This window comes from Solanum stenotomum, chromosome 5 (assembly GCF_019186545.1).
Source record: "Solanum stenotomum isolate F172 chromosome 5, ASM1918654v1, whole genome shotgun sequence".
Classification (NCBI taxonomy): Eukaryota; Viridiplantae; Streptophyta; class Magnoliopsida; order Solanales; family Solanaceae; genus Solanum; species Solanum stenotomum.
In genome coordinates this window covers 24272554-24344642 of record NC_064286.1, presented here as the reverse complement: position 1 = coordinate 24344642, position 72089 = coordinate 24272554, and the positions used below count along the sequence as shown (strand labels likewise).

The 72089-nt window shown below is 34.7% G+C and overlaps 1 protein-coding gene across 1 annotated transcript; it reads left to right on the top strand.

The window, feature by feature from the left end:
• Positions 1 to 23476: 23476 nt before the first annotated feature.
• Positions 23477 to 56040, top strand: LOC125863805 (uncharacterized). Its single transcript, XM_049543800.1, has 4 exons — positions 23477 to 23546; positions 54294 to 54805; positions 55339 to 55565; positions 55838 to 56040. The coding sequence occupies exons 1-4, from the start codon at positions 23477 to 23479 to the stop codon at positions 55887 to 55889; spliced, it is 861 nt and encodes a 286-aa protein (XP_049399757.1). The 3' UTR covers positions 55890 to 56040.
• Positions 56041 to 72089: the final 16049 nt, after the last annotated feature.

Below are 72089 nucleotides of genomic sequence, written 5' to 3'. Positions count from 1 at the left end.
CAGTTCCAAATACGAGAATAAGAAGAACGGAAGTACAAGAGGACAAGAAGGAGAAGAGGCGAGTACAGTTTCATACCAATAAAATTATTCCCTTATATATATGAGGAGATAAACAAAGAATGATTTTTTTTTCTTAATTTGGTAGAAGTGAAGATGATAATATTGAAGACACCATTTAAATATATTTATTGCTAATAAAATTTACAAAAGAATTCCAAACAACCCAACCAATCTCCGTAACACTTTTTTGAGAAAAATTACAAAGCTTTAGTCATGACATTAACATTATTATAAGTAATTAAAGAGGATGGGTAATTTATTGCTATGATGTCTAACCAATGCGACAAATATTGAAGAATCTAGTAAAAAAGTTGTGAAATCATCAAGTAAATTTGGATGATCATTGCGACATATAGCAACCTAGACATAAAACAAAAAGATATTCACAAATTATAACATGAAGATCATCTAATAATATTTGTGTATCCAAATTTAAAATTATTTATCACCTCATTGTAGACTTCATCAATGATCTTGTTGTGCTTCTTGTTGTACATCTTCAGAATTTCTAAGAAGGATATGTACACATGATTGTCGTTTTGAAAACATTCCTGCACGAAGTTATACCATCAATATTTAATTGTGAACTCATATTTTACTACTTATATGTATATCTATATTTGTATGCTTATAAAAGCATGAGACTCTAATAGATATGTTGATCGAATTTTTTTTTTCCGTATGTGCATTTCATATTAGTTAAAATTGTGATAGTAATTAAGTAACTCTTAGAAACATCATTATTTACTTTTGTTCATTGTTTAACCCTTTAATTAATTAGTGATCCTCATATTTTTCTCGTACGGGGATGTTAAGAATGCAATATTTTTTTGTATTAATCATAAGCTCATTATTTCATTGTTATAAAACAACGAATTACTTACCAAGTTTTCAAAATTTTTATTCCAAAACTCCAAATTCACATTAGAAACTAAAATTATTTCAAAATAAACACTATTTCTTGTTCTTTTAGGCCTCATTTGTTTTCATTAAAATTAAGACGTCTGAATCTGAATATTAAGATATTTTCTCTAGATCTGAACACTAGATGATTAAGATTGTTGTTTTTCAACATATGAATGTGTATAATTTATTTATTTGTAAAAATAATAAATATATATATTTATCAGGTAAAAAGTTATTAAATATTAGAAAATTTGAATTTAATAAAATTAGATTATTGTTTGATAAAGTATAAAACATTTATGTTCGCTAGTGATGATAAAGATAATTTATAAATGTGGTGATGATAATAGTTGGTGTTAGATGCTAGTAATAGCAATCCATCCACCGTTTTATAACTTCTAATTCACGTGGTTGACGTTCTCCTTATCCCAGTCGGATACAATATGAAAGGAACATGTCGACGCAACTTGCTCCTTTCATTTGTTCCCTTGTTTGTCAAGCATCAAAACCTTTCTCGATCTAACAGACACTCAATAGGTGACGGTTTGGTAACTTCAAATGAGACATTGACATGCTTTGCAGGACATGGTTTGTTCAATCTTATATTTGACACAAACCCAATGTCAAGCTGAAAGTTTTCAAGTGACTCGGAAATGGGTCCAACTCGGTTGTAGCAGATAAGTATCAGCTCTATTAGCACATATTGTATCACATGAAAATATCATTAAAGAGTCGTATCAGCTGATTGTTTTTGAAAGAGTTCTATCAACGTTGATAGCTATATTATTGTAAACTCTTAAACTCCACACCATTATCTCAAGAACTCATCAAACCCATCCTAATTCAAGAACGAACACAATATTTCAAGAACACTAATCAAGAACCCAATTCCTTCAATTTTGAGAACGAAAATGCTTAAAAAATATGATTGGCGTGTGGGTGAATGAACCCAACACTATGAGTTGGCAAAATCAACAACAAAACTCAAGAATCTTGACAAACGCCTTGAACTTTTCTATTTTTATCCTCTTCTCGAACTCCTCTCAAAACCCTAAGCGTATTTTGATTTATGAAAAGCGACCCAAATCAGATTTGACCCAAAAATATTACTAAAAATCGAATTAATCTGATTGGGTAAGGAAAAGACAAAAATACCCCTCAAATTTTTGGGTAACTTTCCTTAACTGGACAGCCCGACTTCAAACGGACATATCTCAAAAATTAGCAAACTCGGTGGTGTTGGAAAGAGAATTCCAATACCTTTCATTTGATATCTTATGGACCACCTAACTCATCCTGTACTAAAAGTTATGGTCGTTCGAAGTAGACCCAAAACTTATAACTCGAGCATAACTTGTAAAATTCCAGATTTTTGCTATTTCCAATTCAACATTTTCTAAATTTAGCTCTATCTAAGGCGGGATGTTACATTACATATACTATTTCAAATTAGTTGGATTTTGTCAACTACCTCAAGTTGTAACATGTTTGACATAGTCAATTTCTACGACGGAACGGGGTTAGACAAGTTGACTAAACAATATGCAGATGTTGTTTTCAGGTTCAATTTATTTTCTACTTGCCTGAAAGTAGAAAGGATTTTCCTCACATACATAATTTATGGGGAACTTGAGTTTAAAAGATCGTGCTAGGGTTGCGATGGCACCAAAAACATGTTGGTTCCATCACAAAGTTTTACAATCCCAACATGATTTTTCAAACTTAGGCTCCTTAGAAACTATGCATATGAGGCAAAATCGTTTTCACAAACAAGCAAGAAGAAAACATGAACCCTATTGCAACATTTGCATAGTGTTAAGTTAACTTATTTAACCCTATTCCGACATAATTAACTATGGGCTACGTCAGGATTGTAGAAAGAAACATGTCATCACTTAAGTTTAACCGATACAATCTATATAAAAATAATAAAATGTGTTGTTTCCATGAAAAAATAGTTAACTTATTTATTTATATAGTTGAGGTAGTATTTTTAAGCATACTATACCTATTAAAAGTAATAAGACACAAGAAACTAATTGAAGAAAAAATAATAAGAATTATCTATACTAGTTTCAATTAGTTGAATAATGACTCATAATTAATAGTTAATAAGAAAGCTAATTACTAGTTGCCACACCTCTTCTTTCATCATCGAAGATGAATAAGAAATGGGTTTTCAATTTAAGTGATGATATTGAATAGAGATATTTGATTTATATAGTTGTCACTTGGAATTGAATTATAATAGTTCAAGTCACTTTTTTTAATCTCTAATAAAAAGGAATGATTCCTTTTATCGGTCTGCAAAAACAAAAAACCGAGTAAAGAATTTTATTGACCTAGGAAAGGTATAAGGCATCCCTGAATCATGTGGTGCTAAAACAATTGTTTTTCAAATTATTTCAAGATAGATCATTTGCCTATGTTTCACTTAAATTGTTAAATTTTATTAGTCTTGACTCTTGACTAAGAAACAAAGTTGCGACCTCAACTTCGACATACACTTATAAAGATGAGTAAATTTGATCTCGCTTTGTATATCACACCTAAATATAGAGTTTACATGTTCGTTGAATGAAAAAATCATATTTTGAAGAGGCTTTGGGTCAAGACATATTAATACGACCATCCCATTTTATTGATTGTTTTTATATAAGCACCAAGTTGCGACTTTTGTTAAGACAATATATTATGAATGATCTCCTTAGTTCTTATCATTAGGATAGATTATTTTAATAAACTGAGACAGTTGATTTTATCGCTCTTTCTTTCTTTATTCTCATTAGTGATTAATTAAAGTTGAGGCCTAGAAAATTTCTAACTTAACAAACTAATGTCTCAAATTTACTGTTATTTCAAGTTTACCAACAACAAATTGGAAAGAAATAACCAATTTAATTGGAAGATGATTCAATATTAATCAATACGAGAAACTAAACACATAACAGAGACATTAATTAATTAAAGAGAATTCAAATTCTTGAATTATTTGGCAAGCAAAACAAAACAAAGCTGACACATAGAAGTTAATTATGATTAGCTACTGCAGGCATTTGATTAAAAATGAAAATAAAGTCTTTCTTAAACAAACAACAAAAAGAAGTATGTAATAAAATTAACTCATTCAAATAGAAAAAAAAATACATAATTCGAATATATTACGAGAGGGAGATTTAAAGATTAGTCCTTCAAATGTCGAGGAAGACGGGGATACAAATAAATGGTGAGCATTTAAGTTTTGAGAAAGGATCTACATGTTACTGCAATTCCTCCTGCCATTGTTTATTGAGAGTCCCCTCAAAGTAGGTCGTTTTATTTCCTTTTATAGACTAGGTTTAGGGTATAGACAGTTAGGGCTGTCAAAATGGACTTGGCCCATAAGGTCGATCCAATCCAATTTGTTATTAGGGTAGGGTTAGGATAAAACTCTTAAAGCCCATTTAAATTCAGGGCTTATAATCCTGACCCAAGTAAATCCTTGACCCTTGAGGCTTGATAAAACATATACTAGATTACTAGTACTAGTACATGGAAGACTTAAAGGCTTAAGGCCTTAAAAGGCTAAATCCATTACCCTTGAAAAGTTAACTCCCAAATATCTAATTTACCGTTTTTATATTCTAGAACTACAACTTTTCGTTCTCCTTACTCTTGCAGTCCTAATAGGAATTCTTTTCTTACACAATGTCTGGAAGAAGAAAAAAAGTTTGAAAGAATCTCATTTGATCCATATATGCTTATAATACTTTTGAACCTCCTCTATGCCTCAACATCCAACAAATATCGCCACAGAGAATTTACTTGAATTGTTATCCATCCACCAAGGTTTGTCCCAACAATTTTGATAAAAAAAAACATCAACTTTTTCTTGAATGTGTTGATAGACTTTTTATAGGAACATTTGCAGTAAATTTTTTAATATTTCACTCCCTATTCTGTCTAAGTTGTTAGATATCCTCTATTTTCAATTGAAAGAGATTTGAAATAGGAAGATAATAATACAATGATCCCAATTGTGTTCAATTATTAAATCAGACATTAGCCTGACCACTCTTAATTTCCCGGTCGATGTTCCCTCTAAGCTCAAACACAAGCTTCCAAGTTTGTGACCCGCTGCACCATTCAAATGCTTGAGGTCTATGCCTGTGGCAGTATTTATTCCACATAAAATTGGAACTCACAGTTGTTTTATTCTAAAGTTTCACTCAAGCTTAACAAATAATATTTTGAAAACATCAAAGAGAGATCTCAAACCTAATCCCTCTTCATCTTTAGCCAAACAAAAATCAGACCATGAAACACAATGTTTACTCCTCTCATCTTCTTTAAAGTTCCAAAGAAAGCTTGCAAATGATCTACGCAAATCATAAATTTCACACTTAGGAGGTGTGATGAAAGAAAGAAAATAAATAGGTAAAATTTACAGAACATTGTTAATGAGCGCATATTTATCATTTAAGAAGAATAATTTCTCTTTCCAAATATGCAACTTACTCTATACCTTTTGTATAAGTTGAAAAAAATGTCTTTCTTTTCCTAGCATGTATAATGGGACAACCAAAATAAATTAAAGATGGAAAATATCTTTATTACAACATGTATAATCTTCTATATATATCTTGAATGATATTCCTAACAATGAAAAACATAAAATGAGCTTTTTTCTTTATTTACCTTGTACAGATGTCTCTCATAATCACTAGTGATTTTCATGATCAATTGAACACTAGTTTTGTCAGCAAAGGCAAAAATAATAGTATCATATTAATGTTCTCACTCCATTTAGGTAACACAGAGCTCTTAAACGGTTTGTTTAAAAAAACATTTAAATCCGTTAAAAAATTTCTCAGCAGATAAAATGAATAAGATTGGAGATAAGGAATCTTCTTGTTTTACCCCTCTATTATAGTGAAAAAAAAATCATAAGCATGACTATTAATCAATACATAATACCAATTAATAATGTAACACCCCATATGCTAGAACTACCATAATGTAGATTTCAAGAAGTGCACGTGCCACTGACGAAGACCACCTATGGACCGTAGGTTGGACCACGGTCTATGGAACGTGGTCTGTAGAAAGAAAAACTCTGACCCACGGCCAGGACCTATGGATCGTAGGTTAAACCACGGTTCATAGAACATGGTCCGCAAAACCTATCCTTTGAAGCCGAACGACGGCTGACCAGGACGGACCGTAGGGTGGACCACGGTCCGTGGACCAGGTCTATCGGTTGGTCCCGACACCTTTTAAGTCAAGGTCGTTTTGGTCTTTTCCCTATGCGTTGGACCCCTAAACTACATCGTTTAACCCCTAAATTACGTAGTTTTGGTCAGTTTTAGCCTAGTAAACAAACTAGAACATACCTAAGTCAGATCTTTCACCAAAACTTAGAAAATTAGAATGTAGAGAAGAGAAAGAAGTCAAGAACCCTAGTTCAAGAATGCAACAAGGTTCCATCAGTTCCAGCCCCGAAATTGAAAGATTTCTCCGTGGAATTCGTCACCAGGTATGTGGGATTTTACTAGTGGGTTCCTTTCACCCATTAGGTCCATATAATTCCGTCAAATTCTTGATTCCCTCCATATTATCTAGGCTTAGGTTTTCTAGAATTTCAGCAGATTATTATGAATTAGTTATTTTAATGTTCTTAATCAAATTATCATGTTGTAGTATCGTTTTTGCCCAAATTGATGCATAAATTCATAAACCTAGCTATGTAGTTCTTTTAGTTCATGAATTACACATGCTATGTCAATTATTTCAGATATATACATACATTCCTTAGTTTTCGAATGTTTCATTATCAGTATATTAATGTTGCATTCTCATTTGCATGCTAGTATTTTGAGTTATCCAATATTACAGAATTCAGTCATAAATTGTTAATTACATATTCAAATGGGAGTAGCTTAATACCTAGTGGACTAGGGTTAGTCACCCTCAAGTCCCAGAACTAAGTGCCCCGTAGGTTAAGTCCCCTCTGTTGGGCATTACATTTTAGTGACTATGCTAGTCATGCCTTTATACCTATGGCAGGGTATATTGGGTCCTCTCGATGGGGAGTATACATCGGACTCCACATTTAGTTCATGTGGTTTTATGTCTGTTATTAGTAGCTCCCTTACAATAAGATTTTATTGCATTGACCATGTTATCAGTTTTAGTTCAGATTTGAGTTTCAGGATGTTATAAACTTGGTCATTGCATTCAGTTTAGTCATGTACAATATTTTCAGTATCCTTATCATGTATAGATTATATCCTTTCTATTTATACTTTGGTTCAGTTATGTTATTGTTTAGCTTTATTCTATCATGCATGCTCAATACCTTTCAAGTACTGACACATACTCTGCGCTACATCTTCTCGTGATGTAGGTTCAGGTCCTCAGCAGTCAGATCACGCATAGATCGGTTCCCGACCTTCAGTTCAGCAACATCAGTGGTGAGTCCTCACTATTCGAGGACAGTTGACGTGTTATCTTTCCTTTTTAGTTTTAGTTTCAGCATTTCATAGATTTAGCTGGGGCATCTCCCAGCACTTCTAGTCAGGCTTATTTCATACATAGTTAGATTCAACTATAGTGTTAGAGTTTGACTTTTATTTTGTATTCAAACTCTGAGTTTTCTTATATTCAGATTTAGTATATGGGTATTCCCTATCATTTAAGATTATCTTATGATTTAGCTTCCACACAATATTTCTTTACTTCAGTTTATTTAGTATGCTTATGATATGGCATCAAAGTTAGCTTGGGGTCATCTGTGATCCTAGGTCCCGTGTCCATGTCCAGGGGGTAGCCTCGGGGCATGACAGACTTGGTATTAGAGCACTATGTTTAAGTTTCCTAGGATGTCTGAAAGACGTACTAAGTAGAGTCCTTTTCATGGGTGTGAAGTGCACTACATCTAATTAGAGGGAGGCTACACAGTATTTTAAGAAAACTTCACTCTCTTTGTTACTCTTATTGTACGTGAGGTATGATCCAATTTCCTAGTTCTAATCAATCGTTATGCACTTAAGATCATGTCTCCTCATTGAGCTTACACATGGACTACTAATGCACGCAATTCTAACGCAGTTTCTCTAGTCCCAGACCATGAGGTTTCGAACGCAGAGTTTCAGAATACGATTCAGGTTTTGGCTCAGAATATGACCAACCAGAACAATCAACATGTTCTAGTTCCTACTAATAGAAATGGTGGATCAGTGGCAGCTAGGGTTTGAGATTTCGTAAGGATGATTCCTCTTGAGTTTTTAGGGTCCCAAGCTGGTGAGGACCCACATAACTTCATTGATAAGGTTAAGAAAATCAATGGAGTGATGCAAATGGTTGGTAATGGTAGGGTTGAGTTTGCATCCTACCAGCTTAAGGATGTTGCTCACATATGGTTCACTCAGTGAAAAGACAACAGGGGCTACTTTGTCTTTTGTAACTCCCTATATAGCAGTAAGCTTCAGTGTTAGTCCATAAATTCTCTCAGAACCCTTATCAGTCTCTACTCCAGTCGGTGACCAGTCATAGCTACACGGGTATACAAAAATTACCATGTCACAGTCTCCCAGAAAGTCACCTCAGCAGATCATATAGAACTAGAAATGGTAGACTTCGATATCATTCTAGGCATGGATTGGTTACATTCCTGCTATGCCTCAGTCGATTGTAGAACTAGGGTCATTCATTTTCAGTTTCCAGACGAACCAATCTTAGAATGGAAGGGTAGTAGTGTAGCGCCTATGGGTCGATTCATTTCTTACCTTAAGTCCAGAATAATGATTTCTAGGGGGTATATCTATCATCTAGTTCGGTTTAAGGATTCAAGCTCTGAAACCCCAACTCTTAAGTCAGTTCTAGTGGTCAATGAGTTCCCAGAAGTGTTCCTAGAAGATCTTCCTTGAGTTCCTCCCGAAAGGGAAATCGACTTTAGAATTGATCTCCTTCCAGATACCCAGCCTATTTCTATTCCTCCTTACCGAATGGCTCCAACCAAGCTTAAGGAATTGAAAGAGCAGTTGAAGGACCTTCTAGATAAGGGCTTTATCAGACCTAGTATTTCCCCATGGGGTGCACCAGTGTTGCTCGTGAAGAAGAAAAATGGTTCTCTCAAAATGTGCATCGATTATAGGAAGTTGAAAAAAGTCACAATCAAGAATAAGTACCCATCCCTAGGATTGATAACTTGTTTGACCAACTTCAGGGTGCTAGTCATTTCTCAAAGATAGACCTCAATCCGGTTATCATCAGCTCAGAGTCAGAGATAGTGACATTCCGAAGACAGCCTTCGGAACTCGGTATGGTCATTATGAATTTATAGTTATGTCATTTGGACTAGCCAATGCTCCTATAGCTTTTATGGATTTGATGAATAGAGTGTTCAAGCTGTATTTGACTTATTCGTTATCGTCTTTATTAATGATATCCTCATTTACTTTAGGAATGAGGAAGGACATGCAAATCATTTGAGGGTTGTCCTACAAACTCTCAAAGATTGCCATTTATTCGCTAAGTTTAGCAAATGTGAGTTTTGGTTGTAGTCAGTTGCTTTCCTTAGGCATACAGTGTCTAGCGAAGGGATTCAAGTGGATTCTCAGAAAATAGAAGCAGTGAAACAATGGCCCAGACCTACCTCTCCTACAGATATTAGAAGTTTCTTGGGTTTGGCTGGCTATTACAGGAGGTTCGTGGAAGGAATTTCCTCCATAGCCTCTCCATTCACTAAGTTGACGCAAAAGAAGGTTAAGTTCCAGTGGTCAGATGATTGTGAGAAGATCTTTGCAGAACTAAAAACTAGGTTGACTACAACTCATGTTTTGACTCTACCAGAGGGTTCAGATGGTTATTATATATATTGTGATGCATCTAGAGTCGGCTTAGGTTGTGTGTTGATGCAGCGAGGTAAGGTTATAGCCTACGCCTCTAGACAACTTAAGGTATATGAGAAGGACTATCTGACTCATGACCTCGAGCTAGCAGCAGTGGTGTTTGCACTTAAGATTTGGAGACATTACTTGTATGGTGTTCATGTAGATGTATTCAAAGACCATAAGGGCCTTTAGTATGTGTTTACTCAGAAAGAGTTGAATCTTAGCCTGAGGAGAGGGCTTGAGTTCCTCAAGGATTATGATATGAGTGTGAATTACCATCCTGGTAAGGCCAATGTAGTAGTAAATGCTCTTAGTAGAATATCTATGGGCAGTGTAGCTCATGTTGAGGAAGAAAGAAAGGAACTAAAAAAGGATGTTCATAGACTTGGTCGCCTAGGAGTTCGTCTTAGGAGCATATCAGATGGTGGAGTAACAGTTCAAAATGGGGCAGAATCTTCATTTGTAGTGGAGGTTAAAGAAAAACCAAACAGTGATCCTATATTGTTTCAACTAAAGGGTGCAGTCCATCAGCAAAGTGTTGAGGTTTTCTCCCAAGGGGAAGATGGTGTGCTTCGCTATCAGGGTCAATTATGTGTTCCTAAGGTGGGTGAGTTAAGACAACAAATTCTTGCAGAAGCTCGTAACTCCAGGTATTCTATTCATCCAAGTGCCACTAAGATGTACCATGATCTGCGGGAAGTCTTTTGGTGGAATGGTATGAAAAGGGATATAATGGATTTTGTGGCCAAGTGCCCCAACTGTCAGCAACTGAAGGTAGAACATCAGAAACAAGGAGGTATGACTCAAGAGATCAACATTCCTACTTGGAAGTTAGAAGTGATCAACATGGACTTCATTACAGGTTTGCCTCGTACTCGTAGATATCATGACTCCATTTGGGTGATAGTTGACAGAGTTACTAAGTCCGTGCGCTTTTTGGCTGTTAAGACTACCGATTCAGCGGAGGACTACACCAAGCTTTATATTAATGAGATAGTCAGGTTGCATGGGGTTCCTTTGTCTATCATTTCAGATAGAGGTCCTCAGTTGACCCCTTATTTCTGGAAGTCATTTCAGAAATGTCTCGGTACTCAGGTTAATCTTAGGACAACATTTCATCCACAAACGAATAGTCAGGCAGATCCAACCATTCAGACCTTAGAAGACATGTTGAGAACTTGTGTGATCAATTTCAAGGGTAGTTGGGATGATCATCCTCCTCTTATAGAGTTCTCCAACAATAATAGTTACCATTCCAGCATTCATATGGCCTTTATGAGGCATTGTAAGGACGTAGATGTAGATCTCCAGTTGGTTGGTTTGAAGTAGGTGAAGCAGCCTTGATAGGGCCAGATTCGGTTCATGATTCCATAATAAAAGTTTAGCTCATCATGGATAGACTTACGATAGCCCAGAGTCATTACAAATCCTATGCAGATGTAAGGAGAAGGGACTTGGAGTTCCAAATTGATGATTGAGTTTTCTTGAAAGTATCACCTATGAAGGGGTAATAAGATTTGGCAAGAAAGGGAAGCTTAGTCCTAGATATTTAGGCCCTTACAAGATCTTGAAAAGAGTTGGTAAAGTGGCTTACGAGTTAGAGTTGCCAGTAGAACTAGCAGCAGTCCATCCAGTCTTTCATATTTCCTTGTTGAAGAAGTGTGTGGGTGATCCGACATCTATTGTACCTTTAGAAAGCGTGGCTATGAAGGATAGTCTCACTTATGAAAAGGTAGCAGTTGAAATCCTTGATCGTCAGGTTTGAAGGTTGAGAAACAAAGAAGTTGCTTTAATCAAGGTTTTGTGGAGGAGTCAGTCCGTAGAGAGAGCTACTTGGGAAGCAGAAGCAGCCATAAAGGCCAAGTATCTTCACCTTTTTCCTTCCAATTCCACTCCCGCTTGAGGTAATAGTTCCTCTTAAGTTTTTCAGTCATTCATGTGCAGATTCAGTCTTTGTATCATGTTCCTTTAGTGTGTACTTGCCTCTTCAACGTATTTACATGTTCTTGAAACTTAGTTCAGTCAGAAATCAATTTCCAGTACGTACTTGTAGGGTTTGCAGCTCTGTCCCTCCATTTCAACTAGTTTAGTCTTCATTCGAGGACAAATATTCCCAAGGGGGAGATAATGTAACACCCCATATGCTAGAACTACCATAATGAAAATTTCCAGAAGTACAGGTGCCACCAACGGACCGTAGGTTGGACCACGGTCCGTGGAATGTGGTCCAAAGAAAAAAAAATTGAGAAGGTGGGATCACTGTCCGTGGACCAGGTCCGTAGAACGTGGTCCGCAGAAGAAAAAAATCCCGACCCATGGCCATGACCTGCGGACTGTAGGCTAAACCATGGTATGTGGAACGTGGTCTGCAGAACCCATCCTCTGAAGCCAAACAACGGCTGACCAGGACAGACCATAGGGTGGACCAGGTCCGTCGGTTAGTCCCGGCAACTTTTAAGTCAGGGTCATATTGGTGTTTTCCCTAGATGTTGGACCCCTAATCTAGTCATTTAACCCCTAAATTACGTAATTTTGGTCAGTTTTAGCCTAGTAAACATACTAGAACATACCTAAGTCAGATCTTTCACCACAAATTAGAAAATTAGAATGTAGAGAGGAGAAAGAAGTCAAGAAACCTAGCTCAAGAATGCAACAAGGTTCCATCAGTTCTAGCCCCGAAATCAAAAGATTTCTCCGTGGAATTCGTCACCAGGTATGTGGGTTTTCACTAGTGGGTTCGTTTCACCCATTAGGTCCATAGAATTCCGTCAGATTCTTGATTCCCTCCATATTATCTAGACATAGGGTTTTTAGAATTTCAGCAGATTATTATGAATTAGTTATTTTAATGTTCCTAATCAAATTATCATGTTGTAGTATTGTTTTTGCCCAGATTCATCCATAAATTCAGAACCCTAGATATGTAGTTCTTTTAGTTCATGAATTACACATGCTAGGTCAGTTATTTCAGATATATACATACATGCCTCAGTTTTGGAATGTTTCATTATCAGTATAGTAATGCTTCATTCTCATTTGTATGCCAATATTTTGGGCTATCCAGTATTACATAAATTCAGTCATAAATTGTTAAATACATATTCAAATGGGAGCAGCTTAATACCGAGTGGATGACGGTCTATCACCCTCAAGTCTCGAAATTACGTGCCGCGTAGGTTAAGTCCGCTCTGTTGGGCATTACATTTTACTGATCACTCCAATCATGCCTATATACTTCTGGCAGGGTATAGTAGGTCCTCTCGATAGGGCGTATACATCGGACTCCACATTTAGCTCATGTTGTTTTATGTCGGTTATTAGTAGCTCCCTGACAATCAGATTCTATTGCATTGACCATGTTATCAGTTTTAGTTTAGATTTCAGTTTCAGCATGATATACACTTGGCCATTGCATTTAGTTTAGTCATGTACAATATTTTCAGTATCCTTATCATGTTCAGATTATATCCTTGCTATTTATGCTTTGGTTCAGTTATGTTATTGTTCAACTTTATTCTATCATGCATGCTCAGTACCTTTCAAGTACTGACGCACACTCTTCGCAACATATTCTCGTGATGTAGGTTCAAGTCCTCAGCAGTCAGATACGCATAGATCAGTTCCCAATCTCAGTTCAGCAGGATTAGTGGTGAGTCCTCATTCTTCGAGGACAGTGGACATGCTATCTTTCCATTTTAGTTTTTGTTTTAGTTTTTCCAAGATTTAGTTGGGGCATATCCCAACACTTCTAGTCTGTTTAGAGGCTTATTTCAAACATAGTTAGATTCAGTTATAGTGTTAGAGTTTGAGTTTACATTTGTATTCAAACTCCAAGTTTTCTTATATTCAGATTTACTATATGGGCATTCCCCATCATTTCAGATTATCTTATGATTTAGCTTCCGCAAGTATTTCTTTACTTCAGTTTATTCAGTATGCTTATGATATGCTTGCAGGGTTAGCTTGGAGTCATTCGTTATCCTAGGTCCCGTGTCTGCGTCCAAGGGGTAGCCTCGGGGCGTGACCACTCACTAATAATTTCCACAACTTATTTATTTTCATAGAATTGAAGCCCATTTTTCTCGCACCTTTATGAAAATTCTCCACTACTCGGTCATAAGTTTTTGTCATATTCAACTTGAAAACAATATTAAATTGCTTACCTCTATTTTATATCTGAAATGATTTTCTAGGCTGATGAAATATTTTATGACACATATCTCCTTCTTACAAATCCTGACTAATTCTGATGGATTAGTTTGGATAGTAAAGCTCATAGTCTATCATATATCAATATATATTAAAAAAAATCTTAGACTGATAGGCCTTATAAAAGGTTTGAATTAGCTTTTTTTTTTAGTATAACTATCAATTCTGTGTGAGTAATGGACTTAGGAAGGATATATCCATTAAAGAACTCAATCACCACTATACCGAAATTGTCACCAATAATCTCCCAACGTAATTGATAAAATGGTCATTTAAACCATTTGGTACATTGAAACTATTTTTATTGAGCTTAAAAACCACCATTTTGACTTCATCAGCAGAACATGAAAGATATTTTTCACCACCCGAGCTTACACCCTGGACGTGGCTGGCACTCGAGAACCATTGTTGGTCCCTAAGCGAACCCTCATTCTGGCTGCTACAAGTCAAAGACTAACTCAAGCATACAAAATCTTAAAACTGAATAAATTAATTGAAACTCAAATAATTAACTCAGAACATATTTGTATATTTAACTAGCCAAAACTAGGAAACTCAAGTCTTTAAAACATTTAACAAGATAAATGACACAAACTCTACTATCTATCTATGAAGCCTCTAAATGACAATGATAGAAGTCGAGACAAGACCCACAACATCCTGACGAAATTAAAAAGTAAATGAAATCCTCCGAAAGCAAGGAGTCTCACCATAGCTAACTCGAACTCCATGTGGTATCCACAAAACTCCTATTGATGACCCTGAATAATTGTATATGCATCATGAAACGATGCAGGACAAATGGCTCAGTACATGGAATGTACGAGCATGTAAGGGAAATTATACAGCATAAACATAAGCTTGAACTGGTGGGAAAGAAACATACTTACCTCTTCTCAACTCACTCAACTTAACTAAACTCAAAGAGATATAGTTCAACTCAATGATTAGGTATTCAACTAAGTGAAATAAGGTTCAATCAATGATAAGATATTCAACTATGGGTACTCAAGTCTCGATACTCCATTTTGGATACTCAACTCAATATAAAGCAACAATACATATGCAATATATGGAAAACTTTTAAAATAGTAGAAAGCAACTCAGTTTTAATGTAAGGATACCAAATAAACTCTGCTTGTATATGAAAATACAACTTAAACTATGTGTATATAAGTATCACGACCCAGACCATCGTGATTGGCACCCACACTAACACTCCGGTCGGAGAACCACTACTACAACCCAAACCTAGCAACTAATCTAAAACTAAGACATTTAAGTATATGAAGCAAGTCAAATACTAAGGAAATAAATAGGGAGTTCCCATAAAATCCAACAAAAGTCTAACAAAAACTAAACAATCCGGAAGAAATAACCTAGAACCTAAAAGTCAATGTACCCAAACATCTAACAATGAACTAAGTCTAAAAAAGAAGGGATGCAACCCCAATATAAAGAACTAATCAACTAACTAGAACATAGTCTAAGTCAGGAAATGATGGACATGGATAAAAGAGAACCCATGGTAGCCCGAAAGAATTGGCTCACCCTTGAATTTGAACGATCATTGATCTATTAAGCGAGGTCTATCAATAGCCGCTTGAAGATGCCCAATACTAAACAAAGAAAGAGCAAGTGCAGTATCAGTACACAACCACAATGTACTGGTAGGATCATGCGACTATCCCACTAGTGCAACATATATAAGTCATCACAATAATGTAATCACATGCATATATCTAACATATACAATATTATCAACATTTATGAACAACGATCAGCATTTCTTAAGATACATAATTATATCACATTATTGGTCCTCTCATGGAACCCAAACCCAAACAGTTAGCATATCGAAACATGGTACCCGATCCAATGTTATGCCGGAACATGGCAACCGATCTCATAATTATGCTAGAACGTGGCAACCGATCCAAGTTACTTATCCGGGAACGTGGCAACCGATCCATTCAATACACCACAATCACAATCACAAGTATATCCTCAAGATCATACATTTCAGTCATGATTTCATGGAAAGGATAATTCATCTATCTCATTTACAACAAGTGTGATCAATAATGCAACATTCATATACATGCATGTATCATAATGAAGCAAGAATAAACATACATTACACAATCATAGAACCACAACCATCACCTACTTCGAAACAAGCTTGAAACCCTAAGAAATTTGATCCTTCCCTTTCTGGATTTGTTCCGCTTGTTTTTGGTCTACAAACAATCAATACAATACGAGAATCAATAAGGAATCACTAATTACCGAAATTACTAACAATTCTATGAACTCTAAATCAATCTCATGATCCCAATTATCCAAATTAAGGTTGTTTCTACCATAGAATCTATATCAAAACCCTCCCCCATCGATATTTACCCATTCTATTACGTTCTACGGATCAAAAAATAGATTCGCGGAGTGAAAAACTTACCTTTAGCATCAAGAATGGTGGAAAATGGGTAGGAGTCGCCTGGGGTTCGTTCTTTAGCTCTAAAATTCATAAAGTGCCAAATAAGGTCGTTTAGGGGTTTATTTGCGTCTTTAAGTCGCGTTTGGCCCACTACAGCGACCCTCATCCCACTTCAGGGCCGCGCCAGAGCGGCAAAACCTAGCGCCAAAGCGGCTAGCAAGAACCAATGAGCTATTTTAATAATTCCAAAATCCCCATTTCTCAACACACCTCTAACCCACGACCCTGAGTAAATACCTTTTACGCTAAGATCAATTTCGAGAGTTTTACTTGCCTAAATTCAATTTCGTAAAGTCGTACGAGTTTTTTAATGAGTTATCTAACTACTCATGTAATCAAAATCATAAATGATTCACCTGATTGTTACTAGATTTCCCTACACCTTTATGACTCTAATTTCGTCCAAATATGGACTATGTTGGGAAAAATCTAAATACTATGAAAAAGTTTTTTGGCCCTAAATTTTTCCCATTGGCATTTCTATAACGACAAGAGCAGGTCGTTCCAATAGATACCAATTTACCCATCACTCATCCCTGAGTGACAAAACTTAACAAAAGTAGGCTAAGGAAAGAATCGAGTAGTACCTGAGTCGATGAACAATTGGGGATACTTGTCTCGCATGTCCCTCTTGGTTTCCTAAGTAGCTTCCTCAACTGGAAAATGCTTCCATTGAACCTTCACGGACTTAATTTCCTTGGTCATCAACTTACACACATCATGATCAAGAATTGCAATTGGTTCCTCCTCATATTGGAGGTACTTGTCTAACATAATTGAGTCTCACTTAATGATATAATCCCTATCACCATGATACCTTTTTAACATGGACACATAAAATACTGGATGAACTCCCGACAAATTATGAGGTAAAGCCAATCTATACGCTACCAGTAACACACATTCAAGAATCTCAAATGGATCAATGTATTTAGGACTTTGCTTGTCTTTCTTACCAAATCTCATCACTCCTTTCATGGGTGATACCTTAAAGAAGATCGATTTCACCGATTTGGAACGCCATTTCTCTTACCTTATGATCCGCATACTTCTTTTGTCTACTCTGCTGCTAGAAGCTTAGCTTGAATACTCCTCACCTTATCATGAGCATCTTTCACAAATCAACCCCCAAAGGTTTCACATCTCCAGCCTCAAACCATCCTGTGGGTGATCTACATCCCCTCCCATATAATGCCTCAAATGGTGCCATATCAATGCTAGAGTGGTAACTATTGTTATAAGAGAATTCACACAAATGTAAGAACTTGTCCCAATGTCCTCCAAAATCAATCACACATGTCCTCTAACACTTTAGTAGTCCTCTCCGATTGCCCATCTGTTTGTGGATGAAAATATGTACTAAAAGTGAGTTATTTGCCCAATTCATCATGTAATTTCCTCCAAAACTTGGATGTGAATTGGGTACCATGAATTGAGATTATAGAAAAGGGCACCCCGTGCAACCTCATTTTCTCTTTCACATATACTTTAGCCAATTGTTCAGCATTATAATCTATTTTTACCAGAATAAAATGGGCTAACTTGGTCAATCTGTCAACCATTACCCAAATAGAATCAAACTTTCTCAAAGTCTTGGGAAGACCAACCACAAAATCCATGGCTATTCTTTCCCAATTCCATTTCGGAGTTGGCATTCTTTGAAGCAACTTGCAGGCCTTTGATGTTCATACTTCACTTGTTGACAATTTTGACACTTCGCCACATACTCTGTTATATCCTTCTTCATGCCCTGCCACCAATAAATTTGCTTCAACTCTCGGTACATCTTGGTCACACTCGGATGAATAGAATATCGCGAACCATGAGACGGTGCCAACAATTTCTCAATAAAGTCATCTACTCTAGGAACACATATTCTCCCTTTAAAATTGAGCACACCATCCACATTAACATTGGTCTCTTATGCCTTACCAATTGTAGTCTTCTTTCTAAGTTCGTCGAATTTCTTATCCTCAAATTGTTTGTCCTTGATCTCCTCAATGGAAGTGGCCCTTACTTCAATACTAGCTAATACCCAACCTCTTTCTGAGATGCCAAACTGCATGAACTTAGACTGTAAGATCTGAATGTCTTTATCCAAAGGTCATTTGGTTATACTTAAACAAGCTAAACTACCCATACTCATTGCTTTTCGACTCAAAGCGTCTGCCACCACATTAGCCTTGCCCGGATGGTATTGAATGGTCACATCATAGTCTTTAAGTAACTCCATCCACCTTTGTTGTCTCAAATTCAGATCCTTTTGAGTGAACACGTGTTGCAAACTACGATGATCGGTAAAAACTTCACACTTAACACCATAGAGGTAATGCCGCCATATCTTAAGAGCAAACACTACTGCTGCCAACTCTAAATCATGCGTTGGATAATTCCTCTTATGCACCTTTAATTGACGCGAGGCATAAGCTATGACATTTTTATCCTACATCAACACATCACCCAAACCAGAATGTGAAGCATCACAATAAACAATAAAATCTTTACCTTCCACCGGTAATGCTAGGAAAGGTGCGGTGGTAAAAAGAGTCTTGAGCTTTTGAAAACTATCCTCATATTTTTCAGTCCATTCAAATGGTATCTCCTTTTTGGTCAAATTAGTCAAGTGAGTGTTAACAGAAGCAAAGTTCTTCACAAATCGACGATAGTAGCTAGCAAGCCCTACAAAACTCCTAACTTCCATCACAGAGATAGGCATAACCCAACTGTTAACCGCCTCAATCTTTTGAGGATCTACCATTACCCCTTTTTTTGAAACTACATGCCCCAAAAATTCAACCAATTTCAACAAAAACTAGCACTTAGAAAATTTAGCATACAACCTTTGTTTCCCAGGAACACCCAAAACAACATGAAGATAGTCGGCATGCTCTTCCTCACTTTTTGAATAAACCAAGATATTATCAGTAAAAACTATAACAAACAAATCAAGGAATGGTTTGAACACCCCATTCATCAAACTCATAAAAGCTGCAGGTGCATTGGTCAAACCAAAAGACATAACCAAAAACTCATAGTGCCCATAGCGAGTTCTAAACGTCATCTTAGGCACATCTTCGGGCCTAATTTTCAATTGATGGTAGCCAGACCTTAGATCAATCTTAGAGAAACTGATGCACCCTGCAATTGGTCAAAAAAATCATTTATTCGAGGCAAAGGGTACTTGTTTCGAATAGTGACCCTATTTAATTGTCGGTAATCTATACACATTCTTATACTACCATCCTTTTTCTTAACGAATAAAACTGCAGCACCCAATAGGGAAGCACTAGGACAAATAAATCCCTTATCAAGAGATTCTTGGATTTGAGCCTTAAGCTCTCTCAATTCTGCTGGAGCCATGCTATATTGAGGAATAGAATGGGACGAGACAGGGTTCTAAATCAATGCAAAAGTCTATAGTTCTATCCGGAGGCATACCAGGCAAATAATTAGGAAACACTTCTATAAATTCCGACACCACATGAATAGACTCAATAGATGGAGTCTCAACCTCAACATCCCTAACATGAGCCAAATAAGCCAAACAACCCTGCCCTGCCAGTTTACTAGCCTGAATGAAGGATATAATCTTAGCTTGCTTAGGCATGTACACCCCTTCCCACTCTAATTTTTCCGTTCCTAGATTTTCTAGAGTAACAGACTTAGTATTACAATTAAGCACAACATAATAGGGGGACAACTAAGTCATGCCTAATATTATGTCAAAGCCAATCATATCCAAAATCACCAAATCAGCCCAAGTCTTAAATCCTATAAACAAAATAAGGCAAGCATGATAGACATGAGTAACTATGACTGACTCTCCAATCGGGGTAGAAACACAAATAGGGGCATCAAGAATATCACAAATCATATCAAAGTCTAAGGCAAATCTCACGGATACATATGAATAAGTAGAAACTGGATCAAATAACACATTAGCTATTCGCTCACAGACAAAAATAGTACATGTGATCACCGCATCAGATTCCTCTGCCTCATTCTTGCCTGGTTGGGCGTTACCCCTACCTCTGTTACCATTTCCTCTACCTCAACGACCTCATTGATTACCTTCTCGCCGACCTTGTGGATACCCTCGACCATTATTACCATTCCCTGCAGGTACAACTGCCCTAGATGGCTACTGCGTGGAATTAAACACACGCGGATGGGGACAATCTCTCCTCATATGCCCAGGTTCTCCACAATTGTAGCAAGTACGATCAAAAGATGGACTGCTTCCCGTCGAAGGTGCGACTCCCTAGCTATCCTGAAAATTATAAGATCGGGTTCCTGAGTAGTTACCTATAGAGGCGGGCATAGAGGACTGAATTGGCTTGGCTGCAAGTGTAGGCCTCCCTGAACCTCTAGAGTAAGAACCTTGAAAGTTTCCTGAATTCTTGGCCCTTTTTGCTATTGCCTTAGCCTGACCGTCTCGCCTTACCCCCTCCACTTTCTTAACATAATCTGTAACCTCATTAAAGCTCCTCCCTGTAGAAGTCATATGAACATATAATACTTGCAACTCAGAATTTAATCCCCTAGTAAATAACCGGATCCTCTCCTCCTCAGTAGTCACCAATTGAGTAGCATATCTTGACAAAGCATGGAACTTGACCTCATAAGCAGCCACAGACATACCACTTTGTTCCAAAGCCATAAATTCATCTTTCTTACGATCTCTCAAAGTTCTAGACACATACTTTTCTAGAAACAAAGCATGAAATTGGGTCCAAGTAAGTGGAGGTAAAACTGAAGACTTGCACTCTATATAAGCTCTCCGCCACTACTTGGCCTCACCTTGAAGTTGAAAGGACACATAATCATCCCTATGCTGATGGACAATACCCAATTTATGAATCTTCTCATAGCAATCTAGAATGAACTGATACAAATCCCCACTCTCAGAACCATGAAATACCGGAGGCTTAAGCTTCAAAAACTTAGTCAACATTTCATGCTCATTTCCGGTTATAACAAAATCCAACAAAAGACGGAAGAAAGCATCAGTACCTACGTTTCCACCCACGTTGGGAGTAGTGATAGAAATATGGGGATTAGCAGGAGCTTGAGTTGCTTGAAAAGATGGAAGCATTCCAGGACCAGCCAATCCTTTCAAAAATGACATGATCTGTTCAACTAACACCAGATCGATGGGAGGAATACCTGTAGTCTCAGCCTGCACCTCTTTCTCTTGTCCAACCTCCTCAACATTCTTAACATTCTCAACATCAAATTTCTCTTTTATCTCTTCATGTTGTACGGGAGGGGCCTCCTTTCGAGGAGCAATCCCAACCGGTACCTCATCTCTAGCAGGCGCTACTCTTCCACGACATCTACCCCTAGCTCTTCCTCTAACCCTACCTTGACTACGGCCTCTCGCTATAGATTCCTTAGTTGGAGCATTGACGGAAGCTACAGGCTTGACGCCGTTATACCTAGTGTTAACCATCCACGGACAGAAGAGTGAAGGAAGTTAGATACCAATTTGAATCGACATATACCAATTGGAATCAAGTTATAACATAAAAGGAAACAAGAGAAAATAGAGAGATTTTCTTAAGTCCTATAGCCTCTCAAAGAAAAGTAAAGGCATCCCCGTACCATTCCACGAGACTCTACTAGACTCGTTTTGGTACATTGAGATCAACAAACCAAGGCTCTGATACCAACTTTGTCACGACCCAAACCATCGTGATTGGCACCCACACTAACACTCCGGTGGGAGAACCACTACTACAACCCAAACCAAGCAACTAATCTAAAACTAAGGCATTTAAGTCTACGAAGCAAGTCAAATACTAAGGAAATAAATAAGGAGTTCCCATAAACTCCAAAAAAAGTCTATCAAGAACTAAACAATGCGGAAGAAATAACCTAGAACCTAAAATTCAATGTACCAAAACATCTAACAATGAACCAAGTCTAAATAAGAAGGGTTGAAACCCAAATCTAATGAACTAATCAACTAACTATAACATAGTCTAAGTCCGAAAATGGTGGACATAGACGAAAGAGAACCCATGGCAGCCCAAAAGAATTGGCTCACCCCTGAATTCAAACGATCATTGATTTCCTAAGTGAGGTCTGTCAATAGCCTCTTGAAGATGCCCTGTACTCAACAAAGAAAGAGCAAGTGCAATATCAGTACACAACAACAGTATACTAATAGGATCACACGGCTATCCCACTAGTGCAACATATATAAATCATCACAATAATATAATCACATGCATATATCGAACATATACAAAATTATCAACATTTACAAACAACGATCAGTTTCATATTTCTCAAGATACACAATTATATCACATCATTGGTCCTCTCATGGAACCCAAACCCAAACACTTAGCATACTAGAACGAAGTACCCAATCCAATGTTATGCTAGAACGTGGCAACCGATGCCATAATTATGTCGAAACATGGCAACCGATCCAAGTTAGTTATGCCAAAATGTGGCAACTGATCCATTCAACACACCACAATCACAATCACAAGTATATCCTCAAGATCATACATTTAATTCATGATTTCCTGGCAATGATAATTCATCTATCTCATTTACAACAAGTGTGATCAATAATCTAACATTCATATACATACATGTATCATAAAGAAGCAAGAACAAACATATATCACACAATCATAGAATCACAACCATCACCTACCTCGAAACAAGCTTGAAACCCTAATAAACTTGATCCTTCCCTTTCCGGATTCGTTTCGCTTACTCTTGGTCTACAAACAATCAATACAATACGGGAATCAATAAACAATTACTAAATACCCGAATTACTAATAATTCTATGAATCCTAGATCAAACCCATGATCCCAATTATCCAAATTAGGGTTTTTTCCACCATAGAATCTATATGAATCCCCCCATCGATATTTACCCATTTTTTTACGTTCTACGAATTGAAAAATGGATTCAGGGAGTGAAATGCTTACCTTTAGCCTCAATAATGGTGGAAAACGAGCAGGAGTCGCATGGGGTTTGTTCCTTTGCTTAAAATTTGAAAAGTGCCAAGTATGGTCATTTAGGGGTTTGTTTACGACTTTAAGTCGCGTATGGCCCGCCACAACGGCCCTCATCCCGCTTCAGCTCCCCGCCAAAGTGGCAAAATCAAACCCCAAAGCGGCTTGCACGAACCAGTGAGCTATTTTAATAATTCCAAAATCCCCATTTCTTAACACACCTCTAAACCACGATCCTCAGTAAAAACCTTTTAAGCTACGATCGATTCCGGGAGTTATACTCGCCCGAATTTAATTCTGTAAAGTCGCACATGTTCTTTAATGAGTTATCTAACTACATATGTAATCAAAATCATAAATAATTCACCCGATTGTTACCAAATTTCCCTACACCTTTATGACTTTGATTTATCTAAATTTGGACTAGGTTGGGAAAAATTCAAATACTATGAAAAAGTTTTTTGGCCCCAAATTTCACCCCATTGGCATTTTTATAACGACGGGAGCTGGTCATTACAATAAGAATACAAAATATCTCCGTGGGAGTTTCTCTAAATAATAACAGTAACTATGAGCTATGTGATGATACAACGTCTCGTACACACTGCCAAAACTATCCTATTGTCACTCCCCGAGCCTACATCCTTGGCGGGACTGGCACTCGAGAACCATTGCTGGCCCCAAGCGAATCCTTGGCCTAGCTTACTACTCAACAGAAGATTTAAACAAAAGAAAATAGTCTCAAATGATGAACTCATGAAATAAACTTAAAATGTCTTAAAAGAAACATTCAACTAGCCAAGATGACACTCAAGTCTCAAAACATAAGCCAATAGCAAAGTAGTGACAAATGAACTAACTAACTCTCTGTCTATGAAACCACTAAAATTAGGAGGGATGTCGGGACAAGACCCGCGATCATTCTAACAACTGAAAACTACTAAAGAAATGTAAATAGGGATCCTCCTCAAAGCAAGGAGGCTCACCACAAGACTGAATGCTCAACTGGATCAATGAAGCGATGGATGTTGATCTTGGTTACCTGTATTTGAATCATAACAATGATGCAGGACAAACGACGTCAGTACATTGAATGTACGAGCATGTGAGGGGAATTCTAAAACTAGACATAAGCTTGAAAGGAATTGAAAGAAAACACCTGGGCTCAACTCAACTCAACTTCACTCATTTCAATATAAAGCAATAAATTGAATGTAGTATAGAGAAATTTTTTTGAAACATGGATAATAACTCTGTGTATTTAGAAATACAATAGTAACTCTGTATGTATGCAAAGATACAATATAAACTCTGGAATGTATATAAAAATACTATTTACTTCGGTGTATGTACGAATACAAAATACTTCTGTGGGAGATTCTCTAACCAACAACCATCACTTAAGAGCTATTGTGATGATACAACATGTTACCTCATGCTGCCAGGGCTATCCTATATCTTGCCGAGGGTATAGAACCTGACCACTAAGTGGATCCACTAGTTTATGCTAAAAATCACTAAGGAATCATCTAAAAAGTATGACCCTTTTCTACCTATGATGGCTCCATGGTTTATGGGGGCTGGGAGTTGTTTGAACTCTCCCCTATATTGGTGCTCAATACTACTCCCAAAATATAATACTAGCTCTTATGTTTAAAAACATAACTTCTTTTTGTGGTTTGAGATAATTTTTCAAAACTTAGCTCAAAGTCTCTCTTGGAAATCAAAGTTTCCTCTCTTGCTTAATTATGAAAGCATTTACTCTTTATTGAAAACTTGCTCAAAGGCTCTTTTGGAAATCTCAGTTTCCTTTCTTGTTTAAATGTGAAAACATTTTACTCTTTGGGAATACGTAGTCCCGATATACTCATTTGAAGAAATGAACTTCAAATCTTTACTCTTTACTCAACTCAAAACTCAAGTCTTAAAACAAAGTTAAAATATTTGTAAAAGACTTTTGGAAGATTCTATAAACTTCTCTTGACTTGGCTCTTAACTTTCCTAGAGTTTGAATTAATGGATTCAAGGATTGTGGTTTATGATAGGAAAGATCTCATGATGTTTAGGAGTGTTTTTAGATAGTTAAACATGAGAAACGATCAAGAAATCACTGTCTGGAAGCAAGTCCGCGACATGAAGATGCATTTAAATATTTGTTTACGAAATAAATTTTGAGGCAGAATAGTCTATAACCACTCCGTGACGCGTAGAACATTTTCAAATCCTGAGGAAGGACCCATATTTGCCCGACTTGTGCCTTCTTCATTTTTGAACCCCAATTGGCCGAACTTCGGTTCTTTTTCTCAAATTCTCTTTAGATTCAGATACCCAAGACATGTACACAAGAATCTAACTCCAAAAAACTCTAAGAATCAACCTTAAACTCTCAAGAATTCCTCAATCTCATCTCAAATTCAAGAACACAACTCAAGAACATCAAAGTCTCAATCTTTTAGGATGAAAATCATACTGAAATAAACATGTTTGGCACGTGGGTGAATGAACCCAACGCTATGTGAACTCACATACCTCGTAGGATTGATTCTTTGGAGAAATCCACAACCAAAATCACAAGAACTTGACGAATCTTGAACTTTTCTTCTCCTTTCCTCCTCTTTTCTCTTCTCTCAAAGCCCTAGCGTAATTCTCAATTGCGTAAATTGAACTAACACAGTTTAGACCCCAAATAATTTACTAAAAATGGATTCAATTAATTGGGTAATGAAAAGACCAAAATACCTCTTTAAAATCCAGTTTTGACTTTCCTTATCTAGACAACTCGACTTCAAATGAGCATATCTCCCCCATACGAACTCAAAATTGATCAAACTTGGTGGCGTTGGAAAGATAATTCAAAGATCATTCCTACAGTATCTTGTAGCGCCCCTAAATTCATCCTGATATAGGAGTTATGGTCATTTGAAGTCGACTCAAAACTCATCCTTAGCTTAATTTTGTCAAACTTTCCAATTTTAATTATTTCCAAAAATGGTTTCTTTCAAATTCTAGATCTATCGAATACCGAGGTGTTACACCTATAACTTGCCGGGATATAGAACGCCTCAACTAAGTGGATCCACTAGTCTATTCTAAAAAGTATTAAGGAATCATCTAAAAAGTTTGACTATTTCTACCCACGTTGGCTACATGGTTTATGGAAACTTGAGTTATCCGAAATCGTCCCCATATCGGTGCTCAATACTACTCCTAAAAATATACTCAGATCATATGTTTAAAAACATAACTCTTTTTGTGGTTTGAGATTATTACTCAAAAACTAGCTTAAAAGCTCTCTTGGAAATCAGTGTTTCCTCTCTTGTTTAAATGTGAAAACATTTTACTCGTGGGAATATTTAGTTCCCATATAATCATTTTAAGGAAATGAACTCGGCTCTACTCTTACTCTTACAAAACTAAATGCTCATGTTTTAAAAAAAAATGTAAAAGACTTCTCGGAATAAAGTTCATGCCGAATTATGGATGTGACTGACTCAATTCAAGGTTTTCAATAACTGTAACTAGAACTCAATACTCGAGACTCAACAACTCAGAACTCAAGAACTCCAATATAAATACTAATTTCAAGAATGCTCGACTCAGAGGGTTCATCTGGAATTATGGACATGAACTACTCAACCCAAGGATTCAAAGATACTTCTCATCTTAAGACTACTAACTTATAGGGTTTATGCGAAATTATGCACATAAACTACTCAACTCAAGGACTTTATGGGTAACATGTAATAGTTCTATGATTAGGAATATAATCTCAAAAGGGTTAGGAACTCGATACACAATACTTAGAACGTGAAGATACTACTTGACTTCATGTAATCAGGACACTACTTCGGTTCAAGTGCCAACGATCACATGTAGTGATATAACCCAACCAAGGGTTAGGATCGTTCCCACAAGGAGTGGTTTTGAGAATTAATAGAAAAGTAAAATCAAGTTCTAATCAATCATCACTGTAAATATTAATGAATAAAAACATATTAAATTAAGGGGTTGACACAATTGTCAATTATCAATAGGGGTTTTTAGTGATTAACAACTAAAACAATGAAAATACAAAGATGCGAGTATAGGGAGATGGGATTCTTGCGATGTGATAGGAATATGGGATAAAAGAAACTATCGGGTAGATGCTATTGATAATACATCACTGAATATTTGTAACTAGGCTAGACTTTAGTGGGGGTAAATTCTCTCTCGAGCAACTTACCCCAAATCAATTCAGTTTCTCTCGAACACCGAGTTTCCGCATTTAAGCTCAGACTCCGCCTTAGCCCATTCACTCTCTCGAGCTGAAAGTGTTGGAGAGGGACTAGGATTCACTCTCTCGAGCTGAACCCACGATGACCCAATAACTACCGACTATCGATTTAGTAATCTTAGTTTTAAAACCTCTCTCTCGAGCAAGCCAAAAACACTGAGATGAAATCGTATTTGCAACTACAATCTCATTAAGTTCAAACACAACTTCTAAACGAAATCACATTTAAAAAGAAAATATACCAACAATAAGCAACATCCAACAATAGATTTAACCCATATTCAGAAAATCACACCCCAAGAATTGGGGTTTTAGCTAGACATGAAAAAGAGATAGAAATTGATACCAACAAGTGTTTCCATCAAGTGGGTACGATGAATAAAGTCTTTAAACATGTCAAGGATGAAGATTCTTCGAGACCCACTTCCAATTTCTTAGAATTGAAAATCTTCAAATCTTCAAGTTCAAGCACAATGTCTCCAAAAATTCTAAGAACTAAACTAGAAATATTCTTAGTCTCAAAAATAAAATGTTGTCTCTAAAGTTTGATACTACACTAACAATTTAAATAGGTATTTATAGTGTTTGAAAATTTGGGCTGCGGAGGATCAGTCGGCGCAGTTAGTCGGGATCGCTGACACACTCAGCGATCCGCCTTTTGGTCTGGTTCATCGCCTTTCTTCTTTTGCCTTCAGCAATCTCGCGTTTTGAGGCATTGGGCGATAGTGTTCTGCTTTGCGGAACTGCTCAGTGATTTTACTCAATTCAAGACACAAATTTATGGGCATTTGACGATCAAAACAGTACGAGCAAGATTGTCAAGTTTAAAAATAAGCATATTCAAACCAATTAAGATCAGAGAGGCCCAACACACATCACTAAGATAAAATCATTTGCAAATGCGTACAAAATGCGATAAAAATAAACACGGGATTCAGAAAACCAACGTATTATGCCGAACAATATAAATTTGAGATGCTGGACGACAAAGTTTTCCAAATCCAAGCACAAATCAACAACCAAAATAATTATGGAATGCAAGAATGATGAAAATACTAACTTGGTGTGAGTTTGTGAAGTTTAAAAGCGAGGGAAACTGAAGAGTTTGAAACTTTAAAACCTTTGGCCATTAATAACCCTCCAATTCGCGTCCCTTAGGCTACGTTAGTCGCACTGACCGATCAACCCGGCGATCCTCCGAGTGGTCACTTACCCCATCAACATTTACAGGACCTTCAGTTACTTGGGGGTCCAAACGTCGGACAACATTGGGATCGCCGACCTGTTCGGCGATTCGTTAAATGGAACTTTTATCTCGCCAAATGCAATTTCCACACACTCTCCAAACTTTAATCTGTACATTCAACATACCATTATTTCTAAATAAAAAATAAAGCAATAAAGGGTTTTGGGTTACCTCCCAAACAGCGCCTTAGTTAAAGTGGTGGCACGACGCGGGTTAACACCTAAATTTCACTTTTGGGGTTAGCCAAAACATCACTTGGAAACCCCGTGCTTTGTGGCAGATGGAGATGAGGCATCACATGACCCGTAAGGTTGTCGAGCAGCTGAATAGATCTGGAATGAGAACCAATCATCGGTTTCATCACTTCGATGTTATCCTTCATCTCTTCTAGCACCCTATCATGCTCACTTACCTTGTTGAGAATGATTGAGAGCATTCCTTCGACACGTTTACCCTCATTGTTCTTGGGCTTTGTTCAATCATGAGGGGGACATTTGTCCTTCCTTTTACATTGGATTTCAATCTCCACTATCTTTTTGGCCAACTCATCCATCTGAGTCATCAGCGCGGCCAACATGAAGTCCTTCTCTACCTCTTGGTTTGCTTCAGCCATGTGATCAAGCAGGTGGGCTGCTATCGCATAGGGCTACTGTGTAATAACACTTGAAATGAGTTGGTCGGCCAATGCTTTGTTTCCGAGACCAAGACTACTGTACAAGCAGTCCAGGAGGACTATATCAGGAATTTCATGAGTGGGGCATCAAATTAGAAGTGATTTAAACCTTGCCCATGCTTCATGAATCCATTCACCTTCCAATTGTTTGAAGGTTAGAATGCAATCCCTGAACATCATTACTTCTAATGGAGAAAACTCCATTTGCTCACAAGTACTGCTTGACATACTCACCTCCTTTGTTTCAAAACTCAAACAAGCAAAATACAAAACTAAAAATTAAGTAAGTAAACTACGACTAACAGGAACAAATATCCTACTTAACTACAAATTCTCAAATAACACCACTCCCAGCAACGACGCTATTTTGACTTCACATATAAGGACACTACTTCAGTTCAAGTGCCAATGATCGCGTGTAGTGATATAATCCAACCAAGGGTTGGGATCACTCCCACATGGAGTGGTTTCGAGAATTAAAAGAAAAGTAAAATCAAGTTCTAATCAATCATAGATGTAAATATTAAAGAATAAAAACATATTAAATTAAGGAGTTGACACAAATGTCAATTATCAATGGGGGGTCTTTAGTGATTAACAAATAAAACAGCAAAAATACAAAGACATGAGTATAGGGAGATGAGATTCTTGGGATGTGATAGGATTATGGGATAAAAGACACTATCGGGTAGATGCTGTTGATAATACATAGCTGAATATTTGTAACTAGGCTAGACTTTAGTGGGGGTAAATTCTCTCTCAAGCAACTTACCCCAAATCAACTCGATTTCTCTCGAACACCAAGTTTCCTCATTTAAGCACAGCCTCCGCCTTAGCCCATTCACTCGCTCAAGTTGAAAGTGTGGGAGAGGGCCTAGGATTCACTCTCTCGAGCTGAACCCACAACGACCCAATAACCACCGGCTATCGATTTAGTAGTCGTAGTTTTAAAACCTCTCTCTCTCGAGCAAGCCAAAAACACTGAGATGAAATCGTATTTGCAACTACAATCTAATTAATTTCAAACACAACTACTAAACGAAATCACATTTAAACAGTGAATATACCAACAATAAGCAATACCCAACCATATATTTAACCCATATTCACAAAATCACAACCCAAGAATTGGGGTTTTAGATAGACATGAAAAAGATATAGAACTCGATACCAACAAGTGTTTCCATCAAGTGGGTACGATGAATAAAGTCTTTAAACACGTCAAGGATGAAGATTCTTCGAGACCCACTTCCAATTTCTTGGAGTTGAAAATCTTCAAATTTTCAAGTTCTAGCACAATGTCTCCAAAAATTCTAAGAACTAAACCAGAAATATTCTTAGTCTCAAAAATAATTTTTTGTCTCTAAAGTTTGATACTAAGCTAACAATTTAAATAGGTATTTATAGCGTATGAATATTCTAGCTGCGGAGGATTACTCGGTGCAGTTAGTCGGGAACGCTGACACACTCGGCGATTCGCCCTTTGGTCTGGTTCATCACCTTTTGGCTTTTGCCTTCAACATTCTAGCATTTTGAGGCATTGGGAGATATATTTTTGCTTCATGAAACTGCTCGGCGACGCGTCGACTGCTCCTTTTTATCGCAGACTTGACCTTCTCCTTCCAGGCTCAGCATAGTGGAACATTCGGCGGGATTTAGGACCTTTCGGCGACTCACCTAATAGTTTAGGCGATCCTCATGAAGTATTTTCTCCTTTATTTCTGCCGTTTTGTTTCTTTTTGCTTGATAGCGTCGAAGCTTTGTCTCTCAATCCAAATAGCTGAAACTTAAGGGTTTACATCAGTTATTGAGACAAAATATGTATTTGAGGACACTAATTCTATTAAAATATTGCCCTAAATGAGTCCAAATTGTGGACTCATCACTACTCCTCTCAATGATACTCAATTTATGGAGTCCATGCGGAATTTATGGGAATGAATGACTTGATTTGAAGGTCTACATAACAACATGGAACTCATGTATACGACTCTTCTCATTCTCTTACTTACTTCCTCAAAACTTAGTTCAAATCAATCGTTGATCTCGAAGGATTCATAATTTAACTCAAAGACTTTCTTGAACTCTACTCTTAATTCTCTCTTGAATTTGAATTATGAATTCAAGATTTAGGATTCTTATATGAAGGATCTTGGTGATAATGTAGACTCATGATGTAACATCTCGCAATTTGAAATAACTAGGAAGAAGCTAATAATTGAAAATAGTCATTTTTGGAAAGAATTAAAATCTGGAAATCTTGTTAAGTTAGAATAAGTTGAGTTTTAGCCAACTTCAAACGTCCATAACTTCTAGCTCAGGATGATTTAGAGGTACTTAGAGATATGGTAGGAAAGCTCTTGGAATTATCTTTCTAATGCCACTGAGTTTGCACGATTTCAAGTTTGTATGAGTGAGTTATGCCCTTTGGAAGTTGGGCTGTTGGAATAACGAAAGTCCAATCGGGATTTTGAAAGGGTAGTTTGGTCTTTTCCTTGCCCAATTATTTTATTTCATTTTTGGTAATTAAGTTAGGGTCTAATCAGAATTATATCAGTTTACGGTTATACCAAAATACGCTAGGGCTTGTAGAAAAGAGAAAAAAAGAGGAGAAAGGAGAAGAGAAACAAGCTTCGTCAAGATCGTCGAGTTTAGCTTGTGGATTTCATCGGTTGTGATCCCTACAAGGTATGTGAGATCACATAGTGTTGGGTTAGTTCACCCCATGCTCTAATCATGATTCAATTTCAGCGAAGTTATTAGATTTGAAAGTAAATCCTTGAGTTCTTGGTGAAATTCGTTGAATTCTTGTCGATTGTGTTGATTGTAGTTTTCTTAAGATTGATTCATGTTTTTAGTTGTGTTTTTCGAGTATAATCTGATGTATATTGAGGGTACAAATGATTCTAAGTGTTTGGGGAAAGAACCATTGAAGTTTAGAGGGTTTAGAGATGAAAAACGAGCAAGAAAAGTCGTCAAACACCTGGGGAAGAGGGTGGGGTGTCGCGCCAGCCAGCGCACCCCAAAAGGGTTTCTGAAGTTTCACCCTTGGGGCGCTGCACCCCAACTTGCTCTCTGAAGTTTGAAGGCTGACGCCCCGCGCCTCTCAGAGCGCTAGGGACGCCAGTTCTCCCCATTCGTTCCCCACCTTTTAGTACTTGTTCCTAAGCAATGTATCTATGCTTTCTAGTTGATTCCAACACTCTAAGGTACATCTAAACATCATGAAATCATCCATAAACACGAGATCATGAACCTTGAATCCATAATCCAATTCAAGGAAAGTTAAGATCAATGTCAAGAGAAGTTCTTAGAGTTTTCCAAATGTCTTTTCCAAATTTTTTAACGTTGTTTTAAAACATAAAGTTCAAGTTGAGTAAAGATTAAAGGGTAAAGTTTGAAGTTCATTTCTTCAAAAGTATATGGGAACTATGTATTCCCAAAGGGTTTAAAATGTTTTCACATTTAAACAAGAAAGGAAACCTCGATTTCCAAAGAGCCTTCGGTCTAGTTTTCAGAAAAGAGTAATCGCTTTCTAAATGAAGCAAGAGAGGAAACTTTGATTTCCAAGATAGCCTTTGAGCTAAGTTTTTGAGCACTAATCTCAAATCACAGAAAAAATTATGTTTTTAAACATAAGAGCTAATATTATATTTTTGGGAGTAGTAGTAAGCACCGATATGAGGGAGAGTTCAGACAACTCACAGCCCCCCTAAACTATGTAGCCATCATGGGTAGAAAAGGGTCATACTTTTTAGATGATTCATTTAGTGCTTTTTAGCATAGACTATTGGATCAACTTAGTAGTTCATGTTCTATACCCTCAGCAAGGTATAGGACGGCCTTGGCAGCGTGAGGCAAAACGTTGTATCATCACAATAGCTCTTAAGTGATGATTGTCGGTTAGAGAAACTCCCACAGAAGTAATTGTATTCTTAAATACACAATTTATTTGTATTTTTACATACATCTCATAGTTATATGTATCTTTGCATACACACAGAGTTGACATCATGTTTTAAACAACATTTCTTTATATTTCACTTGTTTTAGACTGCTTTATATTTAAATGAGTTCAGTTATGTTGAGTTGAGTTGAGCCTGGTAAGTTCTTCAGATTCCTTTCAAGCCTATGTTGTGTGTAGCATTCCAACTCGTATACTCGTACATTCAATGTACTAATGCCAGTTGGCTTGCATCTTATTATGATGCAGACAGAGGTAACTAGGATCGGCATCCGGTGCATCGTTGGTCCAGTGAGCACTCCAGAGTCAGTTGGTGAGCCTCATTGCATTCTGGAGGACTCCTTTTATTGCTTTCAGTTACTTTGTTAGTACATTAGGATGTTGTGGGTTTTGTCCCGACATCCATCTCAGTTGTTTTAAAGGCTTCATAGACAGTCAAATGTTAGTTCTTTAGTCTTTTCATTGTCTTTATCATTTCATATGTTAAGACTTGAGTTGCTATTTTGGCCAAGTTGAATGTTTGACTTTTAAGCATTCTCAGTATTTTATTATTCAAGTGAATATAGTGTGTTTGATCATTATAAATATACATAGAGTCTTCCGCTGAGTTAAGTAAGCCAGACCAAGGGTTCGCTTTGAGCCAGCAATGATTCTCGAGTGCCAGCCACGTCCGGGGTGTAGGCTCGGGGAGTGACACATGAATACATTCTCCTCACTCTCATGTTCACTTACTTGAGTCTTGAAACAAGTTATTTGAAGTTGCTGAAGACTCCTTAAAAGACTCAAAGGGACTTTCTCAAAATGTTCCAAAGATCTCTCAACACTCGACTCTTCACTCTACCTTGAATTTGAATTATGAATTCAAGGTTTTGATTCAAGTTAGGAATGATTTCTATGTGTTTAGAAGTAGTTTAGAGTATTTAGAATCAAAGGGGGGTAAAGGTACCCTTCGAAAGAACTCAAACGAACGAAACGATGAAGAACGGGTAGGGCAGGCGACCCTGGCGCACTAAGTGGCATGGGGCACCAGCCCTCTACCTACAGAGGTATGGTTGGGGTGCACTGGCTGGTGTAGGGTGCCAGGCCCCAACCGAGAAAAACCTCGACGACTTTCTTTGCTCGTTTTCTCACCCTAGTTCACCTAGATTCGAATGGTTTCTTCCACAATCACTTGGATTCGGTTACTCAACATAAGTACACTCTAATATACTCAATAAAACCCTCAAAACACTCACTTTCATCTCAAGAAATCATCAAAAGCCCAACACAACAAGATTTAGAATGAAACTTTAAGAACACTTATCAAGAACTTAAATCTTTCAATCTTTATGAACGAATTCGATTATGAAAATCATGTTTGGCGTGTGGGTGAACGAACCCAAAACTATGGAAACTTACGTACCTCTTAGGGATCAAACCCATGGAAAAAATCTACAACAAAACTCAAGAACCTCGACGAACGCCTTGATCCTTTCCTCTTTTCTTCTATTTTCTCTTCTTTTCTCTTCTTGAGCTCTCAACTAAAACCCTAGGCATATCTTAGGATAATAAAACTGAAACTAATTGGATTAGACCCTATAAACCTTACTAAAAATGAATTAAATCTGATTGGGTAAGGAAAAGACCAAAATACCCCTTGCTATTTTTGGGTACTTTTCCTTAACTGGACAACTTGACTTCAAAAAGGCATATCTCACTCATCCGACCTCAAAACTTAGCAAACTCAGTAGCATTGGAAAGATAATTTAAAGACCTTTCATTTTCCATCTCATGGAACACCTAACTCATGTTCTACTGAGATTTATGATCGTTTGAGGTTGACCCAAATCTTAGAAGAACTTAGGAATGACTTGAACGAATTCCCTTTAATTCTTTTTGGAACTCAAAGGTGATATATCTAGTGACCTTAACACTTAAGAAATTTTAAATTCCTCAGTAAAATCCTACTCACAACGAAGGATGGTTCGAGTCTTAGCTAAAAAAAAATCTGGGGTGACAATATTAAGTAAATCAGCTCCTCAGTTATTAATTTTAGGTCCATTTCTAATAAAGAGACTTTAACGGCATCAAAATTTTCTATAAACTAATTACATAACCATTAATGAATGTGTGTGAGAAAAACCGTTTGGGGATAGTCAGGAGAAAAATAATATCTCCTTTGGATTCAATAGATAATTTCAAAAAGCTCTTTCAATTACTTGAAAGAAATAATGATTCAATCCAAACAACATAGTGAAGAAATATTTGCGAATTTATATTTCTTTTGATTGAACAAACTAGCGAACAACTATGCAACTCAATTTTACATCAATAAACAAACTCAAGCATAAAACAAAGATTAACATCGAAAATTATTCATCAATACACCACGTTTGTCAAAATTATTTATGGAATATCAAACCTCATCAAATTTTTTATTGTTGTTGGTGTTGTTATTGTTGTTGTTATTATTATTACTAGTTTTCACGCACGTGCATTGCACGTGATTATGAAACCATGCACTACACTATTTTTTAAAAATAATGTGAATATTATTTAATAAAAATATTAACTAAACAATTATAAAATGATTAATAAAGTATAAGTTCCTATGTATAGTGGATGTAAATTTTCTTATGATTACTAATGAAAGATAATCACTCTAAAATCTCTTAGTTACACCTCTTAAATATATTTTCTCCTCCCTCTCCCATAGTGCATTACTTAGTTATTATTATATTGTTGGAGTTCTTATTTTTAATATAATATAATATAAATAAATATTGATATAAAATATAGAAGATATGTTAAATTGGATGTTTTTAGTTAGAGTATTATATATTAGTTTAACATTCATGTGAGGGAGTGTTCTAATTTCACTGAACTTTGAGAATATTGTCAACGTCTGTAAATCAACTTTGAGTTTTTAAGAAGAAAAGAGTTAAAAATATTAAAAAATCATAGTTCAAAAATGTGAGGAAACCCCTCCATAGTTAACAAAGTGTCGTATGAGCATGTGCATATTTTTTCTTCTCATAAAAATCACAACCCTTCGGAAAGGTCACAACTCATCGAAAAAGTCACAACTCTTTGGAAAAGTCATAACCATTCAATGTGAAATGGTGTCTTCTTTTAATATAATATAATATAAATAAATATAATATAAAATATAGAAGATATACTAAATTGGGTATTTTAAAAAGAAGAAGAACAAAGAACAACATTTTAAAAGTGTAGTTTAAAAATTTGAGGAAACCCCTCATTTTATAGCCAACAGAAGGTAGTGCATGGAAAAAATGTTTATTGTGCCTTATAAAAAAAAGTCACAACCCTTTAGAAAAGTCATAACCATTCAAAAAGGTCACGGCTCATTGGGAAAGTCATAACTCTTTGGAAAAGTCACAATCCTTCGGAAAAGTCACAATTCCTTGGAAAAGTCAAAACCCTATAGAAAAGTCGCAACCCTTCGAAAATGTCACAACTCATCTGAAAAGATGTAACTCTATGGAAATGTCACAACCCTTCAATGTGAAAAGGTGTATGACTTTAATATACTATAATATACATAAATAAATATAATAAAATATATAATATAGAAGATATACTAAATTTGGTGTTTTAAGTTGGGGGTATTATAATAATTTAACATTTAAGTTAGGTAATTCATTCTTTTAAGGTAGTATATAGAATAGATAGATAAAAAAGATAGATATAGATTTGTCTAATTTTAATTTGATATGAAATTTTAAAAAATAAAGAAAACTTTTAATTTAAGGATATGTCGAATATATAAAAATGTCTTTTAAGTTTGTGGTGTTAAAGATGTGCCCCGACCCCCAAGAAAAATAACATTTTATATTAAACTGAATAAAAACTAAAGTACAACAAATAACTTGGAAACAGAGGAGTACTTATTCAATCTAGTTTGGACTCTTCCAATATGTTTTTGATCAAATCTATTTTCTACAACAGTTTGAGATTTTTCACAACTTGAACACCAAGTTGTAGTTTGTGCAACATATAATCATTGAACTTCTTGTCAAGTAGAAGATGTTGCGAAAGTATATTTATGACTATGAAAATGAGTACATATTAATTATCTAGATAGTCTTCTCTTTTGAAGTTGAGTTATTTCATTCTCCTTGTTGCATCAACTTTTGTTCGTCTCTCTAATTTACCCACAAAATATATTGTAATTGCATAATTGAACAACTCTCACAATCTTCCTTGTTTTAAGAAGAATAATAGAAAACTTACAAAATTTGTAGTTTAAAAGTTTGAGAAAACCCCTCTATTTATAGACAACAAAGGCTAGTATGAAAAGGAGTTTATCGTGACTTATCAGATAAGTCACAACCCTTAAGAAAAATCACAACTTTTCATAAATTTCACAACTCTATAAAAAAAAAAGTCACAACCCTTCGGAAAAGTCACTACCCATAAATGTGAAAAGGTGTCAGATTTTAATATAATATAGAGTAAATAAGTATAATATAAAATATAGAATATATAATATATTGAGTGTTTTAAGTTGGGGGTATTATAGTAATTTAACATTAAAGTTTGGGAGTTCATGCTCTTAAGGTAGTATAGATATAGAGTAAAGAAGCACAAATTTTATCTTCTTTTAATTACATCGATCCCCTGAATTAAAGCTTGATTTAATTGGCCTATTTTAAGCTAAAATAGTTTTAAAGCACTTATAGAGGGTGAGAGTGTGTTAAAAATATTTATAAGCACTTTGTTTTAAGTCAAGTTGCTAAACATTAAGTCATTAGTTAAAAATTTTAATGTATAACTTTTTGCTTATAAGTAAAAAAGGAAAAAGTCAATCCGAACAAGGAGGTTAACCCTGCTTTAGTTACATCAGTACTTTCCATATGAATAAGGAATTACCATAAAATTATTCCCTTATATATATGAGAAGAAAAACAAAGAATGAATAATTTTTTTTCTTAATTTGGTAGAAGTGAAGATAGACACCATTTAACAATAATTATTGCTAATAAAATTGACAAAAGAATTCCAAACAACCCAACCAATCTCCCTAACACTCTTTTGAGAAAAATTACAAGATTTAGTCATGATAATAACATTATTATAAGGAATATAAAAGGATGGGTAGTTGAATGATACGATGTCTAACCACTGCGACAAACATTGAAGAATCTGGTAAAAAAATTGTGAAGTCATCAAGTAAATTTGGACGATCATTGTGACATATGTCAACCTACACATAAAATAAAAAGATATTCACAAATTCTAACATGAAGATCATCTAATAATATTTGTGTATCAAAATTTAAAATGATTTATCACCTCATTGTAGACTTCATCGATGTTCTTGTTGTGCTCCTTGTTATACATCTTCAGAATTTCTAAGATGGATATGTACACATGATCGTCGTTTTGAAAACGTTCCTGCACGAAGTTATACCATCAATATTTAATTGTGAACTCATATTTTACTATTTATATGTATATCTATATTTGTATGCTTATTAAAGGATGAGACTCTAATAGATATGTTGATCAATCTTTCTTTTTCGTATGTGCATTTCATATTAGCTAAAATTGTGATAGTAATTAAGTAACTCTTAGAAACATCATTATTTACTTTTGTTCATTTGCTAACCCTTTAATTAATTAGTGAGCCTCATTATTTTCTCGTATGGGATGTTAAGAATGCCATTTTTTTTTTGTATTAATCATAAGCTCATTATTTCATTGTTATAAACAACAAATTACTTATCATGTTTTCAGAATTTTTATTCCAATACTCAAAATTCACATTAGAAACTAAAAGTATTTCAAAATACACACTATTCTTGTCCAGCTTTTAGGCCTCATTTGTTTTCATTAAAATTAAAACGTCTGAATCTGAATGCAAATCTGAATATTAAGATATTTTCTCTAGATCTGAACACTAGAGAAAGAAGGTTTATAGGATTGAGGCTGTGATTTTTTCTAGAAGAGAACAAAGTGGTAAAAAATATGTGAAAGAAAGCAATTTTAAAGGGTTGTAGAAGAATACAGTAGTTTTTATTTAAAGCATTTAATGCAAAACTAAATAATGAAAATATAATTACTAATTAAGGTTTGAATACTATTAAGACATTTATGGATCTGACTTAATCAGAGCCATTAAGACTCAATTAGTGGCAAGATCTTAATAAAAACAAACGTACTTAATGGGTTAAGATCTGAACAATTCAGATTCTAAACCTCCATTAAGTGCAAACAAATGAGGTCTTAGTATTTATTATATTAACTTTGTATGATGCAATGACGAAGCGAAACAATTTGTTAAGGGTGTTCAAAATTTAGTATATATCTCAAAAAATTATCCCAAACACAAAAGGAAATGGTTTACATTATCACTTTTTGATGAAAAGATAGAAAAAATGGTGGCTACACGTTATAACCACAAGACCTGTGAGATGCTCCCAAAAGTAATTTTCAGAAAGAAAGGAATCAGACACATTGATGCACTAAATTAAAGGGTTTCAAATCTCAACAAAGTAAAAAATAAAATCATGCTACAAATAAATGGTCATAAATCTTTTAAACTAACTGAAATTAAAAGTTTTTTCTATTTGCTTACTTGGCCCAAAAATCTGGTGGAGACAACTCAAATAGATAACTTGTCACAAGGTATTAGGACTCTCATAAAATCTCTGAGCAGTATGCCCATATTGTGCTTTTTAGAACCCATTTTCAAGGCAAATTAGCACCAAGTGTCGCACCGATCTGGAAACTTCCTGTATAAACTGTTTGTGGAGAATGAGAGACAGAAAAGACTTTATCATAAACTTTAATAAGTGAAGCCATGGTATATGGAGGTGCAGAAGGAATTATTTCATCCATGTTTGATCTGTTAAAGTCTAGATTTAAGTGTCAGTTGGCTGGAGTCCCAATTAAACTTGATAATGGACACAATTGGAATTCTGACACCCAAATTTACCTAAGAAACATGTATATTTATATGTTCCTTTAAAGATTACAGCAGTTACGTTATGTAAAACAAATAAAGTAATGACACAATATTTCATCGTGGAAATCCGCAGCTCATAAAGGGTAAAAAACCACGACCTACACCTCTGTAGGACTTAACTCCACTTCATTAAACTCTGAGCCACAACAAAAGATTACAAACCTATGTAACCTAAGGAATTATAAACTGTAATTCCTATATGCCAATAACAACTAGACCGTCCACCCCACTTCAAGTTATGAATTCGGATTACAACTCTTGCAATCGTAGGAAGTAACTCTAATTCCTAAGCTCCAACACAAACCCCACAAGGTTTATGTTCCCACGTCTATAAGTAGCCTCAACATGAAGACATTATTCCTACTCCAATTTTTATATACTTCACTGGATCTAGAAAGAAATAAAATAATACAACTCAATAAAAACACAATACAAGCAAACTTGACTTAAGAACTGTAAAGCATAAGCCTATGAATATCAATTAGGTTATTCAATCTTGCTTCCTTGTGTTGGCTGCACTTTGTAATAAAAAATCACTCAAATATGAACTCCCTCTATTTGATTGCATTTTGCTTGTAACTCTCTGGTTAAGTGTTCCTTTTGAGAAAATCTTGCCCTATTTATAGATCAAGGAATTTCATTCTTCAATTGGATCTCGGTTACTTTTGTAGTGGTTCCTACTTCTTGTGGGATTAGGCATCCTATTTTAACTGGGTTATTCATTATGTGCTTCCTCTTCCTTGTAGGACTCCTTTATAAAAGGAAACTTTCTCTACTGGCTTCTTGCCTAAAATGCAATCCCTCCACTGTTTTATAACTTCTAATTCGTGTGGTTGACGTTCTCCTTATTCCAGTTGGATACAGTCTGAAAGGAACAAGTCGACACAACCTGCTCCTTTCATATGTTCCCTTATTTGTCAATCATCAAAATCTTTCTGGGACACTCAATAGGCTACTATCTGGTAACTTTAAAAGAGACATTGACATGCTTTGTAGGACATGGTTTGTTCAATCTTATATTTGACACAAACCTAATGTCAAGCTGAAAGTTATCAAGTGACTCTGAAATGGGTCCAAATCAGTTGTAGCAGATAAATATCATCTCTATTAGCACATATGGTATCACATGAAAATAGCGTCAAAGAGTTGAATCAGCTGAAAATTGTGTGAAAGAGTTGTATAAACGTAGATAGCTAAATTATCTTAAACTCATAAACTCCATACCAATATCTCAAGAGCTCATCAAACACATCCTAATTCAAGAACGAACACAATATTTCAAGAACACTAATCAAGAACTCAATTCCTTCAATTTTGTGAACGAAATTGCTTTAAAAAACATGATTAGGGCGTGGGTGAACGAACCCAACACTATTTTTCTCCTCTTCTCGAACTCCTCTCAAAACCCTAAGCGTATTTTGATTTATGAAAACTGACCCAAATCAGATTTGACCCAAAAATATTATTAAAAATCAAATTAATTTGATTTGGTAAGGAAAAGACCAAAATACCTCTCATATTTTCGGGTAACGTTCCTTAATTGGACAACCCGACTTTGATGAGTCCACAAATTGGACTCATTTAGAGCTTTATTTTAATAGAAATAGTGTCCTCGAATGCTTGTTTTATCTCAATACCTATTTAAAATGCTTAAGTTTCAGGTATTTGAAGTTTTACTGGAAGCATGGAACTTAGGCACAAAACAGAGCAAAAAGGGTTGAAAAGAACAAGAAATGAAAGTCTGCGGATCGCCGAGTCCAACTTGGCGAGTCGCTGAATTGACAGGCACCACTCTTTGTTGTAGTACGCGAAGCCTTGAAGGAAGTGGATCAAAAGGGGAGGAAAGGAGCAGTCGGCGAGTCGCCGATTAGTTCCATGAAGCAGTACTGTACCACCCAATGATCCATAATATGAGGATGTTGAAGGCAAGACACTGAAGGAGATGAGCTGACTTAGGGTGGATCGTCGAGTTCAACGGCGTTCTCGACTAATGTTGCTGAACGATCCTCCGCAGCACAATCTGTGAAAACTATAAATACCAGTTAGAGTTTTAGTCTTGGTGTGGAACGTTTTAGAGTAAAAATTATTATTAGTCTATAGTATTTTTCTGTATTTTTCTCTCAAGTTTGGAGAGGGTTTTGTGGAAACTTGATGAAAGGAGTTCATCTTCCCCAAGTTGGAAGTGGGTCTTCTTTATTCTTCTTCCGTAGCTTAATTCAAGGTTTAATTTCTTATACCTAGCTGATTTCTTTATCATGTTAGGTATAATTTCTTATTTCTTGATGTGTAGCTAAAAAAAACTCCATTCTTGGGGTGTGATATAGCAAATATGGGTTGATATTCTTGTTGGGTCATGCTTGCTGATAGGTTAGGTGTATTTTAATGGTGATTTCACCTAGTGGTTGTGGTTTAATCTAAAGGGTTTGTAGTTGCAAATACAAAGCCACCCATGTGTTTTCGGCTTGCCAGAGAGGGAGGTCGCGAAACTAAAACCACTAGACTGATGGCCTAAGGAGTGGGTCGACATGAGGTTCAGCCTAAGAGGGTGAGCCCTAGTCCCATATCCTAACAGTCAGCTCGAGAGAGGGAGTGGGGTAAGGCATAGGCTGGTCTTTATGCGGTAAATGGGTGTTCGAGAGGAACGCATTTGAAACTGGGTAAGTTGCCCGAGAGGGAACTTATTTCCATTTAAAGCTTAGCCTAGTCACTATTGTCTTGCAAATTTCCTATTGAAAGCATGTACCCAACGATTTATCTCAACTTGTAATGCGGTCACATCCCAAGAACCTTCCCCATACTTGATTTTCTTGTTTATTTTGTTGTTTTATCACTTGTTACGAAAAACCCTTTTGATATTTGACACTTCTGTGTCACCCCCTTTAATATACAATGTATTTTATCGCAAATGTTTTTAGCTACGACTAATTCAAACGAAATTCTAATTGGCTACTGATTCTCAAAATCGCTCCCTTGGGACACGACCCCAACCCTTGGTTGGGTTACTCTATTATCGACGATCGTAGACACTCATATCGTAGGATAGTGTTGTTGGTCACGAAAAGCATCAGGCTTCAAACAGGCATAGCTCCCTCATACCAGCTCAAAAATTAGCAAACTCGGTGGAGTTGGAAACATGATTCCAATACCTTTCATTTGATTTCTTATGGACCACCTAACTCATCTTGTACTGAAAATTATGGTCGTTTGAAGTAGACCCACAGCTTATAACTCAAGCATAACTTGTAAAATTCAAGATTTGGCTATTTCCAGTTTAACGTTGTCTAAATTTAGCTCTTTCTAAGGCAGGATGTTACATTATATATACTAGTTCAAATTAGTTGCATTTTTTCAACTCAAGTGGTAACATTTTTGACATAGTCAATTTCTACGACGGAACAGGGTTAGACAGGTTGACTAAACGTTATGCAGATGTTGTTTTCAGGTTCAATTTATTTTCTTCTTGCCTGAAAGTAAAAAGGATTTTTCCTCACCTATAGAATTTCTGGGGAACTTGAGTTTAAAAGATCGTGCTAGGGTTGCGATGGCGCCAAGAACATGTTGGTTCCATCACAAAATTTTACAATCCCAACATGATTTTTCAAACTTAGGCTTCTTAGAAACTATGCATACGAGGCAAAATCGTTTTCACAATCAGTCAAGAACAAAACATGAACCCTATTGCAACATTTGCATAGTGTTAAGTGAACTTATTTAACCCTATTCCAACATATCTATTGACTACGTCATGATTGTAGAAAGAAACATGCCATCACTTAAGTTTAACCGATACAATCTATATAAAAAGAATAAAATGTGTTGTTTCCATGAAAAAATAGTTAACTTATTTATTTATATAGTTGTGGTAGTATTTTTAAGCATATTATACCTATTAAAAGTAATAAGACACAGGAAACTAACTGAAGAAAGAATAATAAGAATTATATATACTAGTTCCAATTAGTTGAATAATGACTCATAATTCTTAGTTAATAAGAAAGCTAATTACTAGTTTCTACACCTCATTTTTCATCATCGAAGATGAAGAAGAAATGGTTTTTCAATTGAAGTGATGGTATTGAATAGAGACTTTTTTATTTATAGAGTTGTGACTTGGAATTGAGTTATAATATTCCAAGTCACCTTTTTTAATATCTAATAAAAAGGAATGATTCCTTTTATCAGTCTGCAAAAACAAAAGACCGAGTAAAGAATTATGTTAACCAAGGAAAGGTATAAGGCATCTCTAAATCATGTGGTGGTAAAACATTTGTTTTTCAAATTATTTCTAGATAGATCATTTGCCTATGGTTCACTTAAATTGTTAAATTTTATTAGTCTTGACTCTTGACTAAGAAACAAAGTTGCGACCTCAACTTCAACATACACTTATCAAGATGAGTAAATGCGGTCTCTCTTTGTATATCACACTTAAATATAGAGTTTACATGTTCGTTGAATCAAAACATTATATTTTAAAGAGGTTTTGGGTCAAGATATATAAATGCGACCATCCATTTTATTGATTGTTTTTCTAAAAGGCACAAAGTTGAGACTTTAGTTAAGACAGTATATTATGAAATATCTCGTTAGTGCTTATCATTTGGATAGATTATTTTAATAAACTGGGACAGTTGATTTAATCAATCTCTCTTTCTTTGTTCTCATTAGTGATTAAATTAAAGTTGAGGCCATAAACATTAATTTTAGGCCTAGAACATTTCTAACTTAAGAAACTAATGTCTCAAATTTACTATTATTTCAAGTTTACCAACAACAGATTGGAAAGAAATAACCAATTTTATTGGAGGATGATTCAGAATTAATCAAAATGAGAAACTAAACACACAACAGAGAAATTAATTAATTAAAGAGCATTCCAATTCTTGAATTATTTGGCAAGCAAAACAAAACAAAGCAGACAAATAAAACCTAATTATGATTAGCTACTACATGCATTTGATTAAAAAAACAATTTTTTATATTAGGAGGTCTTTTCCCACTCAAATCTGACCACAAATGAAAAGAAAGTATTTCTTAAACAAACAACAAAAATAAGTATGTAATAAAATCAACTCATTCAAAGAGAGAGAAAAAAGACATCATTCGAATATATAAATGAGAGGGAGAGTTAAAGATTAGACCTTCAAATGTCGAGGAAGACAAAGATACAAATAAATAGTGAGCATATAGGTTTTGAGAAAGGATCTATATGCTACTACAATTGCTCCTGCTGCTGTTTATTAAGAGTCCCCTCAAAGTAGGTCGTTTTATTTCCTTTTATAGACTAGGTTTAAGGTATAGACCGTTAGGGATGTCAAAATGGACTTGGCCCATATGGTCGATCCAATCCAATTTGTTATCAGGGTAGGGTTGCGATAAAAATTTTAAAGCCCATTTAAATTCAAGGCTTATAAACCTGACCCAAGTAAATCCTTGACCCCTGAGGCTTGATATAACATATACTAGATTACTAGTACTATTACATTGAAGACTTAAAGTCTTAAAGCCTTAAAAGGCTGAAGCCATTACGCTTGAAAAGTTTACTCCCTAATATCTAATTTAGCATTTTTATATTCTTGAACTACATCTTTGCATCCTCCTTACTCTTATAGTCTTAATAGGAATTCTTTTCTTACACAACCTCTGAAAGAAGAAAAACAGTTTGAAAGGATCTCTTTCAATCCGTATATGCTTATAATATTGTTGAACCTCCTCTATGCCTTAACATCCTACAAAATCTCACCACAAAGAATTTACTTTAACTGTTATCCATCCACCAAGGTTGTCCCAACAATTTTGACCAACAAAAACATTAACTTTTTCTTGAATGTGTTGATAGACTTTTGATATGAACATTTCCAGTAAAAAAAATTATTATTCGACTGCCTATTCTGTCTAGGTTGTCAGATATCCTCTATTTTCAATTGAAAGAGATCTCAAATAGGAGGATAATAATACAATGATCCCAATTGTGTCCAATTATTAAATCAGACAATAGCATGACCACTCTTAATTTCCCACCAAATTTCTTGGTCGATGTTCCCTCTAGTTCAAACACAAGCTTCCAATTTTGTGACCCCCTAAACCATTTAACTGCTTGAGGTCTATGCGTCTTGCAGTATTTATTCCACATAAAATTGGAAAACATGGTTTTTTTTAATTCTAAAGTTTCACTCAAGCTTAGCAAATAATACTTTGAAAATATCAAAGAGAGATCTCAAGCCTAATTCCTCTTCATCTTTAGCCAAACAAATATCAGACCAAGAAACACAATGTTTACTCCTCTCATCTTTTGTAATGTTCCACAAAAACCTTGCAAATAATCTATGCAAATCATAAATTTCACACTTAGAAGGTGTGATGAAAGAAAGAAGATAAATCGGTAAACTTTACAGAACATTGTTAATGAGCACATACTTATCATTAAATAAGAATAATTTCTCTTTCCAAATATGCAATTTACTCTGCACCTTTTGTATAAGTTTAAAAAATGTCTTTTGTTTCCAAGCATGTCTAATGGGACAACCAAAATAAATTAAAGATGAAAAATACCTTTATTACAGCATGTATATTCTTCTATGTATCTCTTGAATGATATTCCTAACAGTTTTATGGAAAACATAAAAGGAGCTTTTGTCTTTATTTACCTTTTGTACAGATTGTCTCTCATAATCACCAGTGAATTTCATGATCAATTGAACACTAGTTTTGTCAGCAAAGACAAAAATAATAGTATCATATTAATGTTCTCACTCCATTTAGGTAACCCAGAGCTCTTAAACGGACTGTTTAATAAAAATTATTTAAAGTCGTTAAAAAATTTCTTAGCAGCTAAAATGAATAAGGTTGGAGATAAGTAATCTACTTGTTTTACCCATCTAGTATAGTAAAAAAAAAATCATAAGCATGATTATTAATCAATACATAGTACCGATTATTAGCTAATAATTTCCACAACTTCTTTATTATCATAAAATTGAAGCCAATTTTTCTTGCATCTTTATGAAAATTCCCCACTTCTAGGTCGTAAGTTTTTGTCATATTCTGCTTGAAAATAATATTAATTGACTTGCCTCTTTTTGTATATATGAAATGATTTTCTAGGCCGATAAAACATTTTATGATTTATTTCTCCTTCTTACAAATCCTGACTGATTCTATGGGATTAGTTTGGATAGTAAAGCTTCTAGTCTATCATATATCAATCTATATTTTTAAAAAAATATCTTATACTTATAGGACATATAAAAGGTTTAAATTAGTTTTTTTTCCCATATAAATATCAATTTTGTGTGAGTAATGGACTTAGGAATGATATATCCATTAAAGAAGACAATCACCACTATACATACATTGTCACCAATAATCTTCCAGCATAATTGATAAAATGGTCATTTAAACCATTTGGCCCATTGAAACTATTTTTATTGAGCTTAAAAACCACCATTTTGACTTCATCAGCAGAACATGAAAAAGATTAAGTAAATCAGCTCCCCAATTAATAATTTCGGAACCATTTCTAATAGAGAGACTTTAACGACATAAAAATTCTCACTAAAATTGATCTTGAAAAAAGGAGTCAATTCAGCATGAGCATGTTTCAACACGTCATGTTCTCAAATGTAAGAAATTCTTTAAATATACCCTCCTTTATTTTGACTATATGCTCCTTTATATTTATTTCTTCAAAATATTCTCAAAGGTACTTTTACTTCATTTAGTAAGAGTAATGTTAGTCTTCTTTATCTTCAACTTCAAATTTATAAAGACATCTTCTGAGTAAATAAACTCCCAAACCTCTCTCACAACAACCTTTTTAAAATTATGATCTTTCATGCAATATTTCAAAATCTAATAGGTCTTCTATTAGGAGAAACATGATTACTACAAGACAGAAGAAATGGTGCATGATTAGACCAGCTATAGCTAAATACTTCATATTCATTGTGCCATACATCCCAAATAAAAGATTGATTAACAAGAATTGTATCAAATCATTGTAAAATTGTGACACCGCATGTAACACCTCAAATTTTTTTGAGCTATGACTCAAACCATCCTTCGTAGTGAGTAAGGTTTTACCAATGAATTTAATTTTTTCATAAGTGTTAAGGTCAATAGATATAGCACCTTGAGTTCCAAAAAGAGTCAAAGGGAATTCGTTCAAGTCATTCCTAAGTTCTTCTAAGATTTAGGTCAACTTCAAACGACAATGACTCTCAGTACAGGATGATTTAGGTGTGCCATGAGATTTAAAATGTAAGGTCTTTTAATTATCTTTCCAACACCACTGAGTTTGCTAAATTTCGAGCTCGTATGAGCGAGATATGCCCGTTTGAAGTCAGGATGTCAAAATAAGGAAAGTTATCCGAAATAGTATGGGGTATTTTTGTCTTTTCCTTACCCAATCAGATTTAATTCATTTTTAGTAAGGTTTTAAGGGTCTAATCCTATTGGGTTCAGTTTTATAATCCTAATATATGCCTAGGGTTTTAGTTGAGAGTTCAACAAGAAAAAAAAAGAGAAAAGAAGAGAAAAGAGGAAAGGATCAAGGCGTTCGTCGAGGTTCTTGAGTTTTGTTGTGGATTTTCGACATGTGTTTGATTCCTAAGAGGTATGTAAGCTTCCATAGTGTTGGGTTCGTTCACTCACATGCCAAACATATTTTTCATATCCGAATTCGTCCATAAAGATTGCAAGATTTAAGTTCTTGAAAAGTGTTCTTAAAGTTTCATTATAAATTTTGTTTTGTTGGGGTTTTGATGAACTATTGAGAAGAAAGTGAGTGTTTTGAGGGTTTTATTGAGTAAATTAGAGTGTAACAATGTTGAGTAATCAAATTCAAGTGATTGGGAAAGAAACCATTCGATTCTAGGTGAATTAGTGTTGAAAACAAGTAAGAAAAGATCGGGCAGAAAATAAGGACATGTTCCTCAGAGGTGAAATTTTCTCTCCACGTCGCGAAGAGAACGTGGACTCCACTGTTTCAAAATTAATTCGCGAGCAAATATTATAATTCATCTCTGCGTCGCGGACTTGCTCCCCCAGACAGTGTTTTTCAACCGTTTCTCATGATTAACTATCTAAAACACTTTTAATCATCAAGGTATTTTTCCTACCACAAATCATAACCTTGAATTCATAATTCAAATTCAAGGTAGAGTGAAGAGTTAAGCCTTGAGAGTTTTTCCAAACATTTGAGATAGTCCCTTTGAGTCTTTTGAGGAGTCTTCTACAAATTTAAATAACTTGTTTCAAGACTCGAGCAAGCGAGTATAACAATGAGGAGAATGTATTCATGAGTCTACTTTGTCATCACGAGATCCTTCATATCATGAACCATTACTCTTGAATTCATAATTCACATTCAAGGAAGAGTTATGAGTAGAGTTCAAGAAAGTCTTTGAGTTCAGTTGTGGATCCTTTGAGATCAGCTATCGATTTGAGCTAAGCTTTGAGAATCTAAGTATGAGAATGAGAAGATTTGTATACATGAGTTCCATATAGTTATTCATAGCCTTGAGTCGATTCGTTCATGCCTAATAATTCCGTATGAACTCCATAAGTTGAGTATCTTTGAGAGGAGTAGTATCTTCAATCTTCTAAGCCTTGATTATTGAGCTCCTTATCCCTTTTAAGATTTTATTCCTAATCATGTGACTATTACATATTACCCATGAAGTCCTTGAGTGGAGTTTTTCATGCTCATAATTCTGCATGATCCCTATAAGTCGAGCAGTCTGGAGATGAGAAGTATCTTCGAGTCCTTTAGTTGAGTAAGTCATGCCCATAATTCCACATGAACCCTCTGAGTCGAGCATTTTTGAAATGATTATTATCATTAAAGCTCTTGAGTTCAGAGTTGTTGAGTCTCGAGTGTTGGTTTCTAGTTATGGTTATTGAAAACTTTGAATTGAGTCGTTCACGTCCATAATTCAACATGAACTTTATTCTGAGAAGTCTTTTACAAATTTTTCTAAAATTATTTTAAGACTTGAGCAATTGAGTTGAGAAAGAGTAGAGTCGCATTCATTTTCTTTAAAATGATATATGGGAACTAAGTATTCCCAAGAGTAAATGTTTTCACATTTAAACCAGAAGGAAACAGAGATTTCCAAAAGAGTTTTGAGCAGTTTGAGTAACATCTCTTTTTAGAGAAAGATTTTGAGTAATAATCTCAAACCACAAAAAGAGTTATGTTGTTAAACATATGAGCTGAGTATATTTTGGGAGTAGTATTGAGCATCGATATGGGGACGAGTTGAGATAACTCAAGTCTCCATAAACTATGTAGCCAACATGGGTAGAAAGGGTCATATTTTTTAGATGATTCCTTAAGGCTTTTTAGCATAGAATAGTGGATCCACTTAGTTTACAGGTTCTATGCCCCGACAAAGTATAGGACAGTTCTGGCAGCGTGGGTGAGACGTTGTATCATCACATAGCTCATAGTGATGTTTGTCGGTTAGGGAAACTCCCACATTGATATTTTGTATTCTTACATACACATAGTTTACTTTGTATTTTCATATACAAGAAATGTTTATCTGGTATCCTTGCATACAAACTGAGTTACTTTCTACTATTTAAAAGCTTTCCATATATTGCATATGTATTGTTTCTTTAAATTGAGTTGAGTATCCAGAGTTGAGTATCCAATTATTGAGTTGAACCTTATTTTACTGAGTTGAATATCTTATCATTGAGTTGAACTATGTTTCTTATTCTTGAGTCGAGTTTAGCATGAGTGAGTTGAGATGAGTAAGTATGTTTCCTTTTTATCAAGTTCAAGCTTATGTTTATGCTTTAGAATTCCCCTTACATGCTCGTACATTTCACATACTGAGCCATTTGGCCTGCATCATTTAATGATGCATATACAGGTATTCATGGTCATTAACAGGAGCTTTGTTGATACCACATGGAGTTTGAGTTAGCTATGGTGAGCTTTCTTGCTTCTAGATGATTTCATTTACGTTTTAGTTTTATCAGGATGTCGGTGGTCTTGTCCCGACTTCCATCTTTGTCATTTAGAGGCTTCATGGATAGATAGTAGGGTTTGAGAACCTGTTTCATTTATCTTGTTAAATGTTTTAAAGACTTGAGTTGCCTAGTTTTGGCTAGTTGAATATAAGATTATATTCTGAGTTAATTATTTGAGTTTCACTGAATGTTATTTTGTTTTAACCTTTGAATGCTTGAGTTAGTCTTCCGCTTGTAGTCAGCCAGGATGAGGGTTCACTTGGGAACTAGCAATGGTTTTCGAGTGCCCACTACAACAAACATGATATTTAGCTACGAAATTATTAGGTACGACACATAATTCGTCACTAATTATTTACTTTTTGTGACAAAAATTACATTTCGTATTAAAATGTATGAACCACACACTTTTAATGACGAAACATAAAATTTTGTAGCAAAATTTCGTCCAGTTGAGTTTCCCACCAAAATATAATTTGGCGCAATTTATTAAGTACCATTAGCGACAAATTTTAATTATTAGTGACAAATTGTTTTGTCACTAATAATGTATCCAATTTGTGACAAACTATTATTTGTCTTAAAATTAGTTACAATTTTGGACACAAAAAGTCTTTGTCACAATTTTTTTTGTTGAAATAGCGATAAATTAGAGTTCGTCATTAAATATTGTAAGCTTTAGCCACAAAATTTTATATTTAATTGTGACCTTAGTTTTTGTCACTAATACTATAAGCAATCAGTGATGATAATTTTATTGTCTCTAATCAATGTGTGATGTAGTGACAACATAGTTTTGTCATTAAATATGCAATGTTTAAATAACGACGACTTAAAATTTGTAGCTAAATAATTTAACTATTTGTGACGAAAAAAATTTCATAGCTAAATATAATAGTCTTTGGCTACGCTTGTTTATGACTACATGTGACAAATGAAGTATAATAATTTCATAGTTAAATATAAAAATTTCTCCCTATTATACCCTCAATTTATATAACATTGAGTTAATATCTTTGAAAAATTTATTGAGTAAATATGTTTAAGATTCTATCAATTAAAAGTGGTAAAATGATAAATTCACTATATCAATTATTGTTTTTCTTAATAGGTGTGTCAAGTCAAAAATTGACAAGTAAAAAAGAACGGAGGGAGTATTTTCTAGTAACTCTCACTAAATTAGGAGTTATTTTAGAGGTCTTGGCCTCGCACCAATTTTTTTTAATTAAAACCATTTAAAATTTACAATATTGATTATATTTGTATGTATTTGTTTTTCCCATAATGGATCATTTACTACATACAATTACATCTATAGATCTTATCTTAAAAAAGATTTACTACACAGAAATATAAATATTTAGACTAAAAGTTTTAAATTAATTTAATCAACACCACTTAAAATTTACAATGTTAAACTAATATTTATATATAACTTATTTATATTATTTAAAATATATAAATATATATATATTGTTGACACCCAATTTAGACCGACTTATTCGATTAAATACGTAATTTTAAAACATATTACGAGTTTTAAAATCTTAATCGATTTTGTCTAAAATTATATATTATAGTATCGCTTATTTACAAAATTATCAATTATTATTATTAAATTATTTAAATTATTATATTTATCGCTAGTTAAACTCGAAATAACTACTTTATTTAAATGTTTTAGATTTAGGTGTGTTTAATTTATATGAAAATACTTTAATATATGTAGTATTTTATTAATTGAATAACATTTCCTTAATCTCCCCTTAAATCATTTAAATCATAACCTCTTTTATTCAATTTATTTAATTCATAGCCCTCTTCCTATCCAATTCTATTTCAACTCCAGCCTTTCATATTCAATTTCATGTCAATTATGGCCATTTTCTTATTTCAATTATAGCATTTCAACACTTTTCAATTATAGCCTATCTGTTTCAATTCAATTCTCAAAACCCCATCCTTTAATCGATTAAGATTTTAAAACTCGTAATATTCGTTCATCCAAATCAACTACAAGATCAAATCTTGATCGTCCATATCATTCAAACCAAAGGCTGAGATCAAATCTTGATCGTCCATATCATCCGCCTCCGGTCCATTCTTTCTCTCTTCTCAAACACGTCTGTAAATAACTCTTGTTGACACCCAATTTTGACCGACCTATAACCCTTTCGGAAGTGCTATTCGATTAAGTACGTATTTTTAAAACATATTTCGATTTTAAAATTTTAATCGATTATGTCTAAAAATTATATATTTCAGTATGCATGATTTATAAAAATTATTGTAATTACTAATAAAATTATTTTATTATTAAATTGAAACTCGAAATAATTATTTTACTCAAATATTTTAAAATTTAATTGTGTTAAATTTGTATGAAAATATTATAATATGTGTAGTATTTTATTAATTGGATAGCATTTCCTAAATCTTTCTCAAAATAATTTAAATAATAGCCTAATCTATTCAAAATTATTTCAATTCTAGCCTTCCCTAATTAAATTCATTTCAATTGAAGCCTTATGCATTGCAATTATAGCCATTGCAATTCAATTCTTGAAATCTCATCTTTAATCTCATCCACCCATCTTATTAAATCATCCCAACTTTTAATCCTAAGCGTTCATCTATTCTAATCCAAAGGTGGAGATCTAATAACCATTCTTTCCTATTCCAACATTAAGACCCATACCCTAATCAATTTTCATTCACTCTTCCTCTGCTCCCTTGAAGATCAGCGCCGCCAACCCCTCTTCTCTCACGTGGCTCCTCCGGCGAGACCATCCATCGCCGACGAGAGTTTCCTCTCTCCACTCCCCATCGCTCTCTCTCCTCTTTCCCTCCCCTCGTTTCCTCTCTTCTCTTTTAGGCGAGAAATAACACCAGCTCCGACTAGCGGCAGCAACCGACAACAGCCAGCAGCCGGCGAGGAAGGCGGCGCAGCAAGCAAAGCAGCAAGGCTGATGCTCCTCCTTTTCCCCTCTCATTTTCAGCGAAGCAGCAACAGCAGCCGGCGACGACACCAGCTCCAACCAGTAGCTAGGAGAGACACCGCGAGGACTAGCAACAACAACTGCTCCGGCCAGCAGTCTGGCGGAACAAACAGCAACATCAACAACTCCGGCGAAGCCAGAAGCTCCGGCGAAACACATAAGGTAGCAAGAACTCCAGTGAAGTTGAAGTTCTAGTCTGCTAAAGACGGATCTTCTCAGATTCACCTTGGTTTGTTTTCTTGTTCGATTTACCATTTAATTTCTTTGTGAATTAGTGAAACTGTGTCCCTTATTTCATAATCGCTAAAATGTGATTTTTTAAGCATGAAATCGGTGGTAATTTTCAGATTTTATGAATTGTCTCTTGTGTTAATAATATTAGTTTGAGTGTATTGTGTTAATAATATTAGTTTGAGTGTATTGTGTTAATAATATTAGTTGGAGTGTTAACAGAACGAGATTTACATATGGCTCATGTAAACATTCTTTCTGTGGTTTGTTCTTGCTATTTACTTGGATAACACAATTCTGAATATTTCTAGTGTGAGAAAGTCAGCATTCTACTTCTTGAATCCTAGTTACTGGACATGCAAAAGTGGAAATAAGGTGAAAGGTAACCAAAATTTATTAGTACCTTAATATCGAATTTTGATCATACTGTAGCAAAACTTTAAGGCTGTTCATTTTGTGTTCAGAGGGTAGTGTTTGTAGCTTCACAGGTTCAGTGCCAGCATTGGATAGTATTATACCTGATGACGAAGATGTTCTTGAAGAAGAAAACATTGTTAAATGGCAAGCTATGCAAGGTGAAGTTGATTCTAATGTTGCAGTTCAACTACATGGCCTTGCAAAGATATTTGCTGGAACAACAAAGATGGGATGTTGTAAATGCGAAAGGAAATCTCCTTTTCATGCCATCAAGGTATTTTATCCATTGGTCTATGAGAAGCTAACATTAGCTGTTTTCTCTGTACAAACAGAAGTCATCAGTAGAGAAAAGAAACTACACTTTACGTGTTAAAATTTGTTTTTTTTTGCTTCTCTTGCAACTTCTTTGGATTTCCCTGGCAATTATTCAAATCAAAATTTGTGTTTAGTTTGGAACGGTTCTTACTTGTTTTATTTTGGTAAAATTGTGTCTGATTAAGGTAAAAGATTTTACTGTTTGAATACTCTTTTGATATCCTTCAGCAGGTTTGAACACAAGTTCAAGATATGGAGAGCCTCCATAGGAGGGAAACACTAGACAAGCTAATTTTATTTAATTTGGGTTTTGTATATTATTTAATTTCTATTATTGTCTTGTAATTATTTGTAAACTCTAACTCTCTCTATATAGTGTATGCTGTTAATTTTAATTTGTATAGTGTATGATGCTCATTATTAAAAAAATTACTCCATGCTATTAAGTTTAATATATTTGTATTATTTAATAATTTTAATTTTTTAAATAAATTTTTAAATTTACGTACTAGTTTAAATGTCATTAATGACAACATTTTATCTTCGAAACCTCAATTATTAGTGACGAACACATTATTTTGTATGTAAAAAGTAGTTTTTAGTGATGAAATATTATTTGATGGAAACGAAATACATAAAATATTAGTGACAAATTGCATCGTCACTAATTAAACTAAGTAGTTAGTGACACATCATTTTCGTCGACTATAATAACCTATTTAGTGACAAAAATATATCTTTACCTACAAATTTTAATAATTTTTATGACGAACAAATTTATCATAAATACGAAGTATTTTGGGACACAAAATATTTTCATAGTTAATACATTTCTATTTAGTGACGAAACACTAAATTGTCTCTGTATACATTTAGTGACCTGTGCTTTAGGGACGAATGACTGACGAATTATTTTTCGTCACAAAATTCTTTTTGTGACGAAATTTGAGTTTCTAGTGACAAAATTATTTGTTGCTAATCATCAAATTTGTTGTAGTGGCCGGCCACATCCAGGGTGTAGGCTTGGGTCGTGACACCGCAACTTCACATAAGAAGTCCACATCGATAAACAATAATAGAGTTGTTGGGTATATAAGTAAGCAGACCTTACCAACAAGTGGCACAATTATAATCGTGTGGGCCTAGGTCTAAACCGCACAATGTCACTAGCAAACTTGGCCATTACAAGTGGTCTCAGAGTCACTCCTATGTTAGCCTGATCGATGTGGGCAAGAGTTCAACTGAGTTTCAAAAAATTTCAATAAGGCAAGGTAAACCTTAGTGTTGAGTCTAGCCAAATTCCAAGTGGTGGGGCAACCACAGTGAGGAAGCTGATTCCATAATGGGGTGTATGTGACAACCCAACATAAGATAAGAAGTCTCATATTGATAAAATATAGGAAAAATGTTGGGTATACAAATCAACAGACTTTATCAACTAGTGACGTGTTTTAAATTGTGCAGGTCTAGGCCCAAAGCATAATATATCACTAATAGATTGGGCCTTTATAGTTTCTATTTAATCTCGTTTGATTAAATCCAGTATCCCATGAATAAAATAATTACATAACCATTAATAAATGTGTGTGAGAAAAACTGTTAGGGGATAGTCTGGACAAAAATAATATCTCCTTTTGATTCAATAGATAATTTCAAAAAGCACTTTCAATTACTTGAAAGAAATAATGATTCAATCAAAACAAGACAGTGAAGAAATATTTGTTAATTTATATCTTTTTTGATTAAACAAACTAGCGAACTACTATGCAACTCAATTTAACATCCATAAACAAACTCAAGCATAAAACGAGGATTAACATCGAAAATTATTCATCAATACGCCACGTTTGTCAAAATTATTTATGAAATTTCAAACCTCATCAAAAAATTTATTGTTGTTCGTGTTGTTATTGTTGTTGTTATTAATATTATTATTATTATTATTAAGGAAGCACAAATTTAACCTTCTTTCAATTTAATTGAACCCTTGATTTAGGGCCTGTTTGAATTGGCCTATTTTAAGCTAAAATAGTTTTAAAGCAGTTTGAGTGTGTGAAAGAGTTAAAAACGTTTATAAGCACTTTTTTTAAGTCAAATTGCTAAAAATTTATTCAGTAGTTAAATTTTTTAATTTGTAACTTTTAGCTTATAAGTAAAAAAGGAAAAGTCAATCCGAACAAGGAGGTTAACCATGTTTTAATTACATCAGTACTTTCCATATGAATAAACAATTACCGATAAAATTATTTCCCTATATATATGAGAAGAAAAACAAAGAATGAATGATTTTTTTTCTTAATTTGGTAGAAGTGAAGATGATAATATTGAAGACACCATTTAACAATAATTATTGCTAATAAAATTGACGAAAGAATTCCAAACAACCCAACCAATCTCCCTAACACTTTTTGAGAAAAATACCAAGCTTTAGTCATGATAATAAAATTATTATAAGGAATTAAAAAGGATGGGTAATTGATTGATATGATGTCGAACCACTGCGACAAATATTGAAGAATCTGGTAAAAAAATTGTGAAGTCATCAAGTAAATTTGGATGATCATTGGGACATATGGCAATCTATACGTAAAACAAAAACATATTCACAAATTATAGCATGAAGATCATCTAATAATATTTGTGTATCCAAATGTAAAATGATTTATCACCTCATTGTAGACTTCATCGATGTTCTTGTTGTTCTCCTTGTTGTACATCTTCAGAATTTCTAAGAAGGATATGTTCACATGATCGTCGTTTTGAAAACGTTCCTGCATGAAATTATACCATAAATATTTAACTGTGAACTTATAGCTGAGACTCTAATAGATATGTTGATCGAACTTTTTCTTTTTCGTATGTGCATTTCATATTAGCTAAAATTGTGATAGTAATTAAGTACCTCTTACAAACATCATTATTTACTTTTGTTCATTGTTTAACCCTTTAATTAATTAGTGCGCCTCATTATTTTCTCATACGGGGATGTTAAGAATGCAATATTTTTTATATTAATTGTAAGCTCATTATTTCATTGTTATAAAACAACAAATTACTTACCAAGTTTTTAGAATTTTTATTCCAATACTCCAAATTAACATTAGAAACTAAAAGTATTTCAGAATACACACTATTTCTTGTTCTTTTAGGTCTCATTTGTTTTCATTAAAATTAAGACGTCTGAATCTGAATGCAAATCTGAATATTAAGATATTTTCTCTAGATCTTAACACTAGATGATTAAGATTGTTCGTTTTTCAACATATGAATGAGTATAATTAATATATTTGTAAACATAATAAATATATATATTTATCAGGTAAAAAGTAATTAAATATTAGAAAATATGAATTTAATAAAATTAAATTATTATTTTTTGATAAAGTATAAAATATTTATGTTCGCTAGTGATGATAAAGATAATTTATAACTGTGGTGATGATAATAGTTGGTGTTAGATGCTAGTAATAGTAATGGTGATGATAAAGTATATGAGCACCAAAATCATTGAAGGTTAAAGAATTACTATAATATGTCATAATCTTATAGTGTATTCTTTACTAGACTCTACATATTTCTTTATTGATTCTTAATGATTATACTAATTCACTTTAAAAATGCCTCATCATAGGTATACGTGGAAAACATCAAACACATGAAGTGCAAAGAAGGTTTATAGGATTGAGGCTGTGATTTTTTCTAGAAGAGAAAAAAGTGGTAAAAAGAATGTGAAAGAAAGCAATTTTAAAGGTTTGTAGAAGAAGACGATAATTTTTATTTAAAGCGTTTAATGCAAAACTTAATAATTAAGCTTAGAAGAATATTGAGACATATTTATGGATCTGATTGAATCAGAGCCATTAAGACTCAATTAGCAGCAAGATCTTCATAAAACCAAACATACATAATGGGTTAAGATCTAAACAATTCAGATTCAGACCTCAATTAAATGCAAACGAATGCGGCCTTAGTCTTTATTATATAAACTTTGTATGATGCAATGACGAAGCTAAAAAAAATTGTTAAGGGTGTTCAAAATTTAGTATATATCTCAAAAAAGTTATCCCTAACACAAAAGGAAATGGTTTATATTATCAATTTTTGATTAAAAGGTAGAAAAAATGGTGGCTACACGTTATAACCACAAGACCTGTGAGATGCTCCCAAAAGTAATTTCGGAAAGAAAGGAATCAGACACATTGATGCACTAAATTAAAGGGTTTCAAATCGCAACAAAGTAAAAAATAAAACCATGCTACAAATAAAAGGTCATAAATCTTTTAAACTTACTGAAATTAAAAGTTTTTTCTATTTGCTAACTTGGCCCAACAATCAGGTGGAGACAACTCAAATGGAAAGCTTGTCACGAGGTATTAGTACTCCCATAAACATTCTGAGCAGTATTCTCGGGATTGGGAGAGAATTGGCGTTCTCCTCTAGAATATGTACCAAAGGGTGCTTTTTAGAGCCCATTTTAAAGGCAAATTAGCACCAAGTGTCGCACCGATCTGGAAATTTCCTGTATAAACTGTTTGTGGAGAATGCGAGACAGAAAAGACTTGATCGTCATTTTTAAAAAGTGAAGCATGGTATTTGGAGGTGCAGAAGGAATTATTTCATCCATGTTTGATCTGTTAAAGTCTGGATTTAAAAGCCAGTTGGCTGGAGTCCCAATTAAACTTAATATTGGACACTCTTGGAATACTAACCCCCAAATTTGCCTAAGAAATAGGTATATTTTATATGTTCTTTTAAAGATTACAACAATAACGTTATGTAAAGTAAATAAAGTAATGACACAATATTTCATCGTGGAAATCCACAGCTCATAAACGGTAAAAAACCACGACCTACACCTCTGTAGGATTTAGCTCCACTTCATTAAATTATGAGCCTCAACAAAAGATTACAAACCTATGTACCTAAGGAATTATAAACTCTAATTCCTAGATGCCAACAACAACCTAGATTGTCGACCCCACTTCAAGATATTCATTCGGATTACAACTCTTGCAATCGTAGGAACTAACTCTAATTCCTAAAGTCCAACACAAACTTCCCAAGGTTTATGTAATTCCCACGTCTATAAGTAGCTCCAACTTGAAGAAACTATTCCTACTCCAATTTTTATATACTTCACTGGATCTAGAAGGAATTAAAATAATACAACTCGATAAAAATACAATACAAGCAAACTTGACTTAAGAACTATAAAGCATAAGCCTATGAATATCAATTAGGTTCTTCAATCTTGTTTCCTTGCGTTGGCTGCACTTTGTAATAAAAAATCACTCAAATATGAACTCCCTCTATTTGATTGTATTCTGCTTGTAACTCTCTATTTAAGTGTTCCTTTGGAGAAAATCTTGCTCTACTTAAAGATCAAGGATCTTTCCTTCTTCAATTGGATCTCGGTTACTTTTGTAGTGGTTCCTACTTCTTGTAGGATTAGGAATCCTATTTAATTGGGTTATTCATTATGGGCTTCCTCTTCCTTGTAAGACTCCTTTATAAAAGGAAATTTACTCTACCGATTTCTTGTCGAAAAAGCAATCCCTCCACCGTTTTATAACTTCTAATTCGCGTGGTAGACATTCTCCGTATCCCAGTCGGATACAGTCTGAAAGGAACATGTTGACGCCACCTACTCCTTTCATCTGTTCCCTTTTTTGTCAATCATCAAAATCTTTCTCGATCTAACAAACACTCAGTATGCGACGGCATGCTAACTTCAAAACAGACATTGATATGCTTTGCAGGACATGGTTTGTTCAATCTTATATTTGACACAAACCCAACGTCAAGCTGAAAGTTTTTAAGTTACTCGGAAATGGGCCCAACTCGGTTGTAGCAGATAAGTATCAGCTCTATTAGAGCATATTGTATCACATGAAAATAGCGTCAAAGAGTCATATCAGTTGAAAATTGTGTGAAAGAGTTGTATCAACGTTGATAGCTATATTATCTTAAACTTTTATACTCCATACCATTATCTCAAGAACTCATCAAACCCATCCTAATTAAAAAATGAACACAATATTTCAAGAACACTAATCAAGAACTCAATTCCTTCAATTTTTAGAATAAAATTGCTTAAAAAAAACATGATTGGCGTGTGGGTGAACCAACCCAACACTATGAGAACTCACATACCTCTTAGGGATCAAACTCTTGGCGAAACCGCAACCAAACTCAAGAATCTTGATGAACGCCTTGAACTTTTCTCCTTTTCTCCTCATCTCGAACACCTGTCAAAATTGTAAGCATATTTTGATTTATGAAAATTGACCAAATTAGATTAGACCCCAAAATATTACTAAAAATGGAATTAACCTGATTGGGTAAGGAATATACCAAAATACCCCTCATATTTTTGGATAAGTTTCCTTAAATGGACAGCCCAACTTCAAACAGACATAAATACCTTATACGAGCTCGAAAATTAGCAAATTCAGTGGCGTTGGAAAGAGGATTCCAATACCTTTCATTTGATATCTTATGGACAACCTAACTCATCCTATACTGAAAGTTATAGTTATTTGAAGTAGACCCTAAACTTATAACTCAATCATAACTTGTAAAATTCTAGATTTGGCTATTTCCAATTTAACGTTGTTTAAATTTAGCTCTTTCTAAGGCGGGATGTTACATTATATATACTATTTCAAATTAGTTGTATTTTGTCAACTACCTTAAGTGGTAACATGTTTGACATAGCCAATTTCTACGACAGAACGGGGTTTGACAAGTTGACTAACACTGTGCAGATATTGTTTTCATGTTCAATATATTTTCTTCTTGCCTGAAAGTAAAAAGGATTTTTCCTCACATATAGAATTTATGGGGAACTTGAGTTTAAAATGTCGTGCTAGGGTTGCGATGGTACCAAGAGCAAGTTGATTCCATCACAAAGTTCTACAATCCCAACATGATTTTTCAAACTTAGGCTCCTTAGAAACTATGCATACGAGGCAAAATCATTTTCACAATCAGGCAAGAAGAAAACATGAACCCTATTGAAACATTTGCACAGTGTTAAGTTAACTTATTTAACCCTATTCCGTCATAACTATGGATTACGTCAGGATTGTAGAAAGAAACATGTCATCACTTAAGTTTAACTGACACAATCTATATAAAAAGGATAAAATGTGTTGTTTCCATGAAAAAATAGTTAACTTATTTATTTAGATAGTTGTGGTAGTATTTTTAAGCATATTATACCTATTAAAAGTAACAAGACACAAGAAACTAACTGAAGAAAAAATAATAAGAATTATATATACTAGTTCCAATTAGTTGAATAATGACTCATAATTCTTAGTTTATAAGAAAGCTAATTACTATTTTCCACACTTTTTTTTTCATCATCGAAGACGAATAAGAAATGGTTATTCAATTAAGTGATGGTATTGAATAAAGAATTTTTATTTATATAGTTGTCACTTGGAATTGAGTTATAATGTTCCAAGTCACCTTTTTTAATCTCTAATAAAAAAAAGGAATGATACCTTTTATCGGTCTTCAAAAAATAATAGACCGAGTAAAGAATTTTGTTGACCTAGGAAAGGTATAAGGCATCCCTGAATCATGTGGTGCTAAAAGAGTTGTTTTTCAAATTACTTCTAGATAGATCATTTGCCTGTTTTTGACTTAAATTGTTAAATTTTATTAGTGTTGACTAGGGGTGTTATCTGGTCGGTTTAGATCCGCTATTGGTCAAAACCAAAACCAAAAAAACTTAATCGGTTTTAAAATTATCAAAATCAAACCAAACCAAGTATAATAAACATTTATCAATTTGGTGGTTATTGATTTCGGTTTGGTTTGGTTCGATTAGTCGGTTATTAACCATATACAAAAATAAAAGAAAGAATTCATTCAAAATGTGAAAAAGTGACAACAATCCATTCAAAACAAAAAATAGTTAGAATTAGGGGTGTTCACGGTTTGGATAAAAACCAATCCAAACCGATAAACCGAACCAAACTATTTTTTGTTTTGAATGGATTGTTGTCACTTTTTCACATTTTGAATGAATTATTTCTTTTATTTTTGTATACGGTTAATAACCGAATAATCAAACCAAACAAAATCAAAATCGATAACCACCAAACCAATAAATGTGTATTATATTTGGTTTGGTTTGGTTTTGATAATTTTAAAACCGATTAAGTTTGTTTGGTTTTGGTTTTGACCAATAACCGATCTAAACCGACCCGTGAACACCCCTAGTTAGAATGACTTAAATTATTGAACTTTCTATCACTAAATTTACAATCTATAAAGCTTTAAAATTCACTATATTGGCCTAAATTTGCGACTTAATTAAGACAATATATTATGAATGATCTCATTAGTGCTTATTATTTGGATAGATTATTTTAATAAACTCGGACAGTTGATTTTATCACTCTTTCTTTCTTTGTTCTGATTAGTGATTAAATTAAAGTTGAGGCCATAAACATTAATTTTAGGCCTAGAGCATTTCTAACTTAAGAAACTAATGTCTCAAATTTACTGTTATTTCAAGTTTAATCAAAACGAGAAACTAAACACACAACAGAGACATTAATTAATTAAAGAGCATTCAAATTCTTGAATTATTTGACAAGAAAAACAAAACAAAGTCGACAAATAAAACCTAATTATGATTAGCTACTACAGGCATTTGATTCAAAAAACAATTTTTTAATATTAAGATGTCTTTTCCCACTCAAATCTGACCACAAATGAAAAGAAAGTATTTCTTAAACAAACAACAAAAAGAAGTATGTAATAAAATCAACTCATTCAAAGAGAAAAAAAAACGAAAAGACATCATTCGAATATATAAATGAGAGGGAGAGTTAAAGATTATACCTTCAAATGTCGAGGAAGATAGAGATACAAATAGACAGTGAGCATATAGGTTTTGAGAAAGGATCTCTATGTTACTGCAATTGCTCCTGCTGCTGCTTATAAGAGTCCCCTAAAAGTAAGTCGTTTTGTTTCATTTTATAGACTAGGTTTAGGGTATAGACATTTTGGGCTATCAAAATGGACTTGGGCCATAAGGTAGATCCAATCCAATTTGTTATTAGGATAGGGTTTGGATAAAAAATTTAAATCCCATTTAAATACAAGGCTTATAATCCTGAACCAAGTAAATCCTTGACCCTTGAGGCTTGAAAAAACATATACTAGATTACTAGTACTAGAACATTGAAGACTTAAAGGCTTAAAGCCTTAAAAGGCTAAAGCCATTACCCTTGAAAAGTTAACTCCCTAATATCTAATTTACCGTTTTTATATTCTTGAACGACAAGTTTTCATCCTCCTTAATCTTATAGTCTTAAAAGGAATTATTTTCTCACACAACCTCTGGAAGAAGAAAAAGGTTTGGATCTCATTTGATCCATATATGCTTATAATACTGTTGAACCTCCTCCATGCCTCAACATCCATCAAAATATCGCCATAGAGAATTTGCTTGAACTGTTATCCATCCTCCAAGGCTTGTCCCAACAATTTTGATCAACAAACACATTAACATTTGCTGGAATGTGTTGATAGACTTTTTATAGGAACATTTCCAGTAAAAAGTTTATTATTTGACTCCCTATTCTATCTAAGTTGTCAGATATCCTCTATTTTCAATTGAAAGAGATCTGAAATAGAAAGATAATAATATAATGATCCCAATTATGTCCAATAATTAAATCAGACATTAGCATGACCACTCTTCATTTCCCACCAAATTTCCCTCTAGCTCAAACACAAGCTTCCAAGTTTGTGAGCCCCTGCACCATTCAACTGTTTGAGGTCTATGCCTCTTGCAGTATTTATTCCACATACAATTGGAACACATAGTTTTTTTTATTCTAAAGTTTCGCTCAAGCTTAGCAAATAATACTTTGAAAACATCAAAGAGATATCTCAAGCGTAATCCCTCTTCATCTTTAGCCAAACAAAATTCAGACCATGAACCACAATGTTTACTCCTCTCATCTTCTTTTAAGTTCCATAAAAACCTTGCAAATGATCTATGCAAATCATAAATTTCACACTTAGGAGGTGTGATGAAAGGGAGAGGATAAGTAGGTAAACTTTACAGAACATTGTTAATGAGCGCATATTTATCATTAAAGAATAATAATTTTAGTTTCCACATATGCAATTTACTTTGTACCTTTTGTATAAGTTTAAAAACATTTCTTTCTTTTCCTAGCACGTCTAATGGGACCACCAAAATAAATTAAAGATGGAAAATACCTTTATTACAACATGTATAATCTTCTATATATCTCTTGAATGATATTCCTAACCTTTTTATGAAAAACATAAAAGAAGCTTTTGTCTTTATTTACCTTTTGTATAGATTGTCTCTCATAATCACCAGTGATTTTCATGATCAATTGAACACTAGTTTTGTCAGTAGAGGCAAAAATAATTGTATCATATTAATGTTCTTACTCCATTTAGGTATCCCAGAGCTCTTAAACGATCTGTTTAAAAAAGATATTTAAAGTCGTTTAAAAATTTCTCAGCAGATAAAATGAATAAGGTTGGAGATAAGGAATCTAATTGTTTTACCCCTCTAGAATAGTGAAAAAAAAATCATAAGCACGACTATTAATCAATACATAGTACCAATTATTAACTAATAAATTTTTGTCATATTCAACTAACCACAACTATTAATCAATACATAGTACCAATTATTAACTAATAAGTTTTTGTCATATTCAACTAAGCACGACTATTTATGAAAATTCCCCACTACTCGGTCATAAGTTTTTGTCATATTCAACTTGAAAACAATATTAATTTGCTTACCTCCTTTTTATATCTGAAATGATTTTCTAGGCCGATAAAACAATTTTTGATATATTTCTCCTTCTTACAAATCCTGACTAATTCTGAGCGATTAGTTTGGATAGTAAAGCTTCTAATCGATCATCTATCAATATATATTATAAAAAAAAAATCTTAGACTGATAGGCCTTATAAATGGTTTGAATTAGCTTTTTTTTTCTTTTTAGTATAAATATCAATTTTGTGTGAGTAATGGACTTAGGAATGATATATCCATTAAACAAGACAATCACCACTATATACATATTTTCACCAATAATCACCCTGCATAATTGATAAACTGGTCATTTAAACCATTTGGCACATTGAAACTATTTTTATTCAGCTTAAAAACTACCATTTTGACTTCATCAGCAGAAGATGAAAGATATTTGTCATGACCCGAGCCTACACCTTGGACGTGCTCAGTAGTTGAGAACCATTGCTGGTCCCGAAGTGAACCCTAATCCTGGTTGACTACAAGTGAAAGACTAACTCAAGCATACAAAGCTTAAAATAGAATAAAATTAATTAAAACTCAAATAATTAACTCAAATTATAATTGTATATTCAACCAGTAAAAACTAGGCAACTCAAGTCTTTAAAACATTTAACAATATAAATGAAGCAGACTTCACAAACTCTAATCTCTATCTATGAAGCCTCTAAATGACAACGATGGAAGTCGGGAGAAGAACCACGACATCCTGACGAAACTGATAAGTAAATGAAATCATCTGGAAGCAAGGAGACTCACCATAGATAACTCGAATTCCATGTGGTATCCACGAATGTAACAACCCGTAGCTAGAAAGAACTAGAAAGAAATTAAAAATTGGAAATAGTTATTTTTGGAAAGAATATAAAAATCTGGAAAATTTGTTAAGTATGTTAAGCTGAGTTTTGGTCAACTTTAAACGACTATAACTCCTAGCTCAGGATGATTTAGGTGTGTTTCCAGATATCGTAGGAAATATCTTGGAATTATCTTTCCAACGCCCATGAGTTTGCGTGATTCCAAGTTTCTATGAGTGAGATATGACCATTTGAAGTTGGGCTGTTCAAATAAGGAAAGTCTAAAACCGGATTTTGGAAGGGTATTTTAGTCTTTTCCTTACCCAATTATTTTAATTTGTTTTTAGGAGTTTAATTGGGGCCAAATAAGAATTTGGTCATTTTAGAAAATTGGGAAATAACGTTAGGGCTTTAGAGAAAAGAACTCAAGAGAGAAGAGAAGAGGAAAAATGAGATTCGTCGTCTTCGTAAGGAATTGATTAAGGGTTTCATAAAGGATTTGATCCTACAAGGTATGTGAGACTTTCAGAACATTGGGTTCATTCACCCATGTGCCAAACATGTTTAATTTAGTGTAAATTCGTTCTAAAAGTTTGGAAGTTTGAAAGTTCTTGATGGGTATTCTTGAATTGTTTTGGTTCTTGAATTTGGGTTGAGATTGAGGAGTTTCTTGAGATTAGAGTGTTGTTTCCTTGAGTTGATTGAGTTGATTTTCGTGTATATGTTCTGGGTATCTGAATCTAAAGAGCATTTGATAAAATGGATCGAGTTTAGTCGAAATTAGATAAGGAAATGAAAAGAAAAATTTGTCGGACTGCACCTGGGGAGGGTCTGGCGCGGCACGCCACATCTGCGCCAGAGAGGCTGGGGCCTGCAGTGCGCCAGAAACATCCCCAGTAACTTAGGGGCTGGTGCGGCACGCCAGGGACGCGCTCGGGTCGTCTGCCCCCAACCGTTTCTTGAAGTTTTGCCCGTTTAAGTTCTAAAGTGTATTAACCCTTCCTATTGATTCTAACTACTCCAAATGATTTCTAAATAGTAAGAATCATCCATAAAATTGAATCATAACCTTGAATCCATAAATTCAAATTCAAGGAAAGTTATGAGTCAAGTCTAGAAAGTTCATAGAGTATTTCCAAAAAGTGATTTACAAATGTTTTAATCTTGTTTTAAGACTTAAAGTTCTAGTTGAACAAAGAGTTAAGAGTAAAATTTATTTCTTCAAAGATTATACGGGAACTAAGTATTCCCAAGAGTTAAGAAATGTTTTCACATTTTAGCAAGAAAGGGAACATCGATTCTAAGAGAGCTTTTAAGCTAGGTTTTGAGTAATTATCTCAAACTAAAGAAAGAAGTTTTGTTTTAAAAACATATGAGCTAAGTACATTTTGGGAGTAGTATTGAGCACCGATACGGGGACGCGAGTTCATAATAACTCAAGTCTCCATAAACCATGTAGCCATCATGAGTAGTAAATGATCATACTTTTTAGATGACTCCTTAAGTGCTTTTTAGCATATACTAGTGGATCCACTTAGTTAAGGCGTTCTATATGATGACAAAGTATATGATAGTTCTAGCAACGTGGGCAAGATGCTATGTCACCACTTAGGCTCATAGTGGTGGTTGTCGGTTAGAGAAACTCCCACAAAAATAATATTACTTTATTATACGAGTAAAGTTGAGTTTGTTATTGCATTTCTTTAACAAACTGAGCTGCTTTCTGTTGTTTTAAAAGCTTTCTATATATTGTATGTGTTTTATTGCTTTATATTGAGGTAAGTTATTCATGAGTCGAGTAAAACCAAGGTCGGTGCTTCTTTGAGACTCCTCTCAAGATTATGCTATATTTAGTTTTCCCCTAGCATACTTGTACATTCAATGTACTGATGTCATTTGGCCTGCATCGTTTTATGATGCAGACACAGGTAACCATGATCATCATCCAGTGCCTCGTTGATCTAGTTGAGCACTCAGAGTCTGTTGGTGAGCCTTATAGCTTCCCGGAGGGCTCCTTTTATCATCTTCTTTTAGTATTTCATTGTTAGGATTGTCGGGGGTCTTGTCCCGACATCCCTCCTTGTATTAGAGGCTTCATAGACAATCAGTAGTTTCGTTGTTTTTACATTGTTATTCTTATGTTAAGATTTGGGTTGGCACTTTGGCCAAGTTGAATGTTTGACCTTTAAACGTTCTAAGTTATTTTGTTAAATAGTTGAGTAGAAATGCATTTCATCAGGGTAATAACGCTTAGAGTCTTTTGCTGAGTAAGTAAGTTAGGCCAAGGATTCGCTTGGAGCTAGCAATGGTTCTCGAATGCCAGTCCCGCATAGGGTGTAGGCTCGGGGAGTGACAAACTTGGTATCAAAGAACAGAGTTCAAGAGTCCTAGGGAGTCTATGAAGCCGTGTCAGTAGAGTCCTAGCGAGTCTATGAAGTCGTGTTAGTAGAGTCCTAGTTATCAGTGTAAAGCGCGCCACATCTATAATTAGGAGGTTGCGATACTTAGGAAATATTTTCACTTCTTTCATACTCACTTCGTGCGTTGGAGTTTGATCTCTAAAAAGTTTCTTCTAATTCGTGCTTGCGTGTATTTTCAGATAATCATGCCTCCAGAAAGAGCTGTCAGAGGTAATCCTGCTAGGTGTAACACTGAGGAGCAAGGGGTACCTAATGCACCTGAAGTGCCACCCCAAGGGGAAGTTACTAATTCTGAGTTCAGAGAAGCAATAAGGATACCTACTCAAGTTGTGACTAACCAGGTTGGGCAACAAAGAGGGGCTCGACAAGAAGAGGTTTACACTTCGAGGATTCGTGAGTTCTTGAGCATGAACCCTCTAAGTTTCACTGGTTCAAGCACTACCGAGGATCCATAGAACTTTATTGAGGAGCTACAAAAGGTATTTGATGTTATGCATGTTTCCGATACTGAACGAGTTGAACTAGCTATATATCAGTTCAAGAATGTTTCTAGGACTTGGTTTGACCAGTGGAAGAAGGGTAGAGCTGACGGTGCACCACTTGCGAGTTGGGCATGTTTTGAGGAGGCCTTCTTCGGGCATTTCTTTCCTCGAGAACTAAGGGAGGCTAAGGTACGAGAGTTCTGCACACTTAAGCAAGATTCTTTAAGCGTCCATAAGTATGGGTTGAATTTCACCCAACTATCCCATTATGCTCCAGATATGGTTGCAGATATAAGGAGTAGAATGAGTCTTTTTGTTGCTGGGTTGTCCCGTCTGTCAAGCAAAGAGGGCAAGGCAGCTATGCTAATTGGGGACATGGATATACTGAAGTTGATGATTTATGTACAGCAGGTTGAAGAAGAGAAGATGAGGGATAGTGAGGAGTTTAGAAACAAGAAGGCTAAGACAGGGAGTGAGTCCGGGCAACAGAAAAGTAATGTGAACCGTTCGTCCTTTCAGCAAAAGCAAAAGGGGCCTGCTCTATCATCTATGAACTGGCCTCATGCTTGTTATGCCTCCATTGATTGTAGACTCGAGTCGTTAGGTTCCAAATTCCTAATGAGTCAATCTTAAAGTGGAAAAGTAGTTCAGCAGTGCCTAAGGGTCGTTTCATTTTGTACCTAAAGGCAAGAAAGTTAGTTTCCAAGGGATGTGTCTATCACTTTGTCCGAGTTAATGACTCTAGTGTTGAGATAACTCCTATTTAGTCAGTTTCAGTAGTAAGAGAGTTTCCATAAGTCTTTCTAGATGATCCTCCCGGAGTCCCTCCTAAGAGAGAAATATACTTCGGTATAGACATTTTTTCAGATACTCATCCTATATCTATTCCGCCATACAAAATAGCACCGGCAGAGTTGAAAGAACTTAAAGAACAATTGAAAGATCTCATATATAAGGGCTTTATTCGACCAAGTGTCTCACCTAGGGGTGTTCTGGTCTTATTTGGGAGAAAGAAAGATAGTTCCCTTAGGATATGTAAAGATTACCGTGAGTTGAACAAGGTTACCATCAAGAATAAATAACCTCTTCCGAGAATTGATGATCTCTTTGATCAACTTCAGCATGCCACCTGATATTCCAAAGACAACTTTTAGAACCCGTTATGATCATTATGAGTTTCCGGTCATGTCCTTTGGTTTGACCTATACGCCTGCAACATTCATGGACCTATGAATAGAGTATTCAAACATTATTTAGATATGTTTGTTATCTTCTTCATTGATGACATACTAATCTATTCGATGAATGAAGCAGATCATGCTATCCATCTCAGAATTGTTCTCCAGACTCTAAAAGATATAGAGTTATATGCTAACTTCCCGAAATGTGAGTTTTGGCTTGAGTCTGTGGCATTCTTAGGCCACATTGGGTCTGCAGAGGGAATTAAAGTTGATACTCAGAAAATAGAGATAGTGCAGAATTGGCCTAGACCCACATCTCCAACTGACATTAGGAGTTTCTTGGGTTTGGCTGGCTATTATAGAAGGTTTGTAGAGGGGTTCTCATCCATTACATCCCCTTTGACCAAGTTAACTCAGAAGACAGTGAAATTTCAATGGTCTGAAGCTTGTGAGAAAAGCTTTCATGAATTGAAAATGAGGTTGACTACTGCCCCAATATTGACCTTACCAGAAGGTACGCAAGGTTTTGTGGTATATTGTGATGCGTCTAGAGTTGGTTTGGGTTGTGTGTTGATGCCTCTAGACAGTTGAAAGTTCATGAGAAGAATTACCCAACCCATGATCTAGAGTTGGCTGTTGTAGTGTTTGCTTTGAAATATGGCGTCATTATTTGTATGGTGTTCATGTTGATGTATTCACTAATTACAAGAGTCTTCAGTAGGTGTTTACTCAGAAACAGCTCAATCTCAGACAAAAGAGGTGGTTTGAA

Coding starts and splice junctions, on each gene's coding strand:
- LOC125863805 (XM_049543800.1), top strand. CDS start 23,477: ATGGATTCAGGGAGTGAAATGCTTACCTTTAGCCTCAATAATGGTGGA. Junction 54,806..55,338: donor GCTCCGGCGAAACACATAAG/GTAGCAAGAACT, acceptor TTTTGTGTTCAG/AGGGTAGTGTTTGTAGCTTC. Junction 55,566..55,837: donor CTCCTTTTCATGCCATCAAG/GTATTTTATCCA, acceptor ATCCTTCAGCAG/GTTTGAACACAAGTTCAAGA.